This window comes from Ambystoma mexicanum, chromosome 2p (assembly GCF_040938575.1).
Source record: "Ambystoma mexicanum isolate Mex_15411 chromosome 2p, UKY_AmexF1_1, whole genome shotgun sequence".
NCBI classification, from domain to species: Eukaryota; Metazoa; Chordata; class Amphibia; order Caudata; family Ambystomatidae; genus Ambystoma; species Ambystoma mexicanum.
This window is the reverse complement of record NC_090923.1, coordinates 1105654804-1105726892: the sequence shown is the minus strand read 5'-3', so window position 1 is coordinate 1105726892 and position 72089 is coordinate 1105654804.

The window sequence follows — 72089 nt, the reverse complement described above, 5'->3', positions numbered from 1 at the left end:
CTTTCGTTGATCGTCTCCTGACGACGGGGAATCGCTGCTGGAGGGAGATCTCCCCTCTATGTATCGGACAAATCTTCTGCCGCTGCGCCTGGAGCGGTCGGGCGCCGACAGTCATCTCTAGTGTACGTACTTCGGTGTTCTCGTTCTTCCTGCCTCTGATTTCTGGGCTCACCTTCATGCCTGTTGCCTGGCTGGCTGGCCCGGGTGCTTCTTCGTCATTCTTTTTAAAAAAAATCTTTTATGACATACACATGCAACGGAGCAGCTATGAGATGACAGTCTGAACAATCAACAGAATGCAATGGCACATATGAACAGTGAAACATAGTCATGTGGAGAATGAAGCACCACAGAGCATACAGTGTCGAGGCACATAATAACAATAATTACTGTGAATTGTCTACTGAGGAGTGGGCGTCAAGACCATTAAGATAACTGTTAAAGGCAGTCCAAATGTTTTTAGGCCGGGATCGGGCCGGGAGGGTACTCCTCTTCACAGTTCCGTGACCAAGTCAATAAGTTTAGCCATTTCCGGAAGGTAGGATGAGCGGAGCTCTTCCAGCTCTGTAGAACACACTTTTTGGCAATTATACACCACACATTTAAGAGTTTAGCCGCCCCCCTGGCCTCCTGATCCCCCCATACCCCAAATAGCACACCCAGCGGGTCAGGCTCAATAGCAGTATCGCAAATTTCTGACAAAGTTTTCAGGATCTCATCCCAAAATGGGGTTAGCCACGGGCAGTCCCAGAACATGTGTAGATGGCCCGCATTCTCTGCACCAAAGCGAGGGCAGAGCCGTGGGCTAGAGCGGGCGAACCTGGAGAGCCTGCGCGGGGTGTAATATAGCCTTTCAGTAGTTTGTACTGTATAATAGTGCGGTATCTAAAATTCAGGGAGACCCTATTCATGTGAGCGCACATTTTCCCCCACAGATGGTCCGTAAGTTCCACCCCCAGTTCGGAAGCCCAGTCGTCCCGCGCCCTAGAGGGCTGCACCGTGTCAGTCGTGAGAAGAAGTTTGTATAATGATGATACCACCCCGCGGGCCCCACCCGAGTTGGCAATGTAGGAGATCCCAGGGGAGTCGGGGGGTTCGTTGGGAAACTCAGGCCATGCGTCACGGAATGCAGCGCAGAGTCTGTAGTATTGTAGAAGTTCCATCGGTGATCCCGAGTGGCCCGGTTTCCAAGTCTGTGGTGTTATGAATAGCCCATCCCGGTAGAAGTCAGTTAAGGCTAGGTATCCCAGAGTCTGCCAGTGTTGTGCCAGGGCCGTGTCGGTCGTGGGTTCCAACCCAGGGAATTGCCAGCTTGTGTAGGTCCGCGAAGTACTTCTTGCCGGGCCATATGGGGACATTCGCGAATGTGTACAACAGTTTGGGGAGCAATATAATTTTGACCAGTGATAATCTCCCCGCCAATGACAACGAGAGAGGGCGCCAGCATGCTATCTTGGTCTCCACCAATTCTGCCACGGCCAGGTAATTGTTAGCTAAAAGAGCTTCCTTGGTCAGAGACACCTGAATTCCCAGATACTTAATCCCGTCAGGGGACCAGCGGAGCGGGTACTCCGTGGCAGGTTGGGTCGTGGAGCTCGTGAGGGGAAGAGTTCGGATTTGGTGTAATTGATGGTGAAGCCAGAGTATGTGCCAATACGGGTAATATCACACAGAATAGGGTCAAGGTGGAGGTCCGGGTCTCTAACGAACAGCAGCACATCGTCTGCATAGAGCGAGATAATTTCGGGGGTACCCTGTAGCCGTATCCCCTTGCGTAAGTAGCGTTCCCTGACAAAGTCTGCCATAGGCTCAATGGCCAGTGCGAACAAGATCGGGGAGAACGGGCATCCCTGGCGGGTGCCTCTGAACAGAGGGAACAAGGCGGACGTTTAAGAGTTGACTCGGACCTTGGTGACCGGGGAAGTGTACAACAGTTTGATGTATGCAATCATCTTAGGCCCAATACCCATGGTCTCCAGGACCAGCCACATATATTTCCAGGACACCATATCAAAGGCCTTCTGGGCATCGAGGGTGACCGCGACTGCACTCACATCTTGATTGATTCGTGCCATAACGTTGAGAAGCCTCGTGATATTGTGTGACGTGGATCTCCCGGGCACGAACCCTGACTGGTGGTCGTGCACCATGTATGGTATAACAGGTATTTTCGCAATATAGGGGGGTGTGTGGCCCTCTTTTTTATTAGGGTATCCTAAGTCATGAGGGGGTTCAGAGATATGAGGAAACAGGGACTTAGGCTACCCCACCTGCCTGACACTGGCTGGGTGTGGATCCGGGTTATGCATTGTTTAGGACATCTCAAAAACAATCTCATCCATTGATTCTTTGCATACAATACTTCGCAGTGTGGGTTAGTACATTGGGTGACTTTAGAATGTGGTCGAGTTGACTACACTTCTGTCTAGTCAACACTAAATGGTGTTTCTGGCACAGTGAGGTGGCTTGTGTTCTGGTGCCGTCTTCAGGACAAATATAGTGGACTTGATGGTGTCACCGATGTATCACTGAGTTTGGACATCTAAAGGTAAGGAGGTACAATGCATAACCCGTCCTTTACGGGCAAGGAAAAGGTTTTGGAAGATAGCTATGTTATGCTATTTTTAAACTCACATGAATAAAATATAGTGTGTTATATGTATCTTTGGTGTTCTCTGATGTACAGACCACTTACAGGGCTCTGCCAACAAAGTGTGCTGGATCCACACCCGGCCAGTTCAGACAGGTGGGGTAGCCTACGTCCCTGTTTTCTCATATTCATAGTATAACAGGTAGGAAGCGGTTAGCAATCACCTTGGCACAGATTTTTGTATCCAAGTTCATGAGTGAAAGGGGCCGGTATGATCCACAGTCATCACTAGGCTTACCAGGCTTAAGCAGGACGGTGATACGGCCTTGTGTAGTGTCGGGGGGAGGGATCCCAGCCAGAGTGACTCATTCCACACCCCGAGCAGCTCGGGGGCTAGTATAGCCACATGCTCCTGATAGAATTCTGCCGTTAGTCCGTCAGGGCCCGCTGCCTTTCCTTTTGGAAGACCAGAGATGGCCTCCACTATTTCATCCAATATAACAGGGGAGTCTAATTGGTCTCTCGTCGCTGGGGAGACGATGGTGGTGGGAATCTGTTCCAGGAGCTCCCGCATCTGAGAGTCACTGTGTTCGGGGGGCTGTGAATATAGTTCAGAGTAGAAGCCTATGAAGACCACGAGGATATGCTGATCAGTTCACTGTGTCGTCCCCTGACAGTCCTTAACACAGGTAATTTGGGATTGGCCCCCTTCCCCCCTCGCCACGGCAGCCAGTGTTTTGCCAGGTCTGTCACCCTCACCATATTTCCGTGCAGCCTGTGGACGGCTGAAGTACGGGACTTCCCTATTGGCCTGCTCATTGAAGGCCTTGAGCTCCTCACTGATCTGGGAGAGGACAGCTGGGTCAACAGAGGACGGGTGAGCTCGCTCCAGGTCCCGTAGTTTAGTTTCAGTGCGGGACAGGGCGGCTCTTATGGATTTCAGGACTCCCGATTCCCTAGAGATGGACGCCCCCCTGATCAAGGCTTTGAAGGCATCCCAGCGAACTCCCAGGGTGGTGGACTGCGGTAAGTTGTGCTCAAAGTAAGACTGAATATCAGCAAGGATGTCCGCCCTGAACACAATGTCCTGCAGAGCAGCCGATTTGAAGCGCCATGTGTTAATGGTGGGAGGCAGTATTCCCAATTCCAGGGATATCGAAATTGGCGAATGGTCAGACAATGTGCGTGCGTGTTTCCACAACTCTGCCCAGCATGGAGCCAGATAGTAGGAACATGTCGATCCTGGAAGGACTGTCATGTACTGATGAATAGTAAGTGAATTCCCGGGTTTGCGGATGTAATGTCCTCCATGCGTCATGAATGTCGAGTTTCGCACAGTGGGTCAGGAGGCTACGCGCTACGCCTGGCAGGGGTCTGGAGGCTGTGCCAGACCTATCCATCATGTTATCAAGAATGAAGTTCATATCCCCACCCCAGATAATCTTCACCCCCACATACCCCATCACTATGGATACCACCTGGTCAATAAATTCGGGAGAATCAACATTAGGGCCATAGGTATTCACCAACAAATAGTCCCTGTCAGCAATGGCACAGTGCAACACTGTGTACCTCCCCTCAGGGTCTATGTAACTCTTGTGGAGAACAAACTTAAGTGACTTATGGATCAATGTCAACACTCCCCTGGCACGAGTGGAATATGAGGTGAAATATCTGTGCGTTCCCCAAGTTGGTGCTATACTCGTGGCCAGTTGGCCCATGGAGTGTGTCTCCTGCAAAAGCAATATTTTGCAGCCGTGTCTGCTGGCATATGCTATAATCCTGCGACCCTTGGTGTAATTGCTTAGGCCCCGCACATTCCAGGACAGTATTGTTACCGGCATCCTAATGGTCTAAATGACACACCCTTATACAAAGAGCCCATGGAGTGCGTTTCCTGCACAGGTGGTCCTTGCGCCCATGACTATTGGCCTGTGCCATGATCCCTGGAACCCAGACGTAGTAGCTCAATCTCCGAGTGCTTTTAGACATTGCAGTTATAGGCATCCCAGAAATCTAATGCACATCCCACCACTCCGACGCCCTGCGGTCTGCCAACCCGCCTCTGCCATTTACCATAACGCATGAACACCCCCCACCGCCCCACTCCCGCACCACCCCACCCAAGCGGGCAGTGTTACCCCCCACCCATAAATACAAACAGGTCCCACGAAGAGGGGAACAACAGACGGTGCCCAATGTGAGCCCACCGACCCAGTGGCCCAACCGGGGCCAACAACGAATTCCAAACCAACAAAGTCAGACATTGCAATCGCAGTGGGGTGCGCTGTTGCCGTGTGGAGGGCTCTATAAAAAACATAATTGACATCAGAGTACCAGCGGAGACTTGCACGACCTATATGAGCCATGCATAGGTGCACAGCAACCGTGATTAGTGGGGGCTCCCACACAAAACCAAAAGGTGTATTACCATCAACACATGAGGAACAAACAATAGTAACCATGTAGCAGAAATATTGAGTGAGCTGCGATAGCCGGCCGCGGGTAAGGGCCACACCGCCGTGCACACCACGTCCAGGCCCATAGATACAAGAGGGCAAGTAGCCCATCCAGTGGAGCATTCAGGAATAGTAGGCCAGACTGCACGTCGGTGAGCCGCCCCCAGGCCCCAGTGGCAAGTTGAGCATAAGTGGTCAATATAGGTATTCAGCCCGTGTGCTCTGGTGAGCCCTTAAGGTTATGTTTCTACTAACACATGAAAAGACAAGCCATGTTGAGCAAGCAGTACCATGGCCTGAGTTCAGTCATCAACAATAGGATTGCTAGCGGTATTCGGCAGTGGTATCTGTGACTCTATAAATTTAACCGCTTCATCAGGCACCGTGAAAAAGAACAGCTTTTCTTTGAAGGTGATTTTGAGCCTGGCTGGGAAAAGGATGGCAGATGGGACGTTACGCTGCCTTAGCAGTTTCTTGACTCCGAGGAATTGACGTCTCTCCTGCTGCACCCTGACAGAGAAGTCTGGGAATATCCGGATGGTGTTTGAGTCGAGGCGTAAGTCATCCTTTTCACGAGACAGGCGTAGGATGAGGTCCCGGTCTCTATAATTAAGAATCCTGGCGATGATGGGTTTAGGGAAGTCGCCCGGCCTTGGCCGCGGGGATAGGGCCCGGTGAGCTCGCTCGACCGCGAAGAAGGGGGATAGCGCAGGGTTCCCCAGTAAGTCCGTAAGCAGATTTTCGACTGCCAGCTCCATGCGGCCCTTCAGGGCATTTTCGGGAACCCCAATTATGCGCAGGTTGCTCCTGCGCGAGCAGGATTCGAGGTCGTTGAACTTCGATTTCACCACCTTCATGTCGCGGGTTAGGGTGGCCACAGCGTCTTGCAAGGTGTGAAGCTGATCTTCATTAGCCCCAATTCTGTTTTCGGCCTTGGTTATTCTTGTTCCTGCCTGGTTCACTCGGGATTTAAGCATTAATGTCGCCCAGTTTTTCATGGAACGAGGCGAAGTTCTTGGCCATCGATTCCATCATGGCAGTGAGGTCTGGGGCTGTTGCTCCAAGGGGGAGCTCAGAATCGAGATCTTCCTGTGCAGATGATGCAGCGCCCCGGTCCGCACGTGGAGTCGCCTTGGTAAATGTATCCATTGCGCCCACCTTGGTCGTTCCCCTGGATTTGTTGGGCATCGCACTTGCGGCGGGGGGGAACCCAGCAGGTCAGGCCAGATGTATTATAGTGAGGAGCGATGTAATGGAGAGAAGTGCACACCAGTCGCAGCAGGCCGCTTCAGTCGAGCGAGGGTGATGATGGGCGGCTACTCCGCTTTCGTATCCGTAGTCCAGTCGGTAGCAAGGCCGCCTCCTGAGCAGGGAGACAACAGCAGACAGCGCTGTCTCCCAGCATGGAAGCTGCAGGAGTTGGGGAGGAGCCGCCTCAGGGCGCCAGGAGTGCGAAGTCAGGCCATGTGGCAGGACGGGCTCTGTCAGGTAAAGCGACGCCAGTGGGGAACGTGCATGGGGCCTGGATCCAAGTTTCAGGGCCCTGATGTAGGATGACGCTCTGCTGGGCAGTTCACAGCAAATGTGAGGGTTCGTGGTAGCTAGCGCCCCAGTCCAGTGAGGTGCCCTCAAATGGGGCCGGTGGGCCCAAGGAGTAAGCCGTAGTGTAGGCAGCGTGTGTGAGACGGCAGGCGGGGCACACGCAGGTAGGAAAGCGCACAACTTTGCGGCAGACGATGCCTGCCGCAATCCAGCTCCTTACCTGGGCCGCGGGATCTGCAGGCGCTGGCAGGCCTGCTGCCGGATCACTGATCCCACTGTATCCGGGCCGCCCCTAGGCCCAAGGCGCGGCCAGCCCGTGGCGCCCTCCAGCTGAGGGGCTCCTGCCCCCGCGAGCAGCAGAGCAGGTCTGCGATGTCTCCCAAGCAGAGGGCACCGCCCCCCGCGAGTGGCAGAGCAGGGCCGCGATGTCGAAGCGCGGGGGCTGGGCAGGCCGTAGTGCCAGCCCGGGCGCAGCTCCCGTCCGCCAGAGCTGCGCAGCAGTGGCCGGGGAGGCCCTTCACACCGTGACGATCCGCAGGCTCCCACACCGTCACCCACCAGCACCGGCCACCACGGGCGGCACCCCCACAGCCAGGGGGCAGGGAACTCCTACGAAGGCAGGCCCCCGCCGGCGCAGAGGTTCGCACAGCAGGGCGGGCCGAAGCTCCAAAGCAGGGCAGCGGGGTTCCCAGAGCCCAATTCAGGCCGAAAATGCAGCAAAATGTGTGGCACGATGTAGGCTTCCAGCAGGGCCGGAACAGTGTAGAAAAAATTAAAGCAATTCGCTGATGTTGCCGGATTATATGTCCCAGCCACACGGAGCTCCACAGCTAGGAAGCCATTTTCCAGGCTGCTCAACAGCGCCCCCTCTTCTTCGTCATTCTTGAAACCTTTGTCTGCTGGGTGTGGTAACTGGCGCATTCTTACTGACAGCCTGAAAATAGTCATCTCCCCCGTGGCCGGCACACTGCTGTCCCAGGGCATTCACCCGTGTGAGGATACTCGTACCTACAACAGAAGCACATATCTTCTGGTCTTCTGCTTGTTTGGTTCAGAGTAGTAGACAGTTTGTTTATGGCATTTGCAGGCTTGTGCTGTATGGTGATTTTCCCTAAGTTGTCGAGTTGGGACTCTTAATGCTGTCACGACCCTCAGCCCTGATCCCCTGGCAAGCCCATTGGCCAGGTGGAATCAGGGCTCGGATCACTAATAAGGCCTGACATCCACTTCCCAGGCCCTCTTGGTGCCAGTCCTGGCGCCTTTGGCGCAAGGCTCATCAGTAAGGAAGACATCTGCTTGAGGAACTACTTCATTTAGTCTTTCAGCCAACATGGCGGCATCCACATAGGTTGGTTCCTAGAACCAAGCTAAGCGGTCTAGTGTTTTGAGTGTGGTGGCCTAGGGACTACTTTACCTGGACTACTTTACAGTGGCTATTTAAACCACACCCGAACAAGACAACACACTTCGCGTTACTTTGCTTCTAGCAATGTGACGCTCACCGTGTCCAGCTTTCTCACGAGCTTGTTGAATTCCGGACCTGCAGAAAAAACAAAGAACATCATTAGCAGCAGAATCTTACCTGCATTCATCATCCTTCACTGCTCGCAGCTCCTGGGCAGCTCTGTTGGTGGAGTTCACCGCCCGGATCGAAGGACCTGAGAAAAGGAGAAAGACATCATTAAAGGAGGCAGTGGAGACATTACAACCACAAAGCGCTTAAAGACTTACCTGGTTGGTTGCTTTTCGGCCGGCATAGCTCCGGAACTCCATCTGCGCTGGGAACTCACTGCGACCTACGAAAAGAGAAAAGCACAGGTCAGTGAGGACAAGACATCGCTGCGCTATGCGAAGCGCCTCCTTACTGCATCCCAGCGCTATAGCGCGCCATCATCTCCCGGTGAGAACCAGCATATCCAGTTCTCCAAGCGGACACTCCGCGCTCCTAGGGAGATAAAAAAAGAGACATTTAGAACAGAGAAAAGGCATGCAAGAATTATGACGCCATCAATCGCAATAAGACCTACCTGAAAAGACACTACAAGGCCAGCAGTCAGTGAAGTAACTGGACTGCCCGCGCCCACAAAAGACAACGCACCCCTGCCCAGAGAGCAGGATGGAGAGCCCACCGATTCCGGCAACCAGGTGAGAAGAGAACCTGGAGGCGCTGGAAACACAAGGTAAGTGGGGGAAAACTTACCTTGGTTGCCCAGTCCTAATATAGTCTTCATTTCTAGGCGGAATCCCATCGACACCGAGACCACAGCACGGAATCATTGGGAAGAGCACCAACGACCAACTGGCTGGGTGGTGTCCCCGTGGATACCAGTTTAGCGTAACAGAACGCAAAGCCTCACAGAAATAATCCACCTGGATGCCATGGAAACATCAGAAATCGACCAATTGGTCCAATTGTTGGGGGACCTTCGTGCTGAGGTTCATTCAGCCCGACAAGACACGAATGCACTCCGGAGAGACCTAATAGTGACCAAGGAGCGCACCGACGAAATCAGCAGACAATTCTTGCAATCGCAGGCAGGGCAGACTCCCCTACCTGGAGGAAATCCACTGATGCAAAATCCTATCTCACCATCTTATACCCCCACACGAGTACAGATCACGCTGCCTGGAACAGTTCCCTTGGCACCACCAGAAAGGTTTTCAGGCGACCCACGGAAGTATGCAGCATTCATAAATCAGTGTCGCCTTCATTTCCTTTGTTGCCCTGGCCAAATGACCAAGCTCGGGTAGCTTTCAACCTATCATACTTGAGTGGAAGTACAGCGGATTGGTCGGTGCCGTTGGTGACCCATAATGATCCGTTGTTACAGGAATATGGGGGGGTTCCAGAGAGAAATGGAAAAACTGTTTGCTCGCCATACCCAGGAACAAGCAGTGGATAACAAACTTTTATCCCTCCGGCAGGGGAACCAAGACTTGTCAACATACATTGCGACTTTCAATAGACTGGTTGCTGAAGCCAGGTGGCCAGAAAACAAAAGAATCACGTTATTCCATCAGGGCTTACGAGGTGAATTAAAGGACGTCTTGGCACAGGTAGTTGATCCCCCCGGAGACTGTACCAAATTCATAAATCTTCTCCAGCATTGGATCTTTCATGGATTCACATGCTTAGAATATTCCCCGTCGTCAGACTGGGAACCCTCGGTACACATATATAGTCGTTTCCTATAGGAAAAAACTTCCGGCACTTGTGTGTCCTATCCACATCTACGTCCTCTCTGGGGCCGTTCACGCATGCCGCGTAGGACGTAGTGATATAAAAGCCCCGCCCCCGCGGGTCCCGTCAGATTTCAACCATCTCCAAAGATAGTGGGATCTCCTCGCGTAGTCTCTACTTTCTAGGTTATTGTTGAAATTACTCGTTTTTGATCGAAAGGTTATTGGTCTTACCAGGATGTCGGGCAAACCGCTCTTCCGCCCGTGCGCCACGTGCGGATTGAAAAAGGTTTACGAGGGGGACGGCCATCTAGATTGTATATATTGCCTCCACCCTCACCATTCGGCAGACCAGTGCGAAATATGTAAAGGTTTTTCCCAGAAAACCCTGAAAGATCGGAGTCGGCGACTGGTGTCGTGGTTAAATGACGGGGCGGGAGCATATCCTCAGTCGGAGGTTGGCTCCGTGCGCAGCGTGGCCTCGACGAAAACATCGGGGGCCCCGCGCCGTTCAGCCTCGTCGGAACCACCGGCAAAGAAAACTCGACTGGCGGAAAAGGATGTTCCACGAAGCCACTCTTCCAAAGACTCTTCAAAAGAATCTTCAAAAAAGTCTTCATCGTCGAAGAAACATGGAAAGGAAAGGCCAAAATTCTCCTCGGGCGATCCTCATAGATCTGCCACGAGTAGAGAGTCGGAAAAGTGCAGGGAGAGCTCTGTGAAGGTGGGACCGCCTAAGCCACCTGCAGGCCCACCGTCGACGACGACGAACCAGTCCGTGTCCTCACTGCCGCTAACGCAGTTGGTTTCCCCCGTCATCAACCCGCTGATGACTACGGCGATGATGTCCTCGTCGACCGAAGTTCGGGCCTGGAGACAAGAGGTTTTTGATCTGGTGTTGCCGGACACGTTACTGCTGGAACAAGCAGCGTCGATTTCCTCGAAGGAAGACGACGGCTTCAGGATTGCGGGCCCGGAAGATCTTGGGCTCCGAGCCAAGTCACCATCAGGAGCAACCTGTTCTCAGGTGTTTACCCAGTTTTCAAACTCACAATCAGCCCTGTCCATGGAGGTCCTGTCCTCATTGCACTCGCTGCTGAAATCGTTGGATGAAAGGCTTCCACCAGTCAACCGGTCAACGCCTCCCGTCGACGAGCCAGGCCCGTCACATCGTCCAACCCAAACGACCAGAGTTCCGGTGACTCCAGTGGTCCACGAGGAGGGTGAGCTGTCGGACTCTGTATCTGACCGAGGATCGGTATCGGATATCTCCCTGTCTCCATCTAGGGATCCATCCTGGGTGTCGGATGTTGAATTGGAAACACCAAAGAGCCCCACTCACCCGTCTCCACCAGACGATATTGGCGCTTTTCATTCAATGATGGAAAAGGCGTGCAAGGAATTTGGCTTGGTCCAGCAGGAGGAGAAAAAGGACTGTTTTCTGTTCGACCATATGGGTAAGAATAGACGTTCAGTATTCTCAATACCCATTTTAGATCATGTCTGGAAAGAGGGTGTTCAAACCATGCGTCACCCGTTTTCTGAACCGGCCGTCAAAGGCCGCATTGAAAAGAAGTTTAAAGTGCCAGACTCTACCCCGAAATGTCTTTCGTCCCAACCTACACCTGACTCAGTGGTGTCGGCAGCAGCGACAAGGAAAGCGAGGGCCCAACACAAGTGCTCTACCCCTCCGGATAATGAGGCAAGGCGCCAAGATGTGTTTGGTAAGAAGGTACTTTCCGTGGGTGCTACAACTGTGAAAGCAGCCAACTCTTTGGCTATTGTCGCCAAGTACGACAAGGAAATGTGGCACAGACTAGACCGTATACTGGACCAACTTCCGGAGGAACATCGAAAAACGGCTATGTCTCTGGTACGAGAGGGCGAAGAAGCGTCGAATCATGCAATTAACATAGCGGTGGACCTGGCAGAGTCGGGCTTTAAACAAGTAAACAACGGGGTTGTTCTTAGACGCCAGGCTTGGCTTAAGTGCACCAACTTCAGGCCTGAGGTGCAGTATAAAGTATTGGACATGCCCTTCGAAGGTGACCTTCTTTTTGGAGAAAAGGTGGATGAGGCCCTGAAAGGCATGAAGGAGGACTCGGATACGGCACGCTCGTTGGGTGCCCTTCAAAGTGGAAATTCTTTTTGATCTTTTCGTCCCTTTAAAGGGGCATCGGGCAATTCAAGATTCTCTGCATCCAGGGATAAATCCTTTGGCAGATCAACATACCCTTCCCAGGGATATAGACGCGCCTCTCAAAACTCAAGCCGGCGCAGAAATTTCCAGTCATCCAAGAGACGACCGGCCTATCCCTCGTCGACGAACAAACAAAAAGACCAGCAATGACGGGAAGCGCACCGTTCTGGGAGGAAGAGTGTCAAGCTGCGTCAAAGAATGGGAGGACATCACAACAGATCAGTGGGTGTTGGACACAGTGAGGTACAGACATTCGCTACTATTCAAATGCAAACCTCCAAAATGTCCACCGGTATTCCTACCCCAACCACATCTGAGCGTTTTGCTGCAGGAAGTAGCACTTATGTTACAGAAAGGTGCCATAGAATTGGTTCCTGCATCGCAGAAAGGCCAAGGGGTATACTCACGGTGTTTTGTGGTAAAAAAGCCAAACGGAAAGTGGCGTCCCATTCTCGACCTGCGCGACCTCAACAAGACCTTACAGAGCCAAAAATTCAAAATGCTCACGCTGCAGGAAGTAATCAGGTCAATTCAAGTGGGAGATTTTTTGGCGTCGCTGGATCTACAGGACACGTACTTCCACATACCTATGTGTCAAAAACACAGAAAGTTTCTGAGGTTCATGGTAGGTCGGACACACTACCAATTCGCAGTGCTTCCGTTTGGTCTCAAATCCTCCCTCAAATCGACTGACGAGTCAACTACGTTTACATGGCACACTCTCAGTGAGAAAGTATGTGGCGATCCTAGGTTCCATGGCTTCCTGCATCCATCTAGTAGCCAACTGTCGATTGTTCATGAGGCCACTTCAGGAATTCCTAGCGGACAGATGGAAGCAGGCCACGGGTCGGTGGTCAGACAGGCTAACCGTCGACGACGACGAAATCATCCGAGCCCTCCAATGGTGGAAAAGCGTTCACAACCTGGACAGAGGGGTACCTCTACAAGAACCAGAATTTCAGCGAACCATCATCATGGACGCATCCCTGACAGGCTGGGGAGCACACATGGACAACTACCAAACCCAGGGCAGATGGTCCCCGACCAAATCACTCCTACATATCAATGTACTGGAACTGAGGGCAGTGAGATGGGCCTTGAGGTCATTCCTCCCACATATCAAGGGGTTGAGAGTAAGAGTGCTGACAGACAACACGACAGCCATGTTCTACTTGATAAAACAAGGCGCCACGAGGTCCAGGACCCTGTCCGGGGAGGCTCAAAAGGTATGGCATTGGGCTTTGAAACACAACATATCTATAGTGGCTCATCATCTTCCAGGAGTGAAGAACGTACAAGCAGATTCCCTAAGCAGAAGCATGGCCCAGATACACGAGTGGGAGATGGACACCATTCAGCTGCAGAAAATCTTCAAAAGATGGGGTCACCCTCAGTGGATCTCTTCACAACGAAGGAAAACAAGAAATGCGAGCCGTTCGCGAGCAGATGGCCTCAGAAAGGATCCCTAGGGGAAGCGTTCTCATTTCCATGGACAGACAAGTTCCTGTACACCTTCCCTCCGTTTCCCCTTATACAGAGAACAGTGCAGTGGATACGCAGATACAAATGCCGGGTCATTCTAGTGGCACCGTATTGGCCGAGACAACATTGGTTTTCCGACCTGCTGCATCTGTCGTTGGAACAACCGATAACATTCCAGAAGGTTCCGAATCTCCTGTCCAGGGACAAGGGAACGGTGTGGCATCACAATCCGGACAGCCTCAACCTGACGGCCTGGCTCCTGACTTTTCAGAATTCGGCACTTTGAAAGTTTCGTCAGATTGCCGGAGAATTCTACAGGCGGCTAGGGCTCCTTCCACCACCAAGTCATACATCTGCAAGTGGCGAAGGTTCTGTATGTGGTGTCAAACGCAACATGAAATACGGCCTTTAGAAGTAACTCCAGAACAAGTTTTACCGTATCTTCTTCACCTGGCGGAGAGTGGGTTATCCTCGTCATCCATAAAGGTGCACCTGGCGGCCATCTCAAGGTTCACGAGGAGGAGACAGTCCTCTCCGTTATTCAGCGACAGACTGGTGAAAAATTTCATGAGGGGTCTTTTTCGAACTTTTCCCCCAACAAAGCGGTTCTCACCAATATGGAGTCTAAATGTGGTGTTGGCGGCCTTAATGAAGCCACCTTTCGAGCCAATGTCCTCTTCATCCATGCAGTTCCTGTCATGGAAGCTAGCTTTCTTAATTGCCATTACATCAGCTAGAAGAGTATTGGAGCCAAAGGCATTAGTCATAGACCCTCCATATATGAGATTCTTTAAAGACAAAGTGGTGCTATCAACTAATCCTACTTTCGTCCCGAAAATTCCGACGGTCTATCACAAACACGCGACCATTGTTCTCCCTACTTTCTTTGCGACCGCGTCATCGCCGGCGGAAAAGGCTCTTCATACTCTAGATGTGAAAAGGGCGTTGAAATTTTATCTGCAAAGAACACAAGAACTCAGAGCTACCAGACAGCTGTTCATCGCATACGGTCCGTCGACGAGAGGAAAGGCAATTTCCAAGCAAGGACTGGCTCGATGGGTCTCGTCGGCGATTGCTTTTAGTCACTCCAAGGCCGGGAGACCCCTACAAGGGCACCCTAGAGCCCATTCCACAAGATCGACAGCCTCTTCCACGGGGCTGTGGGCAGGAATTCCTCTGACAGACATCTGCCAGGCGGCGGCATGGTCAGTCCCACACACGTTCACACGCCATTACTGCCTGGAAAGGCAGCATGCGGATGAAGTACAGATGGGAAGGGCAGTTCTGCGCCATCTGTTTCAATGAGGTAAGCCAAAAACGGTTAAGCTTTTGTCTTTTGCCTTGTCTATTCTGGTTCTTTAGTGTGTCTGTTTTGAGCAATATATATATATATATATATATGTATGTATTATGAATATGTATATATCAGAAAATATGTTGCTGCTTACGTGCCCATATATATTAGGTTTTGGGGTGTTTTTTGTGGTGTATGTTACATTGCATTCTCATCTTCTTCTTTTAGGATACTGCTATACAATCTATTCTAAGCATGTGGATCCATGAAAGATCCAATGCTGGAGAAGGGAGTAGTTTCTTCCCTCTAACTCCATTTCTCCAGCGTTGGTATCTTTCATGGATTCACATGCGCCCACCAGCCTCCCCGGAATGCAATGTGCAAGATATGTGCATAAGCAGGTTCTCCTTTCTACTTTGGAGGGGCCGAAATCTGACGGGACCCGCGGGGCGGGACTTTTATACCACTACGTCCTACGGGGCATGCGTGAACGGCCCCAGAGAGGACGTAGATGTGGATAGGACACACAAGTGTCGGAAGTTTTTTCCTATAGGAAACGACTATATATGTGTACCGAGGGTTCCCAGTCTGACGACGGGGAATATTCTAAGCATGTGAATCCATGAAAGATACCAACGCTGGAGAAATGGAGTTACAGGTAAGAAACTACTCCCTAGACGTGCAACTAGACCATCGGTTGCAGGACAGAAAAGCAGACCGGTCCAAAGCAGACTCTCGAGTAGTTTATTTTCGGCCTAAAGACAATGCGCCACGGAGCCAGACAACACCGTAGAACCCATGCAGATCGGAGGGATACGACATCCATTAACAAAACAAGAGCGGGATAAAAGAAGACAACAGCAACTTTGTTTGTATTGTGGAAAACAAAGACATTTTCTGAAAGATTGCCCAATAAAACCCCCAAGGAGGACAGTCGGGGCCACAGAAAACGATGAAGTTAAGGAATCGGAAAACTACCAAGCTCGGCAACCGTAGAGGTCAATTTGTCGAGTGATGAGAAAGAGACACTGACCTCACACTTTGCAATACCTGTGTTCTTAATAAATCACCAACACTGTCAAAGATGCATGCCGTAGAAGCATACATATACAGCGGAGCAATTGGCAACTATATAGAACAAGAGTTGGCAGCAGAGATGGGGCTCCCTTTGTGTTCTAAGTCTACCAGGGACAAGGTGACTACCGTGGATGGGACAGAAATCACATCCGGACCAGTAACCCAGTGCACAGCACTAGTAACCTTGCTGTGCCAGGATGGACATCGGGAGTGTATTTCGTTTGATCTTATAAAGGCACCTCAGTTCCGGTTGATACTAGGGATGCCATGGTTGGTTGCTCACAACCCTGTGATAGACTGGCGGGCACGGAAATTAACCTTCTCCAGCAACTGCTCCCTGACTTGCTACTCACCTGACCCGGAACCCGACTCCTGTGTCTCCAAGACTTCCAATACTAGAGCCTCTACTCTGGGGGTAACTAATACTTTGCCAGATGAATATCGTGACTTTGAGGACGTATTCCAAAAAGACAAGGCTAACACATTGCCGCCGCATTGGCGTTATGATTGTCAAATTGACTTTATTCCTGGAGCACAAATCCCTTGCGGCAGGATCTACACTCTTACCGAACCAGAAAACCTTCACCTGAAATCCTATTTGGACCAGTAACTTGCAAAAGGATTTATCCGCCCATCTAAGTCCCCAGCAGCCAGTCCTTAGTTCTTCGTACCGAAAAAGGAAGGGGACTTGAGGACCTGTATTGATTACCACGCAATAAACCAGATAACCGTGAAGAACCGCTACCCCTTGCCTCTTATCCCGGAAATGCTAGACCAAGTCAAAGATGCCCAGATCTATACCAAATTAGACCTTCAGGGAGCATACCACCTGGTATGGGTCAGAAGCGGAGATGAGTGGAAAAAAACGCTTTCCGTACCAAATATGGCTTGTTTGAATATTAAGTCATGCTTTTTGGCTTATGTAACGCTCCTGCAGCGTTTCAATATTGCATGAATGATGTCTTGAGAGAACTTATTGACGTTTGCGCCTTAGTGTACATTGATGACATTGGTCTACTCAGCCTCAAAACAAGATCATATCAGGCATGTTCGTTCAGTCCTCACCAAGCTCCGCCAACATCGTTTGTATGCAAAGCTGGAGAAATGTTTTTTTCACTTCCCCGAAGTAGAATTCCTTGGTTTCATCCTTTTGCCGAAAGGCATCAGAATGGACGTACATAAGGTTAACGCTATTCTAAAATGGCCATCACCAACATCTCTGAAGAGGATACAGAGCATGCTAGGCTTTGCAAACTTTTACCGCCGGTTTATCCCAGACTTCTCTCAGGTTGTGCATCCGATCATAGTACTGCTACGAAAAAGCAATAAAAAGTTTGCTTGGACTGAGGAAGCAGAAAGAGCCTTTCAGGAACTGAAACAAAGGTTCACCTCCGCTCCAATCCTGTGGCACCCACGTCCAGACCTCCCTTATGTCATAGAAACTGATGCTTCCATTATGGCAATGGGAGTGGTCCTTTCACAGAGGGACGCAGAAACTGGCCAGCTGCATCCTGTGGCCTTCTGGTCAAAAATATTCTCACCCCCGGAAATTAATTACGCTATCATGGACAAAGAACTCCTAGCCATCAAGTCCGCTTTCAAGGCGTGGCAACACTATCTTCTGGGAGCTAGACACGCCATTACAGTGATCACAGACCACCGGAACCTGCAAAATCTCAAAACAGCCAAAGCCCAGTCTTCACGGCAGTTACGGTGGGCCCTCTTCTTCGCCGAATATGACTACGTGATCACCTTTCGACCAGGGGTCAAGAATGGGAAAGCTGACGCCTTATCTCGAATGGGCAACGATGAACTGGTGTATACAACTCCAGACCCGGTACCCAACATACCTGAAGACAGACTCTTGGGTATCACAACAGCGTTATCACAAGTCGAATTACGAAACAAAATTCGACAGTCAATGAACCCGGATGCTTTCCTCGCATGGCAAACTCAAGGAGAACAATATTGCATCAAGGATCAGTTACCTTATTTTAGGGACCGGCTATATGTACCCGAGAAGGAGTTACAACAGCATATCATTTCAGGTTATCATGACCCTCTGATCGAAGGACACCCTGGAATCGCTAAAACTTTAGCCAAGGTACAAAATAACTTTTGGTGGCCTACCTGGCGTAAGGACATTGGGCCTCATTACACGGTATGCGGTAACCATGGCGCTATTAGCGCCATGGTTGCCGCCGGTATTTTACCGTGTCCGCCTTGGTGGATGGCGGAATTACCGCCCTACTCCAAGGTGAGCGGGGGCGGTAATTCCCCATTCACCAAGACACTTCCCCATTCCCAATGGGAATGGGGAAGGAGCTAATTACAGACCGCAAATTGCGGTACCGTAATTAGCACCAAGCTCCCTTTGCGGGCCCGTTCCTTAACAGCTGGTAAAACCAGCCATTGAGGTCAGGTCCAGCAAAGGGACCTCGTAGTAAGGCGGTAAGGGTTTACCGGTACCAGTGCCCTTACCAGTAACGGTAAACCATTACTGCATTCCGTGTAATGAGGCCCATTGTCCAGTATGTTCAGTCCTGCGGCGTCTGTGCACAAAATAATTCACAGAAACCATCGGGTCTCCTACAAACACTGGACATCCCTCCCGCTCCATGGCACACTCTTTCCCTCGACTTTATCACTGATCTGCCACCGAGTCAAGGCTTTAACACCATTCTTGTAATCGTGGATTTGTTCTCAAAGATGGCACATTTTATTCTTCTCAAGGGCCTCCCGGACGCATCCAGCCTAGCAGAAGTATTTCTGGAAAACATTGTCAAGCTGCATGGCTTTCCATTAGTTCTGGTCTCCGATCGAGGCAGCCAATTTGTATCCAATTTTTGGAGAAAATGTTGCGCAATGGCACAGATTGATGTCCGGCTATCCACCAGTCACCACCCCCAGACAGACGGCCAAACCGAGAGGACCAACCAGACCCTCGAGCAGTATTTACGGTGCATGCTGCACCATGAATTGAGAGATTGGAAGGACTTACTGTGGATAGCCGAGTACGCATATAACAATTCTGTACATTCTAGCACGGGCCAAACACCTTTTTACACCTTGTATGGCAGACATCCACGTACATCAGAACTTGACCTTCCTGCCAGCTTGGAAATGCCTGCAGTAAAGACTCTTCATGCAACCATCCCTCAGGCGTTCAGAAAGGCGAAGGAACATCTTATTCATGCTAAAGAAAAACAAAAGAACTTCGCCGACCAGCATCCGAAAAAGGCTCCAGACTATCAAGTAGGAGACCAGGTTTGGTTAGCCGCCAAATACGTACCCATCAAAGGGACCCGGACCTTCCATCCTCGATATTTGGGACCCTATACCATCAAGGCAATTATCAACCAAGCAGCCATCAAATTGGATTTACCACCTAATCTACAATTCCATCCGGTATTCCATGTGTCCCTCTTAAAACCAATGCAACCCGGTACTTGAATCAAGACACCACCTCAACCTATACTAATAGATGGAGAACCAGAATTCGAAGTCAAGGGCATCCTGGACTCTAAGTACTCTAGAGCCAAGTTGTACTATCACGTCGACTGGAAGGGGTTTGGGCTTCAAGATAGATCCTGGGAACCCAGTGAGAACATCCAAGGACCACGTCTGATCAAGAAGTTTCATCAGAACTTCCCAACTAAACCTGGACCAGGCAGGAGACACACCTTGGGAGGGGTCTTGGGAGGGAGTGCTGTCACGACCCTCAGCCCTGATCCCCACTGGCAAGCCCATTGGCCAGGTGGAATCAGGGCTCAGATCACTAATAAGGCCTGGCATCCACTTCCCAGGCCCTCTTGGGGCCAGTCCTGGCGCCTTTGGCACCAGGCTCATCAGTAAGGAAAGACATCTGCTTGAGGAACTACTTTATTTAGGCTTCGGTACAATGAGTTGCATACTTGTATATAACTATACAATTGAAACTAAAATTGTGGCTAAAAACATTGAAGGCTGATCATCTTTCTCAAACTCTGCATCTGTCACGTGGATATTTGTTAGTATTGTTACGTAGGGTTATTAGGAGTCAAATAACCACCACATCTGGCACATGTCTCCGAGCTATTTGTATCAAAATTCATGGGCATGGTAAATGGCTTGTAGCTGATTACGCCCATATCTACAGTTCAGCAGTTGCAAGGTTGTTGTTTCACCACTTTCGAAAAAAAAGGTTTTAATTCAAGTCTACCTGTTGCTTTTAAAGGATTGCCAAGTGTATAGCTGCCTAAATTATCATTTGCTTGTATGTGACTCTGTCTTTGGAGCAAATTCATGTGTTTCCAAGTCCCTTTTGGGTCTGAAGATTGCCCGGGTACTCTACAATGCCGCCTGTTAACCTAACTAGGAACCTGCAGCCCGGGCAATGGGGTTGAAAATTGGTGTTTTAAAAGCAGAGGCGCACAGTCTCCATAACAACTCGGGGATCCTTACACGTTGGCTGTCCTGGCAGAATGACTGCTAGGGCAGCAGCCTCGGGCTGTTTTCTCAGCAGGCAGCTGCCTAGTGAAAGCCACTCTAACCGGGAAGTATCTTCGGGATCAACCTCTATTCATACTGTGAAACCTGCTTTTTGGGTCTGCTCTTAGCTGACTGGGCCTTCAGTGCTGCTTTTGGGGCACAGTGGTGCTTACATTGCTGGCTTGTAGCCAGAAAGCTTTTCTCCCCCTGCTTCTGAGTGTTGTCAGGTGGCCTTACTTGGCTGTTAAGCTCTTCACAAAACTCAAACATCATCTAGGACCAGACATAAAACACTTACTTTATAAACTGTCCATTGCGCTTCTGTGCCTTTTGGTTGTCAGCAGTATTCCCGGGTCTTTGTATTGCACATCTAACTTTCTCAGCAGGCTTAGCATGGGGTAGAGCGAGGGCAATATTGCCTTGCTGGTCAGGTCACAGAGGGCACACACAGCAGCTTCACAGTTAAGGGTGAGCATTGGATATTGGGACTGTGTTCCTGCTTTATGATGTGTGAAGGATCAGAAGAAGGTCATGGACGCGGTAAAGGCATGTTCTTACTGTGACGTTTTTTTAATAGTAAAATAAGGCCTATCTCTCCATATTGCTATTGGGTGTTCCCTGCTTCTCTGATTAACTAAGGTGCTCGTCAGTCAGGATGAATGTCCAAAAACAAAATTGTCCTCTGTCCAAATCTAAGCTATCTGACCCTACCACTATTATAACTATTTAACGTCAGGAGAATGACACCCTTCTCCTGGTGCTTGTGTTTTGTCAGACGTTTATTGTCACTTCTCTTACTCCTTTCGGTAAACCATATGCAAATAGTCTCTTGTCATCCACTGTATAACGTTACGTTTTGCAGTTCTCTTAGGGGACTAGGGGGGTCATTACGAGTTTGGAAGCAGCCATGGTGCTATTAGCACCATGGCTGCCTCCAAAGTCGTGTCCGGGTTCTTTGAATGGGGATTTACCGGGTCATTCCAACCTTGTAGGACCCGGTAAATCCCCATTCAAAATACCCTTCCCCATTCTCATTCGAGCTCCCGTAGGGCTCAATGGGAATGGGGAGGGAGCTAATAACGGGCCCGTAAATAGCAGGCCTGTTATTAGCTCCCTGGTCCCTTAGCGGCTCCCGCTAAGGAACGCTGGTTTTACCAGCTGGCCTTAGTGGGACCCGCTAAGGGACCTCGGAATGCGGCGGTAAGGCGTTAACGGCACCGGCATCCTTACCGGCGCCGTTAACCCCTTACCGCCGCACTCATAATGAGGCCCTAGTACTTCCTTGGTCCATATTCTTCCTTGTCAGCTTAAGTCTATTTAGGTTCCTTTTCTCCCTATTGCAGGGTTCTGGAATCTCTGTTGCACCCTTTTCCTCTCTTTTATGGTAGTTCAAGTTCCAATTACAGCTCCTCCCCTTCCCACAGTGCAGTTTGGTGGGCCTTCCCTTTTCCCCAAAGTGATAAACCTCCAGTTTTATTTCTTTCCCACTGTATGGGTTTCGTATTTCTCTTCATCTCATTCAAAGAGTTCTGTTCAGTCAATTGTTTCCAATAGTTTTTCCATTTGTACTGGGACGAGTTTCGCTTAATTTATGAGTCCTGCTTGGCTTGCTGGTATTCCCATTCACTGTTTTACCTTTTGAGTTTCTGAGCAACGTTGGCGGTATCTGCTAGGTTCCGGTACATTCTAGTTGTTGCTCCGCTGCATGCTTTCCATGCCATCTCCTTCCTGGATGTGCCGTTTTTGTCTTTGGGATGTCATAGGGATTGTGACTCAGACTGGGAGCTACTTACTCCCCTGGATGGTCTCGAGGGTTGTTGTACGGGAAGGCTGACCCCCACTTTGATTCTGTAGTTACGCCACCACTGCTCTTTGTCCTGTGCCTAGCATGGCTTTCTTCCCCTCTTACATGCCGGTTGCTCTGCATTTCTGGTTCTGCGCTGGGGCAGCTGTGTCGCATGTCGGCTCCGTTGTTCTCCCAGAGCCCTACCTTCTTCCACTCCTTTACGCACAGGGAGCTTTCCCTGCGTCTCTCGGATCCTCGCTCTCTCTCCCTTCCGTCTCTCTCTCACTTGTTGAACTCGAATCCCTTTTCAGCCTCCATGTTGCAGTCCATTGGAGAATTAAATTTAAAGGGATAGCTTTCATTTATTATCGTTCATAATATAACTTCATGTTATCTTCACAATAATCCATCACTTGGAGACCATCAGGGAGTTCCTCACTGGAAGGGGAGCCATTGTACCCAAAGTGGGAGTCTCTACTGGTGAAGTCCCACTTGCCTCGACCCCTAGGGAGGGTGTTGGGAGCGGGCTCGCCGCCCTAGCCTCCCAGGGAAGGGGAGTGGCTCCGCCTTGAGGAGAAGGGACACATTCCCTCAGTTTGTCACAGGTGGTAAAGTACAGGGCACCTATGAACACTGCAGAGTTATGGGTGATTGTGGGGTATTGGCAATGCCTTGTGCTGTGCTGCAGACTGCTATTCCATAGGGCACAAATAGCAGTTTCTCACTTAGCGGTGGTGTGGGGTATTTGTACTGTCATGTGCTTCTGGATGCTATACCATAGGGCACATAGAGCAGCTGCATGCACAGTTAGGGGTGAGTGTATGGCATTTGGGCTGCCTCGGGAGGATAGCTCAGCAGCAACGTGCTCGCCTTGGAAGCAAGCCGACACAGAGCAACACAGGTTCAATGCCCAGGACCGCGCTTAGAAACCTCTGGGCATTAAGCGCGTTATAAGTAACCTATCATATCATATCATGTGCCGTGGGTACCCTATCATAGGACACTCATGCACAATACCTCTCACCTCCTTCCTTGATGGTTATTAAATCACATTAATCTATTATACAGCCCATCCCAGGAGGGGCTCCCTCATGCCCAGGACTAGCTTCCTGGACCGCTCTTCCGGATCTGATCTGGTACAAGGATAACCCCAATCCAGAACAAGGCTTTCTCTTTTCACAGGCCAGCTTTAGCACACTTTTGGCCCATGGTGCATCCTATCAATTTGGTCCACAACTGGTTTTACATGCAAACTGCCATATCGTTTTACTAATTGTTTATACAATGCATAGAGACACCACTTTCCCCAAGTGCTGACATATGGCCCTTCAGCCGACTCTTCCTGGGTACATCACCCTTCCTGATACCTGTCAACAACTTTACCAACTTTCCTCTCCCCATGTCTTATTCCCACTCCTCTGCTCCTCAGACTAAGGTCTGGTCATTCCTGGTGAGAGCACAATAGGCCTACTATCTAGACAAGCTGGGTGCTCTGATACTAATATGTTGGTGATTGTGCACAATATAAAAGCTTCGTAACATAGCATTTCACACTTTTGCCACTCATCCTCCCACTCCAGCCCCCTTCCAAAGCCACTAAATAAAGGTTCAAACTGAATTGTATGGGTTGCTATCAAGACCACGTCAGGACTTTACTTCAAGCTGTATCTCCTCCATTGAGCTGGCATTTCTTTTATTTATTTATTTACAAGTATATACAAAAAACAGCATCATAATACAGAAGGATAATAGGAAAAAAAACATCCAAATCAAAAGAAGTCATTGAACATATTCCAAATCTTCTCATATAAAGACAACTTACATTTCAATTTGTAGATCAATTTTTCTGTTCTAGACAGACCGTGCATTTCCTGAACCCATTCCTCAAATGACAGAGGCATCCGACCTTTCCATCCTCGCAGGATCAACCTTTTGGCAACAATGGTTGCTCTAAAAAACCACTTCTTAAGGGCGGAGCTGACATCAGCCAGCCCAGAATCATCCCCTAGGATCATTGTCTTAAAGTCCAGGACACACCCTTCACCCAAAATTCTAACACACACATCACAAATGTCAATCCAGAAATTCCTGACCCGCACACAGTTCCATAGCATGTGTTCCAATGATCCAACCTCCTGAACACAACCCCAACAATCAGCATTGTCAGTCATGCCCCTTTTATGCAATGTTTCCGGACACCAATACACACGATTCGAATCTTAATTTGTCCAGACTTTTCACCCAGATTCAGCAAACACAAGGAGACATTTCCGCACATATTCTGCCACGCCTCAAGATCAATATCAGACCCAATTCTCTCACTCCACACTTCCCATAAATTGTCATTACTCCAAAAATACGACACAAAAAGCTTGTATAACCTACTGGCTAAACCACCTCCCCGTCCATTAGAATACGTCAGAAAAATATTCATGTCAAAAGAGTCAGACTAGTCCACCTCACCGACAGACCTCTTAAGTCGTCTATAAGCCGAGTCTGACAAATCCTCAAAACTCCATCTCTCTCTCAGCTCAGCAGCTGTCAGCCACCGAACATCATTCCCCAAATCAGAAACCTGTTTAACATTCATCAGGAACCATTCGGGCCAAAAAAACGTCCTGGAATTATCCCTAATCCTAGGATTCAGCCAGATAGAGGCATTCTTACACTTAAACGCGTCCCTACCTAGCAATGACAAGACTTCAATCCAAGAGTTATGCAAAAAGGACATGGTTAACAAACTACCTCCCGGAATCTTTGTATTAGTGGTCAACAGGGCTTCCGGGCCCAGCAGCCCATATGCATTCGACTCTGCCACAGCCCATTTGTCTAATTTACCATTCAAAAACGGAACAAAAGAATGAGCAGAAAAGGCTAAATGGTAGTCCTTAAAATTCGGAACCCCTAAACCACCCAAATAAATCGGAAGCTGCAATTTCCACAGACTAAGTCTGGGCGGTTTTCTGTCCCATAAAAAACAAGGCGGTCTAGATCTTTCCAATAACTACACTTTATTCTCAAAGGAAGCATGCTAGATACAAAGTTAATCTTGGGAGTCAAATTCATTTTCAGGGCATTGACTTTACCCCACAGTGAAAGATGAAGCAATGACCACCTTTCTAAAACCAATTTGCAATCCCGTACAACCACACTCATGTTTTCATCAACCATACGGGAGACCGGAAACGTCAACCATACCCCCAAGTAGCGCAAGCGCTCATCATACCAAGTGAACCCCAGCCCCTCAACCAGAGACTTATCGCATCTGTTGGACAGAGAAAATACTTCTGATTTCAAGCGGTTAACCTTGTAACCTGAACAATCATGAAAATTCGGCAAAATCCCCATCAGACATGGCAGGGACACATCCAAAGTCTGCAACACCAACAAGAGGTCATCAACATAAAGCCAAGCCTTTTGCATCACACCCCAACATTCAACACCTTGTAAATTCGGTTCATTCTTGATGTAGATAGCAAGTGGCTCAATCGCTAAAATGAATAACAGAGGAGAAAAAGGACAACCCTGTCTCGTGCCCCGCTTCAAACAAAAAGGTTCCGACACCACTCCATTAGTCTTAACGTCAGCCATTGAACTGGCATATAAAAGAGCAACCCAGGAAATAAAATCCTCACCCAGATTCATCTTCCTCAGCACCGAATACAAGTAATCCCAACTGACTCTGTCGAAAGCTTAATCCGCATCTAGGGACAGGACAGCTGCATCACAGTCCAATCTGTCTGCCATTTCCATAGTTAACAACAATTTCCTGATATTACTGGACGTACGCCGATTCTTCATGAAACCAGATTGTTCCTCCCCAATCAAAGCCGGCATGAACTGCCCTAGGCGTATAGCAAGAACCTTGGCCAAAATCTTATTATCTGTATTGATAAGGCTGATTGGACGATAATTAGCTGGCTGATTGCAATCCTTATCCTTTTTTAAAAAGACCGAAATAGACGCATGGTTGGTACTCTTAGGTAATGACCCCACCAGTTTGCTCGAAACAAACATATCTCTCATGAGTTCCAAGGCCGAGTTCGGGAGGACCCTGTAAAATTCACATGGGAGGCCATCCGGCCCCGGTGATTTACCCACATTCAGCCCTGAAATTGCGCCTTTAATCTCATCAATTGTTATCATGTCACCAAGTAGATCACGCTCAGTATCCTGAATCCTAGGCAAATTCAAATTACCAAAAAAGTCCTCACCCCTACCCGTAATACCTGCCTCATTGCCATACAGATTCTCATAAAAGTCACGAAAGATTGAGTTAATTTTAATGGGATCAAATGTAATTCTACCCTCCCTGTCAATCATAGAAGCAATTGCCGACTCTGAGATCCTTTTCCTCAACCGGTATGCCAGCCATCTGTCACAAGGCTCCCCTTTCTCAAAATATGCACACCTAGAATAAAACAAACTAGGCTCGGACCTCAGTGACAAAAAATCTTCCATTTCTTTTTTGAGTTTTTTCAATGCAGCCAGTTTCACCGAGTCTGTTGGATCGAGCATCAGATCCCGAGAAATGTCACCAATACGCAAAACAAGCTCACACCTCTTACTATACTCACTCCCTGCATTGATCTCCCATTACTCACTTACATTTTATCCTTAGTCTCCCCGACCCCTGTCCACCGTGTGCAGTCTCCTGCTCCTTCAACCCCTTGGCTCCCCATTGCTGGAACCTCAGTCTTGGTGTCGCTTATGACCTCAGCCCCATCACCATGCTCGCTTTCTTTCCTTTCTCTTGCATCCCCCATTTTCTGTCAATTGCTGCACCTTTTCTTTCTCACTTCAATTCTTGTCATTTTCTTTTGTTTCCCAGCACTTTATTTTTACTTACTCGTGCAATCTGCCTTTACCATCAATTCCACTGATTTCTCGCTCTCTTGAAAACTCTCCCATCTAGACCCTATATGTAGGATTGTGCATCTTCTCTATATACGGCATGAGACTCTAAGGTGTGTGTAGGGATGAGCAGCAGGCTGTGTAAAAGGTACAGGGTACTGTACAACACCACACAACAAGGGCATGTTCACATAGAACACTCCCTATAGGTTTAGCACAAATGGTTGTGCGGCATGTTAAGGGGGGACGCGTTTTGGGATTGTCTATTTAGGGGGAGACATCCTCAGAGATCATTGAAAAGTGCTTTCAGTCCGCAGTGAATGTTTGGGTTATGATTTTAGAGTTTGTCAAAATCCAATGGGCTGAACTCCGAAATAAAGCCTACCTTTGTAGGAAGAGACGCTGTAAAATGCTTTATACGATCCGCACGATTGCGCTCAGTTTTCACCCAAAGCTTTCCTACGGGCGCAGTGTTTAATTGTGATACCGTGACAAAGCATGACAAAGCATGGCGTTTCCATGCAACATTCAGAAGGTGAGTGGCGGTGCTGATGGCGCTATGAAATAAAAATACTGCCTGCTTGCGACCTATGGGGGTTTATTTGTTTTAGTTTCAGACCAGCTGTATGGAGTCGCTGAGTTGTGGATGTCTGGACAATATTAAAGTGAAGTGATCTTGCAAGTTGTGTTCCGGTGTAGGTGCAGCAGGATGTAAGGGTGGGGACCCCTCCTCCCCCGGTCCAGGAGGTTGATGCAAGCCCTCTGGACAACATGGCTGGACCCAGAATAGTTGAATCTGATGCTGGAGTTTTGTGCAGCTATGAGAAGCCTAATCCTCAGTGGGGGTTCATGCGCGTGATGCCACACAGTGTTCACTGGGGACTTCCCGCCCCAGAAACCTTTAAAAAATAGGCCAAGATGATTCATTTTTCAGCAAAAAGTTCAGGAGAATTTGGATATAAAACTATAGGAATATCAAACCTTTTTGACGTATTGCCGAATATCAACAGTACCCTGCAGCAAACCATGGATGTGCCCCTCAGACAACTATGTGCCCAAAAGAAACCATGGCTGCACAGTAGACAAAAATATATTTGTGCCATGTCAACCCTATGGCAGGACCTGATACAGTTGCCACTTCCACACTTGGGAAAATGTCCGTAGAAATGACACCATCAGAACACATTAAAGGGGTTTGAAAGGACTGGATCTCAAACTGCAATTTGTATTTAATTTTGTGGTCTAAGTTTACGATTTGAGATTTTCATGCCAGGTAATCTTGTTAAGCACTTTTTCTCAGGAAAGTATTGAAATGATGCTACACCAGCAACATTGTGTTAGACTCCTGAAGGAATGTTAACTGGTAGTTCAATAATGGTTGTAGATTCATTATTTTAGATACTGAATAGGTTTCAGATGTGGTTGCCAGTTGTACCGTTTTTAGGGCATTTATGTGTATCTTGTAAAGTGCAAAATAATGAATTGACTTTATAAATAACACCACATTGTTACAGGATAGCTGCAGAAATCTAATACCAGTCAGTTTTCGCTAAAAGACAATGGGCCTCATCACAAGTCCGACGGTAACCCTTAAAAGCGGCGATAAACCTTCAAAGCGGTGGTAATGGATTAGCGCCGCCAAAACCGCTATGCCGGATTATGAGCCCGCGCAAATACCGCCTAATGCAAAAAGCAGCCAGCGCTATGACATTCTGCGCTATTACAGCTGGACACACAAGGCACAAACCCAGCCGGTTCACAAGTCCATGTTCGGCGCAATTAGCACCCATTGCTGAAGCTAGTGTCTGTCCTACAATTTCTCTGAACTGGCATCTTCCAGCACACTATGGCCATGATGCACAGCATGGCACAGCCCACATTCTGCGGAGTACTGGCCCAGGTGCTTGAAGCCCTCCTGCGGCAAGTGCATGCCACATCTCACTGCCTACCAACCCAGCCCAGGTCAATGCCATTAAGGCACAGTTCTATGCCATTGCCCAAATGCCAAATTTGATCGCTGCCCTGGACTGCCCCCCATGATGTGCTGGTGGTCACCCAGGCTTGTAGTGTCCTGGAAAGTACACAGTTAACGGAGCCTTGGAGCTCCGATGGATGGGCCAATCAGCATGTGCGAACATCGCGCATATGCAACAGAGGGCCCAGGAAGCGGCAGTTGAATAAAGAAGGTTCAACCTACTGAGGGCTCCTGGCTTCTTTACGGGCCTAGGGCCTGTTGTATGCGCATGTGTGCCTGCATGTTCTCACTGTATTGCGCCCTCCATTGAGAACCAAAGCTAAAAGAACCCACAGTAACTAGACAAGGCCCATTAAGCAGTGTACCGAAACAGCAAGCACTACCACTCCCTGAAAGTGCAGGTGACCTGCAACCCAAACCTGGAGTACCCGGATATCGTGGATCCTCCAAGGAAGGCTACGTCGAAGTCTGTGAGGCCGGTTTTGGTCTCCAGGCCCTCTTCTGTCCCGAGGCCTGGGTTTCAACTCCTTCTGGATGATATTGAAGAGGAGGAAAGGTCTGAGGTTGAGGAACCTGGTGACCTTGATGATGCTCCACTTTTTTCTGGAGACAGTCATTTGGAGGAGTTGAGGCAGACCCTCCATGATGCCAGAGGGCTGGACACTTCCCGGAAGTGGAATTCGGTAGACCTGAGCCTGGGGCTCATGCAGAGTCTTCTTATAGGAGGCTCATGGCGCGGGTCTCGGAGTATCTGGGCTGGTCCAGTCCTCCTGAAGACTTTGTGCAGGATGATCTGATGGACAATTTAGATCAAGGTCCGTCCTCTGACCCTGTTTTGCCATTTCATGCAGAAAAGGGTGGCAGCTGCTTGGCCGTCCCCAGAAACTCTTCCAGCTGTTAAATCTTTGACCAAGAAATATCGCCCTTCCGTTAGTGACCCCATCTATCTATCTACTCACCCGACTCCCGAGAGTTTGGTGGTTCAGGCGACTATGGCCACCTCGAGGCAGGCGGCGTACCCTACCATCCCTCCGGATAGGGACGACAAGCGATTCGATGGTTGGCCCCAGAAGGTGTTTTCTGTTGGGAGCATGGACCTGAAATCGGCCAACTTCATGTGTGCCTTGGCAAGGTTTTCACACACTCTGTGGAATTGTGTTTCTTTGGCGGCTGAGCATATTCCCGAGAGGGGGAAGAAAGGGATGGGTTCCTTGCTCTCGTGCAGGACGGCAAGGATGCCATGTGTGAATCCCTTCAGTCGGGTTTGGATACGGCCGACAGTGTTAGCCGGTCCATGGCTGCGAGCATCGTTATACGCAGATTTGCGTGGTTGCGGAAGTCGGGGTTTGCTCCGGATGTGCAGGCCTGTCTTCTCAACATGCCCTTGATGGCGCACATTTGTTTGGCAGCAAGGCTGACGAGAGCCATGAGAGGTTGCAGACCTCAAAGGCTGTGGCAAAATCTTTAAGCGCTGCGGTGCATCAACCTCCGCCTTTTCGTCCTAGGGGACAGCAGTCGAGGGGAGGTTCCTTTCGTTACTACTCCTTCTTTGGTAGAACAAGAGGGGTCGCCAGTCAAAGGGGCCAGCAAAAAAGTACCTGTGGTGGTCGGGGAAATCGTGGTGCCAACAGTTTTGGCAACCGTGGTGGAGGTGACGGTAGTGATGGATGCTTCACTCACAGGATGGGGCACTCATGCCAACGACTTGACCGCCTGAGGTCATTGGTCTCCGTCGGAGTCCAGACTCCACACCAATCTGTGAGAGCTGAGGGCCATCAGGCTAGCCCTGAAGGCTTTTCTGCCCTCTGTACGGGGGGAAAGTGTCCTGATTATGACAGACAACACAGTGGCCATGCATTACCTGTCATGATGCCTACCCCCGGGCATCAGGACCAAGGCCCTCAGCTCCGGGAGCAGGCATCCAGACATTTGTTTAAACCTCAGCAGCCCCGGCTAGGGGCTGTCTGGGATCAGTCCTGGCGCCTCAGGCGCCAGGCTCATCATAGAAATCAGTCCTGGCGCCATAGGCGCCAGGCTCATAGACTTTACTTACCTGATGCAGACCATGCTGCAAAAGAGTCCAAGCCTACATGAGGCCTGGATGGGACTGTTTTGTTACAGGGACTATTTTTTAATTGGGCGTGGCTCTAGGGAACTTCTTACCTGGAACTACTTTGGAGGCTATTTAAACCACACCCGAACAGCAGCACATGCTTCGCGTTATTCTGCATCCAGCAGCGTGACGCTCACCGTGCCTGCAGCCAGCATCCAGTCTTCTGCCACGCCTGCGTGCCTGCAGCCAGCATCCAGTCTTCTGCCACGCCCGCCTCGAATGCGGAGCTCCTAGAATAAAGAAGAAGAAAAGGTTAGAAAACGAACTTATTTCAAATTCCTCACCTAATTCCGGAACCATTTCATCTCCGGACCTGGAAAGTACATCAGTCCTGCACGCGTCGCTTCGCCAGCTCCAGCATGGCGCCATACTCACCAGTTCTCACAGCATCTTTCGATCCGGCACTGTCTCCATCATTTCTTCGCCGTAATCCGGCACCTAGGGGACACAAGAAAAAACAAGGTGAGCCAAGGGAATCAACAAATACAACCTCTTACCACCATAGACTTACCTGATTTACCACCGGCGGTATTATTCCATAACTCTCCACATTTTCATATGCCGTATCTGTAAAGAGGGAGAAAAACAACACGGTAACGCATGCAATAGTTACCGGACAGCGTTGGGTAACACAGACTCTTACCTGAACGCCAGCAGCAGCTACGAGACCTTCTTCTCACGAACTCAGTTGCAACTTAAGGAAGGAAGGGGACAAAAGTGAACATCGGGCACATTGAACTCTGTGAACTTGATATTTACCAATCCCGCCAGGGACTTCAGAGTCAATACTTACCGGAACTCTCCCAATGCCTTCAAACCAGTGAAGTAACTGGTATCTACGCGCCCCTGCAAGACACGCAGGATGGAGAGCTCATCTTTTACGAACATAAGGTGAGGTTACTAAGGGGATATCGGAGGTGATTAGTGGGGGAGAGCGAAAACAGTTGGGAGGCCATCACTACAACCCACAGGTGGTTAATCCCTGTCTCCATTTGCAGGAAAATACTTCTTCGGGTCTAGCAGACAAGACTAGGCGGGCCAGTCCAGACAGTCATCTCTGCACTACGCATCACGTTGAAGGAGACCGCAGCTGTCCGGGTCCGATCGACACCCCTGTGGGGTCCAGGTGAGCCTAACAGAACGCAAAGCCTCTCTACAAATACCCACCCGAGTGTTATGAAAACCTCGGAAACCGACCAACTGGCCCAATTATTGGGGGAACTTAGGGCGGAAGTACATGCCGCTCGCCAAGAGACTAATGCCCTCAGGAGAGAACTGATTGTCTCAAAGGAGCGCACGGATAATCTGGCTAGGCAACTACTGCAAAACCAAGCTGGGCAAATGCCCCTACCTGGATATGGGGGAAACCCAACCCCTGTTTCATCAAGTAATCCTGTGCAAATGGTTTTACCAGGAAATATTCCGTTAGCTCCACCCGAACGCTTTGCTGGGGACCCCAAAAGGTTCGCCGTGTTTATGAACCAATGCCGCTTGCACTTTTTATGCAGACCGGGAGCCTTTCCAAATGACCAAGCCAAAGTAGCCTTTGTATTGTCATATCTTAGTGGCAGCGCAGCGGATTGGTCCATTCCATTAGTCAACCAGGATGATCCTCTTCTCCAGGATTTTCAGGGTTCTCAAAGGAGCATGGAAAAACTATTCGCCAGACACTCACAGGGTCAAGCCCTGGACAACAAACTTTTATCCTTACGACAAGGTAACCAGGATCTGCTAACCTATATTGCAACCTTTAATAGGTTGGTGGTGGAAACCGGGTGGCCGGAGGAAAAACAAATTACATTGTTTCATTGTGGACTTCGGGGAGAACTCAAAGATGTCTTGGCTCAAGTTGTGAACCCACCTCAGGATTGCACAGAATTTATAGACTTAGTGGTCCAGCTAGACCACCGACTTCAGAACCGAAAGACTGATCGAGCTAAATTCGAGAACCGGGTATTGGTTAAACTCAACGTTGCCCCCAAAGGAACAGATGCATCTGAACCTATGCAGATCGGGGGGGTTAAAGGACCCTTAACTCAAAAGGAAAGAGAAAGAAGACGACAGATGCAGTTGTGTCTGTACTGTGGAACCTCAGGACATTTTCTACGGGATTGCCCTACAAAACCACCCAAGAAGGTGGCAGGAGTTGCTGATAAAAGCCACATAGAGCCTGATTCGGGAAACGACCACGCCCGACAAGCGTAGAGGTCCGCTTGCCGAGCTTAAAGAAGGACACTCAGACCTCGCATCTGATCATCCCAATGGTCCTACTTGATCCCAGGCAGCTATCACGTATGCACGCAGTAAGGGCATACATAGATAGCGGGGCCGTAGGAAACTATATGGACCACGAATTGGTGTCAAGGATGAATCTACCTCGTTGCAAAAAGACCACTTCGGATGTCATCACCACAGTTGATGGAACTGAGATTGCCTCGGGGCCTGTAACTCATTCCACTACAGAGATGACACTGTTGAGTCAAGATGGGCATCGAGAGACTATTGTGTTTGTTCTAATCAAAGCCCCACAGTTCCAGATAATACTGGGGATGCCATGGTTGGAAACACATAATCCTTGTATAGATTAGCGAGAGAAGAGAATAACCTTCCCGGATTGTGCACACACCTGTTACCCGGAGAAAACTTTGAACAAAGGCCTGGCTACCGTCGTTAACCCAATCGTGCAGTTACCTCAGGAATACCAAGAATTTCAGGATGTTTTTCAAAAAGAACAGGCCAATACATTACCTCCTCACAGATCATACGATTGTCAAATCGCCCTCCTACCCGGTGCACAATCCCCATGCAGTAGAATCTACGCCCTCACGGAACCTGAAAATCGTCACCTACGGCAATACTTGGACCAATACCTTGCTAATGGCTTTATTCGTCCTTCCAAGTCTCCTGCATCCTCAGCTTTATTCTTCGTGCCAAAAAAGAAAGGTGACCTTAGAATGTGCATAGATTACCGCGCATTAAATCAGATTACGGTATAAAACCGATACCCATTGCCTCTGATCCCCGAATTACTAGACCAAGTAAAGGATGCTTGTATCTACACTAAGTTAGATCTCCGAGGGGCATATCATCTGGTACGTGTCATGAAAGGCGACAAATGGAAGACTGCCTTTCGCACCAAGTACGGATTATTCGAATATCAGGTGATGCCCTTCGGGTTGTGCAATGCACCAGCAGCCTTCCAGTATTTTATGAACGATGTCCTTCGTGAACTCATTGACGTCTGTGTCATCGTATACATAGATGATATTCTAGTGTACTCCTCCTCAGAATCAGACCATGTTAAGCACGTGTGTGCAGTCCTTGAGAAACTACGCCAGCACAAGTTATATGCAAAATTGGAAAAATGTGTTTTTCATGCTACGGAAGTTAAATTTCTTGGATTTATCCTGACTCCAAAAGGAGTCCGGATGGACTCTCGAAAGGTGGACGCAATTCTCAAGTGGCCATCACCCAGTTTAGTCAAAGGGGTATAAAGCATGCTCGGATTTGCTAATTTCTACCGCAGATTCATTCCGGACTTCTCCCATGTTGTACACCCCATCACAGCACTTTTGCGAAAAAACAAATGCTTCTTGTGGACCGAAGAGGCTGAAAAGGCCGTCCAAGAGCTGAAAGCGAAATTCACATCAGCACCTGTCTTAAAGCATCCACGTCCTGAGCTTCCATACATAGTAGAAACTGATGCATCCAGTTTAGCCATGGGAGCTGTCCTGTCCCAGAAGGATCCTGAAACCGGTCAACTTCACCCAGTAGCGTTTTGGTCCAGAAAGTTTTCAGCACCTGAGTTAAACTATGCGGTTACCGATAAAGAGCTATTAGCCATCAAATCCGCCTTTAAGGCTTGGCGGCACTATCTTCTTGGTGCCAGGCATACTATTACCGTAATCACCGATCACCGGAACCTGCAGTATTTAAAAACAGCCAAAGCCCAATCATCGCGACAACTTCGATGGGCATTGTTCTTTGCTGAATTCGATTTCGTGATCACTTATCGACCAGGCTGCAAACATGGCAAAGCAGGTGCCTTATCCCAAATAGGGATGGGAGAAGCATATGCAAACCCGGAACCGTTGCCAATAATTCCTGAGCAAAGAATTCTTGGCATAACTACTCTACAGACACTAGAAGATATTCATTCAAAAATCCAACAACTCTTCGATCCAGCAACCCTGCAGGACTGGGTAAAGAAAGGCCTGGACTACTCAGTCATCAATGACCTACCTTACTATCAAGGACGACTATTTCTACCACACAAGGAAATACAAGAACTAGTCATCTCCAATTACCATGACACCCCGATGGAAGGGCACCCAGGTATCGCAAAAACTGAAGCTAAAATTAAGAGACAGTTCTGGTGGCCCACTTGGCGAAAAGATGTAAAGTCATTTGTGATGTCTTGTGGCATTTGCGCCCAAAACAAAAGCCAGAAGAAAAAACCAGCTGGCCTTTTACAACCTTTGGATATTCCACCTACACCATGGCACACCTTGTCTTTAGACTTTATTACAGATCTACCTCCATGTAATGGATTTAACACCATCCTAGTTATTGTGGATCTTTTTTCCAAGATGGCCCACTTTATTCCTTTAAAGGGGTTACCTTCTGCTTCGATTCTGGCCAAGGAGTTACTCGAAAACATTGTTCAATTACACGGATTCCCTTCCGTATTGGTTTCTGACCGAGGTAGTCAATTTATCTCGCATTTTTGGAAGAAATGTCAACTAGCACAAATCGACGTGAGGCTATCAACAAGTCACCATCCCCAGACCGATGGTCAGACGGAAAGGACCAACCAGACCCTTGAACAGTACCTACGCTGCATGCTACACCAGACCGAAAGCAATTGGAAAGATATTTTATGGATTTCCGAGTACGCATACAATAACGCTGTACATTCAGGAACCGGACAAAGCCCTTTTTATACCATATATGGACATCACCCTCGAACCTCAGAACTCGATTCGCCTCAGCACTTAGAAATGCCCAAAGTTAGTCATTTGCACTCTACTATTACACAAGCCTTTAAGGAAGCCACCGAACATTTGAAACAAGCAAAAGAGAAATACAAGAAAAATGCTGATCAACATAGAAGTGAAACTCCACAATACCAGTTTGGGGATCAAGTTTGGCTGGCTACAAAACATATACCTCTGAAGGGAACTCAGACTTTTAATCCTAGATATTTGGGACCTTAGACCATTAAAGCCATTATCAACCCGGTGGCCATCAAATTGGAATTACCCTCTAATATGCGAATTCATCCTGTCTTTCATGTTTCACTTCTAAAACCAGTTCAACTAGGGACAAGATTAACCAAACCACCTGACCCCATCTTGATAGATGGAGAACCTGAATTCGAGGTAAAAAATATTCTGGACTCCAAGATGATTAAATCAAAACTTTTTTTATTTGATCGATTGGAAGGGCTACGGACCACAAGAAAGATCATGGGAGCCTAGCGACCACGTTCATGCACCTCGGTTGGTTAAAAGATTCCATCGGAACTTCCCAGACAAACCGGGGCCAGGGGGAAGAACAACTTTAGGAGGGGCCTTGGGGGGGAGTGCTGTCATGAAGCCTACCCCCGGGCATCAGGACCAAGGCCCTCAGCTCCGGGAGCAGGCATCCAGACATTTGTTTAAACCTCAGGAGCCCCGGCTAGGGGCTGTCTGGGTTCAGTCCTGGCGCCTTAGGCGCCAGGCTCATCATAGAAATCAGTCCTGGCGCCATAGGCGCCAGGCTCATAGACTTTACTTACCTGATGCAGACCATGCTGCAAAAGAGTCCAAGCCTACATGAGGCCTGGATGGGACTATTTTGTTACAGGGACTATTTTTTACTCGGGTGTGGCTCTAGGGAACTTCTTACCTGGAACTACTTTGGAGGCTATTTAAACCACACCCAAACAGCAGCACATGCTTCGCGTTATTCTGCATCCAGCAGCGTGACGCTCACCGTGCCTGCAGCCAGCATCCAGTCTTCTGCCACGCCCGCGTGCCTGCAGCCAGCATCCAGTCTTCCGCCACGCCCGCCCCGAATCCGGAGCTCCTAGAATAAAGAAGAAGAAAAGGACAAGGTTAGAAAACAAACTTATTTCAAATTCCTCACCTAATTCCGGAACCAGTTCATCTCCGGACCTGGAAAGTACATCAGTCCTGCACGCGTCGCTTCGCAAGCTCCAGCACGGCGCCATACTCACCAGTTCTCACAGCATCTTTCGATCCTGCACTGTCTCCATCATTTCTTCGCCGTAATCCGGCACCTAGGGGACACAAGAAAAAACAAGGTGAGCCAAGGGAATCAACAAATACAACCTCTTAGCACCATAGACTTACCTGATTTACCCCCCGCGGTATTATTCCATAACTCTCCACATTTTCATATGCCGTATCTGTAAAGAGGGAGAAAAACAACACATTAACGCATGCAATAGTTACCGGACAGCGTTTGGTAACACAGACTCTTACCTGAACGCCAGCAGCAGCTACGAGACCTTCTTCTCACGAACTCAGTTGCAACTTAAGGAAGGAAGGGGACAAAAGTGAACATCGGGCACATTGAACTCTTTGAACTTGATACTTACCAATCCCGCCAGGGACTTCAGAGTCAATACTTACCGGAACTCTCCCAACGCCTTCAAACAAGTGAAGTAACTGGTATCTACGCGCCCCTGCAAGACACGCAGGATGGAGAGCCCATCTTTTACGAACATAAGGTGAGGTTACTAAGGGGATATCGGAGGTGATTAGTGGGGGAGAGTGAAAACAGTTGGGAGGCCATCACTAAAACCCACAGGTGGTTAATCCCTGTCTCCACTTGCAGGAAAATACTTCTTCGTGTCCAGCAGACAAGACTAGGCGGGCCAGTCCAGACAGTCATCTCTGCACTGCGCATCACGTTGAAGGAGGCCGCAGCTGTCCGGGTTCGATCGACACCCCTGTGGGGTCCAGGTGAGCGTAACATTACCTCAACAAAAAGGGCGGGGAGGGTCACTTCCATTGTGCAGAGAGGCAATGCAGCTCTGGTTCTGGGCCATCCAGCAGGAAATGTCGATCTTGGCAGTTCATCTGGCAGGAGACGATAATGCAGCGGCGGACACTGAGCAGGCAGAGCACGGTCTCCCACGAGTGGGAGTTGGCTCAGGAAGTCCTTCAGGAGATCTTCATCCTTTGGGGAACCCTGCAAGTGGATCTCTTCGCCACCAGTGTCAACCGGAAGTGCGAGAGATTCTGCTCAAGGGAATTTCTTCCAAGAGGAGCATTAGGAAATGCGTTTGTGGTGGATTGGTCATTCCCACTGCTGTACGCGTTTCCTCCAGTCCCCGTCATTCCTCAAGTGTTGCAGAGGTTACAGAGGTTTGGTTCCCACATGATCCTCATTGCTCTGGATTGCGCAAGGAGAGTGTGGTACCCGGACCTTCTGGAAATGTCCATCTGCCCTCCACGCCATCTTCCCCACCGAGAGGATCTGCTCTCGCACGAGGGGGGGGGTCAGGTTGTCCATCCAGAGGTCAAGTCTCTCAACCTTCACGCTTGGTATCTGAAAGGTTGAGGTATAAGGATTGGGACCTCCCGGATGACGTGATGGAGGTGTTGCTTTTGGCCAGGCGGCCTGCAACCAAGTCCTTGTACCGTTGCCGTTGGCGTAAGTTCTGTGACTGGTGCAGGGATCACAATGTTGATCCTTTTCAGTGCTCCATTGCAATGGTTTTGTCTTTCTTGCTTTCTTTGGCCCACAGAGGCCTTCAAGTGGGTACCATTAAAGGTTACCTGGTGGTGCTGTCTATCTTTAAGCGCTCATCTGAAGAATGTTCTTATTTTAAGACTCCTTTGATTTCCCAGTTTCTTAAAGGACTGAGTAATGTATTTTCGCCGTCACCCTTCCAGGTGCCGGTTTGGGATTTGAATTTGGTTTTGAAATTTCTCATGGGTGCTCCATTTGAACCTTTGCACTCTTGTCCTTTGAGATTACTGTCCTTCAAGACTGTGTTCTTGGTGGAGGTTACTTCAGCTCGCAGAGTGAGTGAATTGCAGGCACTTTCATCGAAGCCACCCTTTACTGTGTTTCACAAGGACAGGGTTGAACTGCGAGTATGTCCCTATTTTCTACCTAAGGTAGTCTCTGAATATCATTTGAGTCAAAAGGTGGTTCTTCCATCTTTCTACCCTCCTCCTCATCCTGGTAAAGAAGAGGAGCGTCTCCATAGGTTGGATCCTAGGAGAGCTCTTAGCTTTTACATTTCTAGGATGTCCAGGGTCAGAGTGGACTATCAACTCTTTGTAGGATATGCTGGACACCAGTTGGGCCAGGCTGTTACCAAAAAGACCTCGTCCAGGTGGATTATCCTTACCATTACGGAGTGTTACCGGTTGGCGGGTAAAGACCCTCCTGATGGGTTGAGAGCTCACTCCACTAGGGGCGTGGCTACTTCCACCGCCCTCCAGCAGGGTGTTCCTATTAGGAATATTTATGATGCCGCTACTTGGGCTTCTGTCCATACATTTGTACAACATTATTCCCTCGATACAATCCATAGTCAGGATATGGCCTTTGGGAAGGCGGTTCTTTATTCCGTAATCTAATTGGGTACTCTAAATTCTTTTCCCTCCTCCATTTACTGGTACTGCTTTGGGAGCCGGTCAAAGATGTGGAATGCGTTGGAGGACACAATCCATTCGAAGAACAAGTTACTTACCAACTGGTAACGTTCTTTCGACTGGATGTTCCTCCAACGCATTCCACATCGCCCTCCCAGCCTGCCCCTCAGGAGAATTTCCTATTCGATTATAGCTTCCATTTTCCCCAAAGCTAAGTGCAGTCCAGCAGGCATCAGACTGGTGCCACACGTTCTGGGGGAAAAAACTTAAACTGAGGCTACGGGCGCCGTGCGTCCTATTTACAACATACTGTGAGGTCGCCCTCGACGTAGGCCTTCGAGGGACATGGACCCGACGCCATTGACGCAGGACGCCCTCTGCCGAAAACGTTTCCGAAGTGCACAGCTGTGGACATTACATGTTAAAGATGTGGAATGAGAGCAAAGGGATTAAGCTGAAGGTGGATTCCTTGTGGATGTGCATGGTGGGGGGGTTCCCGAGACCCTGTAAGCTAAAGCATGTTAGCAAGCTCAAAGATCTGGCATATATCTTAGCGAAGCGTAGAATAGCCATGGGATGGAAAGCGCAGGCGAAACCAAGCGCTGAGGCGTGGTGGAGGGATCTATTGAAATGGGCTAACGATGAAACAGCTGCCTGGAAAGAAGCGGCCTGGAGAGTGGGGTAAGAGGAGGCGGGCACATTGACAGATTGGGTTCAGCTGATTGCCTCCTTATCATGCCCGGAGTTTGCGGAACTGGATTCGGAAATCTCACAGGAAGACAATGGAGATAAAACGGCCGAGAACCAAGTATGACAACAGAGGGCGAGACTCTTCGGGGGGGCGGTAGTGAAGGGGGGGAATGTTGGGGTATTTTCTTTTGTGTACCATGTTAGGTGCACTGTTTAATTAATAAAAATATTTCAACAAAAAATAAAAAGATGTGGAATGCGTTGGAGGAACATCCAGTCGAAAGAACGTTACCAGTTGGTAAGTAACTTGTTCTTCTCCTCCCAGGCGGTGAGGACCAGTGGCTCCACAGTGCCTCCTCCAGTCGACAGGCAGTGTTGGGACAGCAGTCCCCACACCCTGACCCTTAGGTCGTACCACTGGTTTTGGCAGTCCTCTCCATCACAAGGTACACTTGCCACTGCTGTCACCTTCTGGCAGATAGCATTCCAGATGGCTGTCCTGCGCTGCCCAGTGGTCTTCCGCTGGTGACTGCCATAAAGTTCCTCACAGTAGGCAATTACCTCATCTGTGAGGAGGACCTGCCCCCTTCCTCACTAAATTCGAGTTTGCGCAGGCAATGTTCTGCCACCTTGCCTCGTATCCTCTCCTAGGACATTCCTGCTTCTTTCCAGGACTGGATGGCTGCAGGAAGTGGAGACATTTAATGGATTGTGTTTTTCAAAATGTCCGCTGCAATGTTTCCCGTTCCGGTGATAATGCAATTTCCGTCGGCGCTATTAGAACCGATACTAATAGCGCCGGGATCAGTGGCGTTTAATGGTAAGGTGACTATTTCTGTGTATTTGTTGGTTTGGTTTCATTTCCGCTTGTCAATAAATGGTCTACCTTGCTGTAGGATCCCAACCTTTTAGGCCGTTTAGCTTGAAATCCCCAGACAATCTGCAGAGAAGAAGCTGGTGGTGACAGTGTCTTTCTCTCATGATATAGAAGTTGAAGCCGCTGCAACAGAGGAGACTTTTTTGTGAACTTTCCTCTCAGAGTACAATGTTTTCGAATGTGCACTTTCTATGTGGCAGGGTTTGTTCAAAGGACTTTAGTGACCTGATCCATCACGTTGGGCTTATGTTTGTCAAACCCTGTCTTAAACACTTCCTACTGCAGTAACACGCCTCTGCCTGCCGAGACCAGGGCTAGGAGAACCAGTGTGCTTGTCTCTGGCCCTTGAGTGAGGTCTGTAGTGTGCAGATTGTAGCATGCAAAAGCAGAAAGTTAGTCTTCCTTGGGAAAGTCTTCTGGCTGCTTTAGGAATAGTCTTAGTGTTTGACAACAGAATTGTACAGATAGCTCTAATCATGTGCATATTATGGGGCTGGTGTCACATCGAGTAGGGTGATCAGTTCCAGGAAACAGACTGCAGGGTGAATTTGGGACAACGTTACCTTGGAGTCTTGGGCACGCAGACAGTAAATTACAATGCCAGTGAAGCTCTGTATGAGTACTCACTGGAGAGCCAACAAGCCACACCCCTGTTCTCCTCTATTACCCTCCCATTTCAGTCACTCGCCCTCCCCTGAAAAGGCTAAATCTCCTTGCATGATGGGGAGAAGAACTGATCTCTAAAAAGTCAAAGAGACGATCAAGAGGTTGAAGAAACTGTAACCAGTATTCTGACATTAGCCAGAGAAGGATGTGTTGGGTTGGAATTTGGTGAAGATGATGCACCAATTAGTGACAAATACAAAAAGTCTACTTGATGTCTAAAAGAGAACAGAGCGTAAATCTGATTCTCTCCTTATCTTAATGTGTTTTTTGTACAACAAATCCTTAGAACCTCTCCCTCATGCTTTGTCTCTATGGTGCCTTCGATATGCACATTTTATGTAACTCTTTGCTGACTTATAATGCCGAACTTGCTTTGCCCAGATTTTCTCTCATTAGTCTCATGCATTCTTCTACATCAATGTTAAAGCTTTCCCCTGTGTATTTGTTCCTTAAACTCCAGATGGTATCCAAAATTACTATAAAAAAGGGATATCGAGGTAGACTCCTTAACCTGGTTGTTATAGCAAATTTTGACAAAATTAGCTAGACTAGATCCACTCGAATAATGCCTGGTTTGACGTAATCTTGTACATATTTTTCTAGTTATTGATTCACCCTCTACGTTGGACGGGGCAGGTGGGTTGCTAATTGAAAGTGGGCACAATTGAATTCCCAACCTCTTACAGAACTCCCGTCAGAACCTAGACACAAACTGAACTCTTTGGTGTGAGACAATACTAAAATGCAGTCTTACTATGCATTTAAGAACGTTATGTACCAAACCTGAGGTGTCTACCTTTCTCTTAATTGGCCAAAAGGACCATGCCTTAGTTCGGAGGTCGAGTACTACTAAAATAGCAGTAACCCCTGGCTCATTTGGGATCCCAACATTATTATATGATATGATATGGCATTTATGACGCGCCTATACACAAGTGTTTCTTGTGTATGTCTAGGTGGAATTGACAAATGTTTCAATAACCCTATCAGCTTTACGGCATCCAATTATTTCCCTAGCATAGGTTTCACACGTCTTAACATAATTAATAGTTTATCTCTTTATGCTGTCCCACCAAATTCCTCTTTGAAGTACTTAGAGAGTTTTTCAACACCTCACTCCTCTGGTGTCCCTATATGGCGGACTTGTGGAGCTCCTGTAAAGCCTTCAAGTGTAATTCTTCAGAAGGGAAGCAACCCCTATTTCTGAAATAAGGAACCATTTTTGACAATTCAACTCATAGGCTCTTGATGCGCCCAGATCTCCAGTTGCATTTCTAAGACACTTTCACACACTAACACTTCCAGACTAGGCCTCTACTTCTGCCACAAGTGTGCTCCAGCTGTTAATGGGCCAGACCATTGCATGTTGACCTTTTCACTTCCTGGTTTCTTTTTAGCAAGTACATCGGCTTTGCCTTTTTGCTGAACCACTATATTCGTAATGGCAGACTCCTAGTCTGCAAGAAATGAGGACCACTGTGATTGCCTGGGTTCAATGCTCTTGCCGACTGCAGAAACAGCAAACTCCTATGGTGTATGTTTACTGTGACTGTCGCAATTCTGAAAAGGCCAACCAAATAGCTAGAAGTTACTTATCAGATATAGTACAGATGATTTCATCACCAAACATATTTTTAGAAAAAATAGGCCACTGGCTGTAATTGAAAAAAAATCACACAACTTTTGTACTACAGGGATTGCACCTAGTCATGTTGAAAGTAATGATAGAACAAGTTGTTGGACATGAATTATGATATTACAAAAACTAGATTCTCATTTGTGCTTCACAAATGTATTTTTAACACTCAGAACATTGATAATAATGTGCTTGTATGCCAACCTGTGGTTCGAGCATCGCTCTCCTTCAGGACATATTATTTGACTGGTGTTAGTCGTAGTGAGTTACACAAGTGGTGGACTTTTTTAAAAATTATTTAACAGAAATTAAATGTAACCATTTTCAATTACTTATCAGAATTGCAACAATTAGGCTTTTAAGTTAGGTCTAAAATGCATAGAAACGCATGATCAGAAATAAGATGAGCTACAATAACATGATATAAAAATACACATTTGATTAGCACAAACATAAAAATAAATTGTTTCATCTTGCATACACTTTTTCCTGATTCAAAATTAACATAACTCAGAAGGTTAAATATATCTGCCATGTTATACTGTCTACTGTGAAGAATCCTGCAGATCCCTCACCAAACCAAAACCCTGCCTAAAGTCTCCTCCCAGGTGGCTACGAGAGGGCAGACGCTTGCTGATCCCAATCCTGTGGTGGTGTACTGCAGGAGGCTCACCTGGGTGGAGACCGGGTCCAAGGTAGTGAGGCAAATCCAAGACACAGTATTTCTCCTCTGAAAGGGATCCCGTTACCATCATGCCAGAAGAGGTTTTGGCTTATGGTCCTTTTAACATCTGTCACCCTCCTGTCAAAACTGAGAGGGTAAATTCTATGTTTGCAGCATCTAAACCTCTTACATCAAAAGAACCAATTCTTTGTATCCCTAAAATGCCATCCACAGTAACAAAGGTGCACTGTCAGAAATATTGGAATTGCTGCCTTATCTACATCATCTTCCTCTAAAAAGGTTAAAACCTACAATCCTTCTATTGAAAATACTAAGGGAATTAAATCTACCATTAATTCTATAAGAGAAGTAGAAAAACATATCTTCCCAAAAGCGAACTACATGTCCCATAATGCCATAGGGACTTACAAGAAGAAGAGGGCTGCAGAGGCATGCAGAAGGGAAGGACAGGCAAGTAGGCCTAACAACCTTTGCCTAGGTCAGGCAATTAACACTGAGGGCCTGCACCTGAACTTAATTGCCCCACCTATGAAGTATAAAAGACTTCAGCAGGAGGGGGAAGTAGAATGGAGCTGGAGCCAGGAACTGGAAGGCTGGCAGTAGAAGCAGAAGGAGAAGAGCAAGAGGCTGACACTTCATGAGGAAGTGCGTTCACTTAAGGGACGCCGGGGCAAGAGGAACACAGATTTCATATGCAAGTCCTGAGAGAGTCCTGTGTTCACAAACCCTACTTGGTCGTGGCTGCACTGAGAGCAACGTGCCGCGGCTGAAAGTCTTCCCAGGTGCCCCTAATGAACGTGCTGCAACCCGAGGCCCATGTACTGAAGCAAGCCGAAGGACTGAGGAGTAAAGGAGACTCCTCGTGGTTAAGGCTGGGCCGAAGACACCTCTGTTGCTGCGGGGTGTTGGTCCCAAGAGTGCCTAAAGGAGTAGAAGAGTCTGAAGGGGTCAGGAAGTGGAAGCAATCCACAAGCATAGTGTTCAGGGAGCCGGTGAATGAAGCTCCGTAAGCAGGTTCACTTTTTAAAAAATGTTTTTACCAACTTTATTTAATTTTTAGAGCATATATCATAGGCATGTATATATCAATAAACAGCTGATGACAAACGTTCATTGTTTTGCTCATGCCAACTCTTTCTTGCCCCATCTTGGGGTTTCAGTGCAGTTCGATTCATATATAATAACCATCAAACTTCCCCCCCCAAACATATCCCAACATATCCCAACTTATGGGTGAAGAAGTGTCCTGTTCTTATTTTAAGAGTTCAACGAGTTCGGTCACTTTTCCAGCTTGAAGTTCGTGTAGTGGTAGCCAAGTATTCAGATATTTTGAGTAAGAGCCATGGGCTGTTGCCGTCACCTTTTCCATGGCCATCACTCCCCACAACATCACCCACCACATGGCTACTATTGGTCCTTCCTTAGTCTTCCATGCTTGTGCAACAGTAATTCGGGCCGCGCGCAGCATGTGGGTGATAAGCGTGGCTGTAGGCCCTGATTTCGCATAGCATCCCTCGACCGCTTCTCCCAGGAGCACCACAAGCGGATCGAGGGGAAGCTCTACCCCAGTTATTTCTTTAATTTGACTTAAAATCTCCTTCCAATAGGTCTCTGCTAGTGGGCAGGACCACCACATGTGAATAAGATCCCCAGGCTGTCCACAGTTTCTCCAGCAGGCTGCAGGGTATTCTGGGTTGATGGAATGCATACGTACGGGCGTCATATACCATCGGAGACAGAATTTGTATGCTGCTTCCCTAATTGAGGTACATTTAGAACTCTTAGCAGTTCTATGCGTAATGTGGCCCAAGCTTCTCCAGAGATTGGTCTCCCTAGATCCGTCTCCCACCTTTGCATATATGTGAGGTTCCCTTCAGGATCCATCCCCCCCATTAGACAATATAGTCTAGTTATTCCTTTATCTGGTTGGCCTTCTTGTACTGTTAGCTCCATTCCTATTGGGCTTCTAGTTGCCCCCTCCTTCACCCTTGTGTTTGAGACGCAATGTCTGAGCTGAACATAATGAAAATGGTTCCTTTTCCGGTATGTTAAACTTGGCCTTATAGCCTTCAAACGTTAGGGGTGTCCCATCTGTATAGAGGTATTTTAGAACCATGTGACTTTCCCTGCCCCCCCCCCCCCATGTGTCCAAAAATTAGCCTGCATTCCTGGGGTAAAATCTGGGTTATAAGCAATCGGTGTGAGTGCCCCCCCCCCACTTTGATCTTCTTATTTCTCAATACCGTATCCCAATACCACAGAGTAGTTTTAGTTGATTCTAGTAGCATACCTCCTTTTTCCCTATGTCGTGTGGCGAGGAAGCCTAGGTTCCCCAGGGGTATCTTGGTTGCTGCTCTTTCTAATGTTACCCACTGATTTCGATCTTCCCCAGATGTCCATTGTAGCATCGGTGCTACTTGTGCTGCCCATAGGTACCTACGAAATTCTGAGACCCCCAGTCCCTCCAAGGCTTTACAATAAAAACAGTACTTTTTTGGGGAATTCTCAGTTTCTTCCCCCCCAGAAGAAGGTTATCACTTCCTTCTGTAATGTCTGGATGGCTGGACCCGGGATTCTTATTGGGACGGCTGTCACGCTCACCTGATTCCCACGGAGGCGCAGGTCTGGCTTCGAGTGCTGATGCTTCTTCTATGGTGAAGCGCAGGACTCTGAAGATGGACTCACTGGCTCGCAGGAATATTCCCCTGTGCGTGAAAAGGGAGTATTACCTACTGACGGAATAATGCTCAAGCCTACCACTCCCTTCCAGCCCTCCACGATACCCTTCCTCGATTCCCCGTGAAGTCTCACCTTAGGGTCTGGAAGGATGAGTTCTCCATCCTGCTTCTGATGCAGGGGCGCGTTGAAACCCAGTTACTTCACTGGATTGAGGTTTGATGGGAGTTCAATAAGCTTGACTATTCAGGTAAGGCGCTGTAAGAGTTCTGTAGCAAGTTCAAAAGTTCAAGCTTAATAATAATGTTCATTGTCTTATTGCAGCAAGTGCTAACGCTTATGTCTTTTTCCCCTTAGGGGCCGGGGTTCGGAATGCCGGAGATATGGCGCCGACCCGAAGTGAAACATGCAGTTCCAGTAAATGACAGGTAAGTTCTGGATGAGCGTTCGGGTAATGTCTTTGCATTCGCTCATTCAATGTCTTTGTCTTTTTTCCCCATAGGGGCCGGGGTCCGGAATGCCAGGAAGCGGCAGGACCCGAAATGAAATGGGAATGACCCAACAGGTAAGTCTTAGAAGGAAACTGAGCTTTTCCTATTCCCTTCCTTCTCTCACCTTGTGTTCTTGTCTTTTTCTCTCTAGGCTCTGGGAAGTGGCTGCGGATCCGGATGATCGCTGCTGAAGATGGAGGTGCCCAGGAAAGGTGAGTGAAATGCAGCGCTGCAGCGATCGAAGCGAAATGCTTTTAAAATGATGTCTTCCCTTTCAGGATCGTCGGTGTGAAGTCTCTGTGATGCAGCTTTAGCAGGTAAGGTCTTCTTTCTCTCCAATTCTCTCTTAGCAGGTGACCCAGGATGCTGACAGGCGTGGCTGAAGTCCAGATGCAGGAGCTGACACGGTGAGCGTCCAGCTCCGAGGAGCAGAACAACGCGAAGCGTGAGTTGCTGATCGGGCGTGGTTTAAATAGCTTTGGAAGAAGTTCCAGGTATGTATCCTTCCACCGATCAGGTATGTATTCTTCCACGACCACACCCAGGGGAAAGTAGGTCCACAGGTTAAGTAGTTCCATTCAGGCCTCAAGAGGGCCTGGATGTAGCAGCATGGTCTGCATCAGGTAAGTGCACCTTAAAACACTTGAACACATGCCTAGCTTTATGAGCCTGGCGCCTAAGGCGCCAGGACAGGGGTCCAACATGAGCCTGGCGCCTAAGGTGCCAGGACTGTGTCCAAAGGGCCCCAGCTTGGGCCCGCTGGCGCTTCCCTGGGGGAAAATGATGCCTGCCTCTGGGGTTGCTGGGTCGGACCTGGCTCCTTGGAGGTAGGCATCATGACAGTACCCCCCCCCCCCAAGGCCCCTCCCAAGGTTGTTCCCTCCGGGGGTTTTTGGCTTGTTCGGAAATCTCCGGTGGAACCTTTGTATTAATCGAGGTGCGTGAACATGGTTACTAGGCTCCCACGATCTCTCCTGAGGTCCATATCCCTTCCAGTCAACAAGATAGAAGAGTTTGGACTTTAACACCTTGGAGTCTAAAATGTCTTTAACTTCGAATTCTAATTCCCCTTTAATTTGAACTGGGTCTGGAGGCTTGGACAGTCGGGTCCCAGGTTGTACTGGCTTCAAAAGTGATGCATGAAAAACTGGATGAATACGCATGTTAGACGGTAAATCCAGTTTAAAGGCCATGGGATTGATTATAGCCTTGATGGGATAAGGTCCTATGAATCTCGGATTGAAGGTTCGCGGGCCCTTGAGGGGTAAATGTTTCGTTGCTAGCCATACCTGATCTCCTACTTGGTAAGGAGGAGTTTTACTTTGGTGCAAATCAGCGTTTTCTTTATACTTTTTCTTGGCTTGCTGTAAATGAGTTGCAGCTTCTTTGAAGGCTTGGGTTATTGTGGAATGCAGATGATTTACTGCGGGCATTTCCAGGGTCAGAGGTGGATCTAGATCAGAGGTCCGAGGATGGTGACCATACAAAGTATAAAAAGGAGTTTGTCCGGTTCCAGAATGCACTGAATTGTTGTATGCATATTCTGCGATCCAAAGGATGTCTTACCAATTTAACTCGGATTGGTGTAACATGCACCGAAGATATTGCTCGAGAGTCTGATTGGTTCTCTCGGTTTGTCCGTCGGTCTGGGGGTGGTGGCTGGTGGATAGCCGCACATCTATTTGTGCTAGTTGGCAACACTTCTTCCAAAAATGGGAGATAAATTGACTTCCACGATCCGAGACTAATATGGAAGGGAAACCATGTATGCAAACTATATTCTCCAGAAATTCCTTGGCCAAGGTGGAAGCTGAAGGCAAACCTTTTAAAGGGATAAAGTGGGCCATTTTGGAGAATAGATCCACAATTACAAGGATAGTGTTGTAACCAGCACAAGGAGGCAGGTCAGTTATAAAGTCCATTGACAAGGTGTGCCATGGTGCCGTTGGAATATCCAAGGGTTGAAGTAGGCCGGCTGGCCTTTTCTTTTGACCCTTGTTTTGGGCGCAAATTCCGCAAGACAAAACAAAAGACTTTGTCTTTTCTCCAAGAAGGCCACCAGAAGTGGCGTTTGATTTTTTCCTCCGTTTTAGCGTTACCAGGGTGTCCTTCCATTAATGATTCATGATGATGGGCAATAACAAGTTCTTGCAATTCTTTACTAGGCAGAGACAACCGCTCCTGGAAGTAGGGTAAATCATCCTTAACGGTGCAATGAGGACCCTTTTGACTCCATTCCAGTAAGGCTGAAGAGTCTAGAAGTTGTTTTACTTGCGTTTGGATGTCCTCAATAGTTTGCAATGAAATTAGGCCTAAGATTCTTTGTTCTGGTATGATTGGCACAGGTTCTAAACTCGAATTGGGTTCTTCCATGCCAATCCGGGATAAGGCGTCCGCTTTACCATTCTTGCAGCCAGGGCGATAGGTAATTACAGAATCAAATTCCGCAAAGAATAGAGCCCATCGGAGTTGTCGTGAAGATTGAGCCTTGGCCGTCTTTAAATACTGTAAATTTCTGTGGTCCGTAATTACGGTGATGGTGTGTCTTGCCCCGAGAAGGTAGTGACGCCAAGCCTTGAAAGCAGATTTAATAGCCAGTAACTCTTTGTCGGTAATTGCGTAGTTGATTTCAGGAGGAGAAAATTTCCTGGACCAAAAGGCCACAGGGTGTAGTTGGTTAGTTTCTGGGTCTCTTTGCGACAGGACAGCTCCCATGGCCGAACTGGATGCGTCGGTTTCCACAATGTAAGGGAGATCTGGGTGCGGATGCTTCAATATAGGTGCAGAGGTGAATTTGGTTTTCAGGTCCTGAAAGGCTTGTTCGGCCTCAAGAGTCCATTCAAAGCGTTTGTTTTTCTTTAGGAGAGCTGTGATGGGTTGGACTGTTCGGGAAAATTCCGGGATGAATCTTCGATAGAAATTGGCGAAGCCGAGCATGCTCTGAACTCCCTTCACCGAGCTAGGAGATGGCCATTTGAGGATGGCGTCCAACTTTCGCGAGTCCATTCGGACTCCTTGAGGTGTCAGGATAAATCCGAGAAACTCCACTTCTGTGGTATGAAAAACGCATTTTTCGAGCTTTGCAAATAGTCTGTGCTGGCGCAATTTCTCAAGAACTGCTCTAACATGTTTTCTGTGATCGGATTCTGAAGAGGAGTACACCAGGATGTCGTCAATATAAACAATGACACAGACGTCGATAAGTTCCCGAAGAACATCATTCATAAAGTACTGAAAGGCGGCAGGTGCATTGCACAAACCGAAGGGCATCACCTGATATTCGAAGAGCCCAAATTTGGTGCGGAATGCAGTCTTCCATTCGTCGCCTTCTTTTATTCGCACCAGGTGATAAGCTCCTCGGAGATCTAACTTGGTGTACACACAATCGTCTTTCACCTGGTCGATAAGCTCAGGGATCAGGGGCAGAGGATAACGATTCTTAATCGTTATTTGATTTAGGGCGCGATAGTCTATACATGTTCTAAGGTCGCCCTCTTTTTTCGGCACGAAGAACAGAGCTGAGGAGACAGGAGACTTGGACGGGCGAATAAAACCATTGGCTAGGTGCTGATCTAAATAATGACGCAAATGTAGGTTCTCAGGTTCCGTAAGAGCATAAATCCTAGTACAAGGTAGTTGAGCATTGGGTACCAGATCGATTTGGCAATCATAAGACCGATGGGGAGGTAACATGTTAGCCTGTTCCTTCTGAAAAACGTCTTGGAATTCTTGGTATTCTGACGGTAGCTGTACAGGGGTGGAAGTTGCTGAGGCCAGACCCATAACTGGATTTCTTGGGTAACAAGTTGGTTCACAATCAGGAAAACTTATCTTCTTTGCTCGCCAGTCAATTCTGGGATTATGTGTTTCTAACCAAGGAATTCCGAGAATTACTTGAAATTGTGGGGCCTTGATCACATCAAACACGATTGCTTCCCGATGTCTATCCTGACCCACCAGTGTCATTTCAACAGTGGAATGTGTTACAGGCCCTGAGGCTATTTTGGTTCCATCTACTGTAGTAATGACATCTTGGGTTACTTTCGGGCGGAGAGGGAGCTTAATCCTGGAAGCCAATTCACGGTCTATGTAATTTCCAATAGCTCCACTGTCGATGTATGCTTTTATAGCATGCAACAGCTGAGGCTGTTTTGGGTCCACGAGAACCATTGGCATGACAAAATGCGAGGTCAAAGAGTTTGTTTTCAAGCTCGGCAAGCGGACCCCTACGCTTGTCGGGCTAGGTCATTTCCCGAATCAGGTGTCAATAAATCGTTATCAGTGGCTCCAACCACTTTCTTAGGTGGTTTAACCGGACAATTTCGAAGAAAGTGACCGGAAGTCCCGCAATACAGGCAAAGTTGCATTTGCCGCCTTCTCTCTCGTTCCTTCTGTGTTAATGGTCCTTTAACACCGCCGATTTGCATAGGTTCGGATACGTCGGTACTCTTGGAGTTAGCGTGGGTTTTGATCGGTACTCGGGTTTCGTACTTGAACCGATCTGCTTTTCTATTTTGAAGTCTGTGATCAAGTTGAACCACCAAGTCTATGTAGTCTGCGCAGACCTGGGGTGGATCTACTATCTGAGCTAGAACATCCTTAAGCTCTCCGCGCAGGCCTCGATGAAACAATGTGATCCTTTTGTTTTCTGGCCATCCAGTTTCCACAACCAGTCTATTAAAGGTGGCAACGTAGGACAGAAGATCCTGATTACCTTGTCGTAAGGATAGCAGTTCGTTATCAAGGGCCTGTCCTTGAGAGTGTCGAGCAAACAATCTTTCCATGCTGGCCTGGAAACCCTGAAAATTCTGGAGAATGGGATCATCCTGATTTACCAATGGAATAGACCAATCGGCAGCACTGCCACTGAGGTAAGATAGTATAAAGGCTACCTTGGTCTGGTCGTTAGGGAAGGCCCCGGGTCTGCATAGAAAGTGTAAACGACATTGGTTCATAAAGACGGCATATTTCTTGGGATTCCCCGCAAAACGTTCAGGCGGGGCCAAAGGCATGTGTCCAGGTAGATTGATTTGTACCGGGTTATTCAAACCCATTGATGTGGAAGTATCTCCGGAATTAGGTAAAGGAGTGTGCCCTGCCTGGGCCTGCAATAACCTTTTGGCCAGGTCATCTGTTCTTTCCTTGGATAGGATCAGTTCTCTTTTGAGAGCGTTAGTCTCCTGGCGGGTTGAGTGCACTTCTGCCCGTAATTCCCCCAAAAGCTGGGCCAGCTGATCTGTCTCGGAAGTCTCCATAGCGCCCGGGTGGGAAATTGTGGGTAGGCTTCGCGTTCTGTCACGCTCACCTGATTCCCACGGAGGCGCAGGTCTGGCTTCGAGTGCTGATGCTTCTTCTATGGTGAAGCGCAGGACTCTGAAGATGGACTCACTAGCTCGCAGGAATATTCCCCTGTGCGTGAAAAGGGAGTATTACCTACTGACGGAATAATGCTCAAGCCTCCCACTCCCTTCCAGCCCTCCACGATACCCTTCCTCGATTCCCCGTGAAGTCTCACCTTAGGGTCTGGAAGGATGAGTTCTCCATCCTGCTTCTGATGCAGGGGCGCGTTGAAACCCAGTTACTTCACTGGATTGAGGTTTGATGGGAGTTCAATAAGCTTGACTATTCAGGTAAGGCGCTGTAAGAGTTCTGTAGCAAGTTCAAAAGTTCAAGCTTAATAATAATGTTCATTGTCTTATTGCAGCAAGTGCTAACGCTTATGTCTTTTCCCCCTTAGGGGCCGGGGTTCGGAATGCCGGAGATATGGCGCCGACCCGAAGTGAAACGTGCAATTCCAGTAAATGACAGGTAAGTTCTGGATGAGCGTTCGGGTAATGTCTTTGCATTCGCTCATTCAATGTCTTTGTAATTTTTCCCCATAGGGGCCGGGGTCTGGTATGCCAGGAAGCGGCAGGACCCGAAATGAAATGGGAATGACCCAACAGGTAAGTCTTAGAAGGAAACTGAGCTTTTCCTATTCCCTTCCTTCTCTCACCTTGTGTTCTTGTCTTTTTCTCTCTAGGCTCTGGGAAGTGGCTGCGGATCCGGATGATCGCTGCTGAAGATGGAGGTGCCCAGGAAAGGTGAGTGAAATGCAGCGCTGCAGCGATCGAAGCGAAATGCTTTTAAAATGATGTCTTCCCTTTCAGGATCGTCGGTGTGAAGTCTCCATGATGCAGCTTTAGCAGGTAAGGTCTTCTTTCTCTCCAATTCTCTCTTAGCAGGTGACCCAGGATGCTGACAGGCGTGGCTGAAGTCCAGATGCAGGAGCTGACACGGTGAGCGTCCAGCTGCGAGGAGCAGAACAACGCGAAGCGTGAGTTGCTGATCGGGCGTGGTTTAAATAGCTTTGGAAGAAGTTCCAGGTATGTATCCTTCCACCGATCAGGTATGTATCCTTCCCCGACCACACCCAGGGGAAAGTAGGTCCACAGGTTAAGTAGTTCCATTCAGGCCTCAAGAGGGCCTCGATGTAGCAGCATGGTCTGCATCAGGTAAGTGCACCTTAAAACACTTGAACACATGTCTAGCTTTATGAGCCTGGCGCCTAAGGCGCCAGGACAGGGGTCCAACATGAGCCTGGCGCCAGGACTGTGTCCAAAGGGCCCCAGCTTGGGCCCGCTGGCGCTTCCCTGGGGGAAATGATGCCTGCCTCTGGGGTTGCTGGGTCGGACCTGGCTCCTTGGAGGTAGGCATCATGACAACGGCGCCCACTACGTACCGAAATTTAGGAAGTAGGGTCAATTTAACCGCTATAATACGTGCCAACCAGGACAGTTACTGTAGTCCCCATCGTTTTAGATCCCTTGCTAGTGTTTTCAGGAGGTCTGGAATATTAGCCCCATATAGTCTTATCATATCTGAGGGTCAATTGTACCCCAAGATATATTACTGTTTTATGTTCCCACTTCAGAGGGTATTGATTCTCCCATTCTGGTATTCGTTCTGCCTTTTCCGTAATATTAAGAGCTTTGGATTTGGGGTAGTTAATATGGAATCCTGAGACCTTCACAAATTCTTCCAATAATAGTATGGCCGCTGGTAGGGAGTTCGTGGTGTCCTTTAGGAACAGAAGAATATCATCGGCATAGAGTGCTACTTTTTGAGGTCCTGTGGTGCCCACTTCAACCCCTTGGATTCCCGGGTGGTTACGAACCCTACATGCAAGTGGCTCCATAGCCATGGCAAAGATCAGAGGTGACAGCGGACACTCCTGTATTATGCCTTTCTGAATGGGGACTCCTTGTAAGTTTCCCATTGACCATTAACCGTGTGGATGGGTATGTAAAATTGGCCATTACCATGCGAGTGAAGACCGGTCCACATCCAAATCTTTCAAGGGTTAGCCATAGAAAACCCCAGTGTAGGCTATCAAAGGCTCTGGAAGGGTCCAGAGCCACCACCAAAAACCTCTGACCCGTCCTCCGTCCCCAGTTTATCATATCTATGGCTCTGCGAATATTATCGTATGTGTGCCGCCCCTTCACAAAGCCTGCCTGATCTAAATGGATTATCTCCGGGAGCACCACTGCTAATCTCCGGCCCAGTACCATTGAATAAATCTTTGCATCCCCGTTTAATAATCCGTTGGATCCCTTTCTGGTTTCAACAGTAGTACCGTAGTCGTTGGGCACATGTCCCCGGAAACTCACCCTGTGACCCTAATGAAGTTAAATAGGTGTGTTAGGGGGCCTGTTAAGATGGTCCTGAATGTTTTATAATATGCATTACTTAACCCATCTGGGCCCGGGGTTTTGTGTCCTTTTAGTGCCCCTATTGCCTCCCCCACTTCCTCCTGTGTTATGGGGGCTTCCAACTTTTGCCTGTCTGCCTCATTAATTTGTGGTAACACTATCTGGTTTAAAAATTCAACCTGTGCCTCCCCCTCTAGGTTTTCCCTTTTCAGATTGTTGGTGTAGTATGAGAACATCACCTCTTCTATTTCCTTCTCCCCCCTTACTAAATCCCCATCTCCATTACGAAGTTGGGTTATACGGTTCCGGAGGTTCTGGTGCCTCCGTTTAGCAGCAAGGAATCGGTTAGCTTTACCATCATGTATATAGTAAAATTGTTTTGTTTGTACTGGAAGGAGTGCTGCATCATCTGCTAGGTGGGTTTCTAAGATCGCCCTGGCCCTTTTTAATTCCCGCCACGCCTTCTGTGAGCCCCTGTCTTTATATTCCACCTACGCCTTGTGTATATTGGCCTCCATGTTATGTTTCACCCTCTCCCGACTCTTAATATAGCTTGATGTTTGAGCGATAAACTCCCCCTCTACTACCGCTTTGCTGGCATCCCAGATAGTTGACCACTCAACCCCCGGTGTCATATTTTCCCGGAAATAGTTCTGTAAGGTTTGCTCTATGCTTATCTGAACCATTAGATCTTTCAATATTACCTCATTTAATCGCCAGGGTTTGTGGGGTTGTTGTTGCGGGTAGTTTGGTTCTATTTTCAGGAGAACCGGAGCGTGGTCTGATAAGCATCGCACTCCGATTTCTAAGCCTGTAACCTGTGGGACCACTGTTTCTGAAATAAGCACCATATCGATACGGGAATAACCCCTGTGTACTGCTGAATAGTGGGTATATGTTCTATCTCGTGGGTTAAAGAATCGCCATGTTTCCAACAGGTGTAGTTCCCTTAGATATTTGGCCAAGGCTTGTCTGAATGTGTGATCGTTGGAGGTGGCTGGGAGGGTTTTATCCATTGCTGCATCCATCACCCCGTTAAAATCCCCTCCAATTAGAAATTTCCCTATTCCCCATTGTGCAATTTTGGGTAATAGGTTCAGTAGGAAGTGGTCCTGTTTCGCATTAGGGGCATAAATTGAAATCAACCTAACCAGTTGGCCCATCAGTTTCCCTCCCCAGCATCAAATAGCAGCCTTCCGGGTCTTTTTTAATAAATCGTTTCTCAAAACTGATACCTTTTGCTAATAAGATGCCCACTCCCCGCTTTTTAGTCCCACTGGAGGCCAGATACTGTGTAAGGCTCTATGTCTCAGCCTCTGTTCATCCTCTGGGAGTAAGTGTGTCTCCTGCAGCCATACCACCGAGGCGTGCATATCTCTCAACCTAGTTAACATAGATTTCCACTTGATTGGGGAATTAAGCCCCTGGACATTTAACAAAACAAATGTTAACTCAGTCTTTATTGTACTTTAGCCAATTGTCCCCCTCAATGCATTCCAGCCCAAGAACGTTTTTAGGTATTGTGTATGTGCTTTGTACTTTTTCACCCAAAAAAGAAAAAAAGGAACTCCCACCCACGCAACTTTTGAATTAAAACTTCCCAATAACATTCTCAATGTAATGTATTCACAGTAGGTCACACAGCTCTTTTCTTACCCGGGAAGTTTGGAATCCGGTCTCCCTCCCCCCGTCCCACCCCATTTCTGAGGCTTGACGGCTAGTATGATTGCTTCTTGTGCACTATACTTAGCTTATGATTACGTTCCAGATGTAGGTTTCACCCTTCTCCATACTGTCGTCCCCATTTTTCAATTTTGAAGGGGCTGTCCCGGCCCTCCAGGTGCTTAGCAGTTGTTCAGGTGGGATCTGTGGGTTTAGGTTCCTTATTACGCTCCCGTGATCGAGGATGTCCTGGCCTCCATTGGCCCCTTCCGGATCCACCTTCTATCTCCTCGTTCCGGGATGGAGATCCATCCTTGTCAGTGAGGTTGCCTCCTTTGTCCTCCTGCATGAGATCTGCCATATCCTCCTCCCTGGCTCTCAACCAGTCTGTGACTACCCTCAGTCTTTTCCTCCTGGCGAGTGTAGTTTGGGCTAGATATTGAAACAGCTGAATTGATGTGGAATGGAATCTGATAGGTTCCTTCTTACGAGCGGCCAGCATAATGTCCTTTTTCAGTTGATACAGGTGTATCCGGGTTAGCACATCGGGAGTCTGATTCTTGTTAAGTTGATAAGTAGAGTAAATCCTGTGCGTCCGATCTAGTACGATTTATTTGTTCTCTTCTGTGTCCAGGATGTGTCAAAACAGATCCATCACATATTGTTGTAAGTCAGAGTCCATTACCGACTTCAGGATTCCACAAATTTCGAATATTATTTCGCCTGGACCTGTTTTCGGCATCTTCTTGTTTATTCTGCACACGTTCCATTTGTTGTTCCAGCTCATGCACTCTATTTGCCAAGATATCATGTTCATTGCTTTGTTCCGTTACCACTGTTTCAACCTCATCAATCCTTTTTTCTACCGCTAAGATTCCCTTATTGAGATCAGAGATGGACTTGGCTAGGTTATTTGCACTATCTTTAATGTCCTTCTTAAGTTCCTGCAGCATTTCTAATAGATCTGACTTTCGAATAGGTGGGTCTTCGATGTTTCCTGACCCCTCCGGAGGGGGGTATGTACCTGGGCCATCGCCTGCACCTGATTGCGTTTCTGGGTGTCTGCTGTCTGCAGCAGGGCCTTGATATTGCCAGAGCCCTGGCTTTTAGCTTTCGTTGCTTGTTTGGACATATTGTCCGATGTGTGATGTTCTTGCTTGTCGTTCAGGATTAGGTCTGATGAGCCGGGATCAATGTTGCTCGCCACTGCTGCCCCCCCAGATGGGTTTTCCACTTTCCACCACTTAGGGGATTCCCATACAGGACCAGGTGTAACTCTTTATTTATGATATGTTCATGCTGTGGACTGAGGTTTATTTCCGCACTTTTGGGTTTAGCCTCAAGGGGTCCGCCTTTCTTCTTCCTTTACCCCTTTTTGGGTTGTGTGCCTTAGCTTGTTGTACAGTGGGAGTATATATTCCTTTCTTCTCTGTATTGCCACTGCCACCTGTTCCTGTTTATGTCTAACTGTTTACGGTCTGTTTCCTTGGGTGGATCAGCCTCATGCAAGCCCCATTACCGATAAGTGGAGGGGCAGAGCCATTCAGTGGACATCCAAATCTAGCACGTTGGCTGCTGTTGTGTTCCTTGGTCCCCTGGTACTGCTCCCTAAGCGCCCTGATGTGCTGTTAGGGGTTAATTCTTCTCTCCACTTCATTGACGCCTTGGGGATTAGTTTATATCTGCCTCGTGCTGTGTTGGCACCCGGCCGCCACTACGCACCTCAGGTTGCGTTGTCTATCGTTCTGTGTCTCCCCCAGGGTGCAAGCTGCTTTGTCTCTTGCCAGTGCGCAGTCTTTTAATAAACACCATATGGTATGCTAGGTGGGTGAGTTATGTACCAGGGTCACATGAAACCCCCAGGCAAATGTTGCGAAGCGTGATTGTTGTTCTCCTCTTCACTCCGTTTTTAGTTTCATTCTCCCCTTATTCTAAATGTTCCCCGGTTGAGGCTGCCCCTCCAGTCCAGATAGAAAGGCAGCCCGCAGGTTCCCGAGGACAAAGGGAGGCTTCATTCCCAAGTGTCCATGGGTATGTCAGTTGGTAGCCTATGTATCAGGCTTCCCCTGCAGCACCCTGCCGCTCGGGCCGTTGCGTGCCCCTCCGGCGTCTGTCCCGCCTCTCCCTGTTTTCGGTCCCGAGAAGACCAGCAGTTTACTTTGTCCGAGGCACCGCAGCTGCAACTGCCCCACCACCGGGCGCCAACACCCCGACAACCTCCTTACCCTTTCCCGGATTAGGAACTCTCCTCTGGGCTCGATGGCGCATGGATGGATCGCAGGGGGGCGGGGGCGGGGGAGGGGGTCACAACACAGATCAATGGTGAGTGTTTTTAGTGCCTCTAAAGATTTGTTTGGCCAGATTTGCTTTGCACCAAAGCCTTTATTTCCAGGTTGTTGCCGAGCTGCAGGCACTACAGATAGGACACCCAGTCCCATCTTGTCTGCAAGCGTCCAATTTTTAAAAATTCACTTTACTTCATCCTGCGGGCTCCAATGTTCGCCCAAGTCACGTCATCTGCTCTCCAGAACTTCCGACACACGCTGGGAAGTTTCAAAGGGTCGGGTACATATTTTAGGGGGTTTTGGGGGCCCAGGAAGGGGAAGAAAGCACAGAGCTCACCGAGGAGGCATCTGATGGCGTCCAAGCCGCAGCAGGTTCACTTTTAAAAGCTTGCTGGTAACTGTTGCCAGCTTAACAGTAGCTTGCTTAAGCATAGAAGGGAGTAGAAGTGGTTCATTGTTCATAAGAGCCCAGCCAACAATGAGAATGTATCACGCGTAACACTATTGATATTGATATTTTATTTCTACCGCGCTCATACTGTTTCAGAGCGCAACAAGGCAAGGGAAGGGAACAGGGGAGAACAAAACAACGATCTTACTATGCCCAGTGACATTGAGAACGTGCAAGTGCATGGGAGTGGGGTAGGGGAAAAGTGCATGGAAGAGGGAGAAGTGGAAAGTGCGGAGCAAAGCAGAAACAGATAAATAATAATAAATACTAAAGGCAACAAACAATGGTAGTGCAGCCAGCAATTGGCAAGTGCTGGGTTTAAGGCAGCAGACAGGGTAGGTCTGATAAGTGCAGGAAGAAAAAGAGGGGGGGTCTGTATGGGTACAGATACAGACCCCAGTGCAAAGGGTGGCCCGGAGGCAGTGCCGGAGGGTGAGCAGGTACCTGGGCCCGGAGGACAGAGGGTGGCCAGGTGCACGGTGCCAAGAGAGAACACATCAGCAGCGAAGAGGGGGAGCAAAGGCAGAAGCAAAGAGGAAGGTCTTGAGGTGCTTCCGGAACTAGAGATGGTTCTCCTCAAATTTTAGAGTGGCAGGGATGCTATTCCAGAGGGAGACCCGAGCCTAAGACAAAGATCTACCCCCTGCTCGTTTCTTTGAAAAACAACTGACTCGGAGGGAGTTAGAGGTAGAGGAGCGAAGAGCTTGAGAGGGAAGGTATTTGCGGAGGGATAGCTGAAGGTATTTTGGACCCAGGCCCCAGAAATCCTTGTGGACAATGCAGAGCTAGAGCGTAGGTGCACAAAAGAAGTATTTCATTCTCTATGGTTGAACTATTAAAATTTACCGGAGAGGTTGCATGTCTCCAATTAAGAAGGGGGACGTATTCCGAAAAACACAGAAGCCTAAAGCTGACTTTTACAACTTGTTACAAGGTAAACTCAATCGAAGCAAAGTCACGTGCGAGCACTTGTGAATCCCGATTGGAGTCAGAGTGTAACTCCGTGACAATAAAGGGGAATACAATTTAGTGCAAGTATTTAAATCTGAAAATCTTTACTCAAAGTGGTCGCGTATGCCTAAATTGGTTTCTTTATTGAAGAAAAACCCTTGCAACAACAATCATTCTAAGAAGATAGAAACTGATAAACTGAAAGGAAGAGCAGGCATTGCCCAAGACAGTATGCAAATCCTTCCTGTAGTGAAACCAGCCTTGTTAAGAGCTATTCACCCACATTCTACGAGTGTTGAAGTTGGTAAAGATCAAGTGTCCTCTGATACAAGTTTGACATTGCTATGCCAAGCTGAAAATGTGGCAATACAGCTTAAGTGTAGCTACTGGAATCATAAACGTGTGAATGAAGCTGGGGAAGGGGAGGGGCTAGGTGCTTGTAAAAGACTAAGACATTAATCTATAAGGCAGAGGCTGTTAAAGCTAAAGGTGCAGCAGTCTGAAAGCAGAGGCAGATTACATTGGCGGTTAGAAGACAGACAGAAGAGGTAAAGAGGCTGCCTTTTCCTCATAGCTCAGGAATAAAGAGTGCATTGCCTACCTGTAGGGGTCGAGAGTCTTGTCTTCAAATACCTTATAACTCCAAAACATTAAGACGTAGTAGACCTAACTGAACTGTGGTTGTATATTGTTGTCAGTGCATTTTACCCTGAATCTGATTGAAGTTGGTATAAAACTGTGGAGTAAAGGCATCTGCTGTCACAGGTTTTTAAAATGTTTTTAGAACTTTATTTAAGCTTGGGAGTCAAGAGTATAATATCCTGAAAAGGAGAAATCAACAGATCGCATTCCCAGCAGTAATCTATATATAACAGAAAAAGCAAATGCACAGATCCAAATACCTTCCATTTAGCGTGCCTCTGCACTGACCGCCCCCCCACCCCCCATATTGGGCATGTGGACTCAGCTCTCCAAATGTCCGTTCAGCGCTCACACCTCAGCTTCAGTCCGGGAGTTTATCGGCCAGGTACGCACAAAACACCCCCCACCTGTGTTTAGGCCGAGAAGTGGTCGGCAATGTCCCAATATACGCATCCTCACAACTCTCGGCCCACGTCAGATCAACCAGCCACTCTTTAGTCCACGGTGGGACTTTGTCCGTCCACTTCCGCAAAATGCATCTTTTGGTCATCATGCATCCCATATTGACAAACGCTCTCAGCCGTTGCGCTGGAATGTTGCACCAAAGGCCAATTAACGCCCCCAGGGTCGAGCATGCAACAGGGAGCCCCACCTCCTCAGATAGTACTTTCAGCACTGAACCCCAAAATGTGCCTAAATGCTTGGAGCTCCAGAGAATATGCAAGTGGTCTGCATTATCTGAACGACATCTCGGGCATGTGATATCACCAGACTGATGCATTCTGCCGATCTTGTTAGGTGTATAGTACAGTCTGTTGAGGATCTTATATTGCGCATGTTTGAATCTGGAGTTTAATGATGCAGTTTTGGTATGAGAGCACATCAGCCTCCATTGTTGATCGTACAACTCAATACCCATGTCTTCAGCCCATCGGCGCCTAACATTGGGGTTTAGTAGCTCTATTTCGCTCATTATCATTTTATATAGTGTGGCCAGTAGCCTCCGCCCACCCCAGGAGTTAGCTATGTAAACCAGAAATGTGTCTTCAGGGGGCTCAGCAGGGTAGTCGACCTGGATGGCAGTCTATAATATTGCATCATTTCCAGACCCTTGCCCCTGTGTCCCTAATTCCAGGTTTGTGGTGTGTAAAACTTCCCTTCAGAGAAGTTGTCGCCAAATGCCCTATATCCCATCTGCTCCCAGCGCATAATAAGTGCTCTAAACCATGTAGGGCTGAGGGCTGGGAATCTCCATGATGGGAGCCATTTATAATATGGACGCATTACTCCTATTTTCATGTAAATGGCGCGCCATGCAGTCACTGTACTAAGAATGCATCATATGGGCAGTCATCTTTATACCTCACATCCAGTAATAATGTCCCTGCTCTCACAGTTGTAGTAGTAGAAAGGGGTTATCAAGAGGAAAGAAACACCCTAAGAAGAAGCATCCTGACAAGTATAATAAAGACACTGCAGAGGTCAAGAAAACCAAGAAAGTTGTTGAAGGTAGAAGTGGTTTCTTTAGTTAACAAAATGTGGCTAATCCATCCTGGAAGAAGGATAGTCAGGATCACCATTGGTGCTGTTTTCTTAGCTGAAACTGGAAGGGGAACTTTTCAACAGAAGGCAGAAGAACTGTGCCCTGGGGATTTTTGTTTGGTGAACGTTTATTTCCTTTTGGAACTTTTAAGAGCTGGCTCAAGACTTTACTTTCCTTTTGAACATTGGGAGAAAGTGACTTTAACTAATCCTGGGAATCGGATCTACCCAGGACAGGTGAAGGTTATTTCAATCATTGGTTGTTGGCTATTATTTTATTTATGTTGTTTGTTTTATCTTGAATGTTTTGTTGTTTAGCGTGAGGGCCAGTTTTGTTGATGCTTGGAGTTAATCCCTTAGACCTTAGAATAGGTAGAGAACTCTCTGATAGAATAGGTTTAGTGGGGTTAAATTTGCAGTTTGTACTTTTAATAAAATGTTTAAGTTGGACATATTAAATAAATAAATAAATAACCAAGCAGTTGTCTGTCTCGCATTGCTGACCCCTCACACTACTTAGTATCATAGAGATTTTAAATGTGAAACAACTATGCCACAAACCAAACTATGGCACTTAGCCGTACCAGTGTTGCATCAAATATAGATCAATGTGTATTTATTTATTTATTTAAATTTATATAGCGCGCAAGCAGCCCAGGGGCATTGAGGCGCTGTTACTTGCAATAACTTAGTTACATGGTACATATGATAGCGATTGTTGACACATTATGAGTAGTACAGGAAATCATACTGTTGTTACAAATATAGCATTTGGGCTATAGTTACAAACCTAAATGATAAGTATTTGTGCTGATGTGTCGGTCCTTATGTGAAGAGGGTAGTTTTCAGTGTTTTGCGGAAGGTGGTGAGGGAGTCCTCGCCACGGATGGTGGGAGGTAGGGCATTCCAGAGGGTGGGCGCGAGGTAGGGGAAGCTGGACCCACCCGCTTTTACTCTTTTCACTAGTGGCACAGAGAGCATGTTGGTGTACGGGGATCTGGTTGGCCTGGTGGTGGAGACAGGGTGGATCCTTTGAGAAAGGTAGGCAGGAGCAGTGAAGTGAATGCACTTGTGGGTCAGTGTCAGGGCTTTGAATACAATCCTTTCCTTTATTGGGAGCCAGTGGGCTAGTTTCCTGGCTTCAGAGATGTGTTCTCTTTTAGCAAGGCCTTGGGCTGCCCGGAGAGCATTGTTCTGTATTACTTGTAGTCTCGCTAAGTTTTTGTTGGAGGTTCCAAGAAAGAGTACATTGCAGTAGTCTAGCCTGGAGCCGGTGATGGCTCTGGCTATGTTGGTGCAGTTCTCTTTGGATAGAAAGGGCCTGATTGCGTTGATAAGTTTAGCATGATATGCAGCTGCGGATGCTATTGCGTTGACTTGTCTATCCATGGATAGGCTTGAGTCCAGGTAGACTCCCAGGGTTTTGACAGAATCGGAGACCGGGATTTTAATGGAGTCAATGGTGAAGTGGCTAAATTGGACATCTAGGTTTTTTAGCGTGTTGGGGGAACCTACCAGGAGGAGTTCCGTCTTGTCAGAGTTGAGGCATAGTCCGTTGTCGGCCATCCAGGCTTGGATGGTGTTGTAGAGGTTGTTGAGGGTCAGGGAGTCGGTGTCATAGATACCTGTGAGAGTGAGGAGGATCTGGGTGTCGTCGGCGTAGTTGGTGTATGAGATGCCCATAGCGTCGAGGATGAGGAAGAGGGGTCGAGTGAAGATGTTGTATAGGGTGGGGGAGAGACAGGAGCCTTGGGGTACACCACAAAGTATAGTAGTTGGGGATGCGGCGGCTAGGTCAGAGAATACTTGCATAGTTCTGTCTTGTAAGAAGGAGGTGATCCAAGATGTGGCCTCTGGGGAGAATTTGGTGGTGGAGGAAAGGTGGTGGCAAAGGACGCCATGATCCACGAGGTCGAATGCCGCGGATAGGTCAAGGAGTAGGAGAAGTGCTGGTTTACCCATATCTCTAGCATCGTCCATTTGGTTCTTCAAGTCAAGTAGGGCGGTTTCGGTCCCGTGTCTAGGGCGGAAGCCAGATTGGCGGAGTCCAAGGAGTTTGTTCTTTTCAATGAAATGCTGGACCTGCAAGTAGGCTGCTTTGTCCAATATTTTGAGGAGGAATGGGACAGTGGTGATAGGTCTGTAGTTGTTGGGGGAGGTGGGATCGAGAGTTGGTTTTTTCAAGAGAGGTCGGACCCAAGCTTCCTTGAGGGAGGCGGGGACTTTCCCTGTGGTAAAGGAGGCATTAACGAAGGCTGTTAGGAAGGGCGCTAGCATTATGATGTAAATGTTATTATATAATTGGTCCACACTCTGCAAATATATCAAGATGTCATCTGTAAAAAAATGCTACAGACCTAATTTGAAAAAAAAATTGAAAAGGCTGCTGGGAAGTTACAAAGACAGAATGATATCACAGGGTACTCAAACAATCCAAATTTCATCCTAAAGGCAGTCTTCCATTCATCTCGGTCAACAACGCTGAACAAAGGATAGGCACCTCACAAGTCTAATTTGGAGATTAAGGCTGCCCCCTGAATCTCATCAGGCAAGTTAAATATTGGAGGCAAGAGATACCCGTTCTTGATCATGATTTGATTGCTCAATAATTGACACAGGTTTGGAGTTCTCTTTTTTTTGGACACAAAGAAAAAGGGAAGAGAGGCTGGCCATTGAGAATGATGGATAAATACATTGGTCAAATGTTTCTCAGTATACATTTAAAGTGCGTTGTTCTTCTTTTCCATCAAGGCGTACATGCAATATAAGGGATCAGCCTCCCAAGCTCCAGTTCGGTCTTGCAGTGGAGGGCTTCAGCGCATCCTCCAAAGGCAATGCAGATTCTGTCCTGTCCAAGAAGAGAGTCCACATCTAAGCCTGTGTCTCTGCGGCCTCTAACAACATAGCCAAACTCTTCATTCAAAATCTGCAAGGAGCTGGACAATCCTTCTGCAGTCTCCACCTCTCCTCTTCCCTCCCAGGCCCTCTGTATGGCTCTGGCTTCTCATTTCACCACTAAAACTCAGGACATTGTGTCCTCGCTCTCCTCTTCCTCTCTCTCTACCACTCTCGGCCCCCCTCTGGCCGCTTCTCCCTCTCCTTTCTACTCTTTCTCTCTGATAACACCTGACAATGTTTCTAGACTAGTCCGATCTATGAAAGTGTTGTCTAAACAGGTGCTTCCCTGCTCCTCCAGAACCATCAAGGACCACAATGACACCCTCGCTCCAGCCTTGGCCGATTTCTACAATCACTCTTACACCACTGGATCTTTCACCTCTCCCCTCAAACACTCCCTTGTGCTGCCCCTCCATAAAAAGCCTTCTGCCGATCCGTCCTGTCTGGCAAACTATCACCTGATGTCTATCACTCCTTTCCTGGGCAAACTCCTGGAAAAGCTGGCCATCTCCCAGCTTACTCTCCACACTGAATCTGTTGGTTGTCTCAATGACTATCAGTCTGGCTTCAGAGTAGCCAGAGGCATGGAACATTGCTCTCCTTAACACCTGTGAAGATCTGCTCTCTAAGCTTTCCTTCCGTCCTAATCCTCCTTGGCCTTTCCTCTGCTTTTGACACAGTCAATTATGCCATCCTAGTCAATCGACTCCATGAGAACCTGAGCATCATAGATCAGGCCCTGGAGTAGTTGACTTCCTTCCTCCTGGACTGACCCTCCCATGTCCAACTTGGGCCATTTCTCTCCACCACCTCTCTCTCCACGTATGGTTTTCCTCAAGGCTCTATCCTCTGACCCTGGTTTTCAATGTCTACTTGGCCCCTTTGGCCCACCTGATCTCCACCTTCTCCTCTAACTTTCAGTGTTATGCGGATGACACTCCGCTCTCTTTCAGGCTCCCCTCAGCTTCCTCTCTTCTCTCGCTCATTCCTGACTGTCTATCTGCGATTCAGGATTCGTGCGCCTCCGACGATCTCTGCCTTACTGCCAGTAAGATGGAGATCCTTCTCATTGGGACCCCTGCTCACGCTTTCTCTCTCTCACTCTGGCTGTCCCCCTGGTGTCCTCTTCCTTCGCCTTCCTGTGAGGCAAAAAACCTTGGTGTCATCTTTGACTCCACTCTGTCCTTCACTCCTTACATCACTGACCTTACCAAGAAGGCCCACTACCAGCTGCACTTCCTCAGAGGTATTCTTCCTTTTCTTACTTTCCCCCAGAAGCTCACTGTCTTCAAAGCCCCGGTTCTCTCAAGGCTGGACGACAAGACAGTCTCTTTCTCAATCTGCCTTCCTCTACTCTCTGCCCTCTGAAACGCAGTGGTCGAAGTGTACAAAAGGAAGTAGTGGAACTATGTTCCCTACTGTCCTGCATCGCTCCCCACAAACCCCATTGCCACACCCCCTCCCATGCACAATACAAACCCCAAAACCCATGCACTTGTTGTTTAAGGGCACGTCCAGTGCAGTGCACTGAAAGTGCAAGTTTCAACTTCTTCCTACACTTTTATTTTAAAAACGAAACCGTTCCGGAACGGTTCCTTTTTAAAATAAAAGTATAGGAACGGTAAAACGTATTTAAAAGAAGTATAGGAGCATCGCTCCCGCCCACTTCGACCACTGCTGCAACGAATCCAGAACAGGACTGCAAGACTTATCCATTGCCTCAAGCCCTGAAATCTCTCCACTGGCTCCCGGTGGCTGCAAGGATCAAGTTCAAGATCCTCTGCATCTTTCACAAGGCTTTCTGGTGCCGGGGCCCGCACGACATCCAACTCTTTCTTCCAAAATACTTTCCTTCTCGAGCCCTTCGCTCAGCTTCCTCCAACTCTATGAGGGTCAGACGCTTCTCTAGACAGAGAGTGGGGGTAGATTGCTCTCCTCTGCCTGCAGGTGCCTCCCTCTGGAATGGCCTCTCTCATACTTGAGCCAGACCACCTGAATTTCCTGAAGCAGCTCAGGACCTTCCTTTTTCTCCTTGCTTTCACTCTCTCCCTCCCCTGCTGACTGACATGTCTGCTGTGCCGACTGGTTGCGTGGTACCTTCAGAGTCTCACTGGGGACCAGGTTCCTCCATGATCAGTCTCCCCTGCATTGCCTCCGGGCCTACAGAGTGCTTAGGGGGTGTATCTGAAATCTCTACAGACCCTTGCCTCCCTGCACTTACCAAGAGCTGCGCTGCCCTGACTGCACTCACTCAGAGCAATGATGCCCTGATTGCACTTCCTCCTCCCTCTCCTTGCCTTTACACTCCCTCTCTCCCTTCCTCCTGCACCTTGCGTTGTCGCACTTGCATGATCTGAATGACACAAGGTCTAGCTAGTAAGTTTGTTTGCCTTGTCCTCCCTCTGCCTCCCTCCCCTGTCTTGTTGCGCCTAGAAACACTTGTGTACAGGGGTGTTAAAAATTACATATATCATATATAATTTATCAGTATGCATTTATACTTTGGCCATTGCATGCGATCAATTTGATTGCCAGAGAGCATTGAGAATGCTACCGGAGTTGTGCCGTAGTGAATGAACAAACTATTTATACCACAGTGAACACAGAAAGCATTACCGGATGAATTAACCAGAACGGAATGTACTTCTGAACAACAGGCTGATGCTAGGTTTAGCCTCAGTAGCATGCCGTAAAATATCCTGATGTGTGCTATTTATGTTTGAACAATGGAAACTGACTTCTTTAGATCAGGCAGCCTTGTGGGGCCCCAGGGCAAGTGACCATTTTGCCCTTCCATAAAGACGTCTCTGGGTCGGCCTTATCCCAATCAGGTTCTTCAGACTCATAGACCTTATTGGATCACCAGCACCTATCCTTGGCCACTAAAGGACACAGACAATTGGGAGAATTCTGGGTTCTTGTTTCCGAGGCAATTGGAGCCTGGACATTTTCCACCTATTACTTAATTACTTAAATGGTATAGTGGACTCCATTCTCTATATAATATGTACCCCGTTGGGCCCCATTCTCTGCTTGTTTGTTTGGACCCATGGAGTCAGAGGCCTTCCATGTCTCAAGCATGCTGCTACTTTGCTACGTGTGCAACATCGTCCAACCAAGATTTGTTCTTGCCAAAACTCCAAAAGCTAATGACATCTAAGGCAATGTGAGGCCACTTTCTGGGTCTGGGTTTGAGGTGCACCAATTTCTCGCTATCAGGGCCATCGAGCTAGTTCCATCCCCATAGGGGAGCTCAGACCATTTTTCCAGACTTGTTGCAATACAGAAAAAGAGCCAAATAGATGACTGCAATGGCCTATGTTTATAAGAAATGCATGTGTATCCATATCTGGATGACTGACTAGTGAGAGAGCTTTGCTTACAGAGGCTATAGCATCTGTCCAGGTCCTGGTGGATCCACTATTTGACCCAGGGTTCAATATCAATACAAATAAATCACAGTTCATTCCATCTCAAACACTGACCTATAAAGGGTATATCGGAGAAACCAGGCAAGCCAGGGGTTTTCTCTACCCAGCAAGGTAGAAGGAATGTCAATGACACTGTATCCCATTTCCTGCAGAAGGAAGATCTGCTCTGCAGGAAAAAAGATAGTGTCCTTGACATGACGCAAGGGGTCATTAGACCAAGAAGTCACTGTAACCAACCTTGTGGCCCCAGAGACTTCTTGGTATAGTGACCTCTTGCATTATGGCAAGGCCTATGGTCCGCTCAACATCAGCTAGCGCAGTTCTGGTTCTTCAAGCTCCCATCAATAGCATCATTCCCTCCCATACATCGTATGCAATCTATGGAGATTCTCACTCAGCTGGGAAAGGGGCTGGTTCTCGATCCGTCCACTCCATCATTGAGCTTAGCGACATAGTACCTAAAGTCTTAACCATGGGTCACTTGGGCCTTTCATGGGGCAACATGGCTGCTCTAGACGCAGCTAGGAAATTGTTTAAAAGATCACAGTACTGTAGCAAGAGGATCCATCATTGGTGCATCAACCATAATTTAAACTCCTTACACTCCTCCCTGAATGAGGGTTTGTCCATTTCGGGTTATCTTGCTCATTCAGGAGTTAAGATAAACTTCAGCTGAAGGTACGTTGCCCTCTGGTGGCTTACTCTTATTCAAAGAACCTGTTTTTGACCACACCTAATCCCACAACTAAGAGGCATTTTGAAGGCTTGCTTTATATCCTTCTTTTGCTTCGACAGCCCCATTAAACATGGTCCTCAGCGCCTTATTTCACAAGCTCTTTTAACCAATAGTGTCAGTAGAGATTGGCTTAATGTCTTGGTAAATAGTCTTCTTGGTAGCAGTTAAATCAGCTAGAAGGATCAGTGAACTGCAGGTCCTCTCGGCCAAGGACCCATTCACAAGTTTGTCCTTTGGACTCACCCAGCCTGAAGCAGGGGACACTGCAGCCCCTGTTAGGTGAATGAGTCTAAATGTGTCCATGAAAGGCTGGGGCCCAGGTAGGAAGCGTTGAGGCATGGACGTTTTTTTACTGTGAAATGTCTGGCATTTTTGGGCAAAGCTAACTGGATGAGTATTGTTACTTGTAGAAGGGGTTGGGGTGGAGGTTTACAGTATAATGGGGAAGTAAGCCTGGACATTTACGCTATGCTAAAAATGGAAAGGGTGCATTTTCCCCTGACCTCGAAATATATAACTCCCAACCAAAGCCACCGTGTTGTATGGTGCAGAGCTTTGGGCCAGCCAGTGGCCCATAAACTTGGTGGTACTGGAGAACAGGTTTATCAAAAGAGCTCTATGCCTACATCTAACCACCATATGATACACACAGAAATGTACTTTGGATGAAGTCAGTCTAAAGCTGGCCCTTTACTGGGTGTGTCTACTGGATTCTCCTCATGTAATAAAGTACAGGGAAGTGCTGGCTGGCTTGTTATCACAGGATGGTGGGTCATCTGTCCCATGGTGCAAACATATTAAATTTGTCCTGTCCTCGATTGGACTTGCCCATCTATCCATTACGGGAATAGAATCGTGCACGGGCAATCTTGTCACTGACAATATTGCCATAAATCAAGCATCTGTCCAATATCACAGTTCCCTTTATGCTAATACTGATGTGCATTCAGTCGAGACATCAATCAATACCTTGAGGAGGTCACCCTCCTTGTCTTAAACCCAGAAGATGCCATATTCTTAGATGCAGAGTTCACCTTAGAGGAGGTAATCCAATACTATCGGTGAACTACCATCTATGCTCTATTTAAAATCCATCGTGCATGCCCTTACCTTTCCATTTACGCCCCCAAACCTCTTATCACTTATCTGATTTGTTCTCGTATTGATTATTGATGTGCCCTTCTGCTTGGTCTTCCTGCCTCTCACTTGCACCCCGTTTGGTCTATTTGTCTGCTTCGTTCTCTAGCCCCTCAGTCTTGTATTTCTCCCTCTCTTCTCTCCATGTCGTGCCTTCCTTTCGAGTCTCGTCTTCTCTTTCACTTTCATTCTATTGTTTTGAAGTGTATCCATGGTCCCGCCCCATCTACCTTTCCTCACTTATATACCTGTATTCTCCTAATCACACATTGCTCTCCCATAACCCGTTCCTGCTTTCTGTCCCCAAACCACCTTGTGACTCCTCTCGGTTCTGTTCCTTTGCCCTACTCACCCTCAAGCACTGGAATGCCTACCCACTCTCTTTCCGTTCCTCGTCCTCCCTACATATTTTCAATCTTATCTCAGATCTCATCTCTTATCTGCTCTTTCCAATAACTGAGCCTCATCCTACATTACTTCTGCTTATTATTTAGAATTTACTGCTTCACTTGATTGTACTTTTTTATGTACTGTTTGGCGCTTTGGCGAAAGCGCAGTATAAATGAAATAAAATAAAAAAATACACATACAAATCAGGGAAAGCTCCAGGCTCGGACGGCTTAGCAGCCGAATTCTATAAAGAAATTAAGCAACAAATAGTCCCTCACCTACTCAAGATGTGGGAAGACTCAATGGAAAGGGGTGCACTACCCCCGACAGTTAGAGAAGCAATAATTTCATTGTTGATGAAACCCAACAAGCCATCAGAAGAATTTGGCAGTTGTCATTGATTAACAGCGATGTGAAAATCTTCACAGAAAATTCTGAAAAAGTTAGTGCATTCAGACCAATTGGGTTTCATCCCCTCATGTTCCACTGCACACAACTTTAAACTTCTGTATACTGTCACAAATAAATACACAGGCTTGAGTGGTAGCAGCTAGCCTGGATGTCTCGGGAGGATAGCTCAGCGGCACCGTGCTCGCCTTGGAAGCAAGATGACAAGGAACAACACAGGTTCGAACCCCAGGTCCGCACTTAGAAACCTCTGGGTATTAAGCGTGTTATAAATAACCTATCATATCATGCAGAGAAAGCGTTTGATTCAGTTTTGTGGAAATACCTATTTGCTGTCTTAAAATCAATTAAAGCAGACTCTTATTTTATTATGTGCATTTACTGTACAAATCCCCCTCAGCCAGAGTTCATACTAAAGACTTACTCTCACATTCCATTACACTGATTAGGGGTACGAGACAGGGATGCCCTCTGTCCCCGCTCTTTTATTTTATTTTTTGA